Source organism: Chiroxiphia lanceolata, chromosome 16, assembly GCF_009829145.1.
Source record: "Chiroxiphia lanceolata isolate bChiLan1 chromosome 16, bChiLan1.pri, whole genome shotgun sequence".
Taxonomy (NCBI): domain Eukaryota; kingdom Metazoa; phylum Chordata; class Aves; order Passeriformes; family Pipridae; genus Chiroxiphia; species Chiroxiphia lanceolata.
In genome coordinates, this window is record NC_045652.1 from 16,169,986 (window position 1) to 16,239,608 (window position 69,623).

A 69,623-nucleotide genomic window follows, 5' to 3' on the forward strand; every position below is an offset into this window, starting at 1 on the left:
CTGGTTTCCTTCCTCAGCTGACACTATTGTCTTAGGGAAGACCTCTGGAGGGGTGGGTGGCCTTGGGTTGCATTCACAAGGCATGTGCCTCCCCTCCTTCATGCACAGGTATTTGGGATTCTCCCTCTGCCCTTGTAAAGGCATTTTTTTCTTGGGAAGCTTTGGGGATCATGAAGCCAGAATTCAGGAAGCTTCAGCTACTTCTCCTGGAAAGTATCTTGAGTTTTAAAAAATGCCCATTGGGAATCTCAGCATAAATGGTCTGTGGACCTGAAGGTTGACATGGAAATGTGGGGATTGCAATGTGTTGCTGTCCCTGATGTGCTCACTGATTGTTCAGGGGTTCCAAGATCTGCTCCTCCTTTCCTTCAGAAAACCAGACATTTGCATGACATTCCCCGGCCTAATTAGCTGCCTTTGTTTGCCACTCTCCAGGCTCCAAGGTTTGGTCATTGTGCTCAAACTGGAGTAATTTATCCATGGGAATGAGCTGGTGTGATGTTGGTGGGAATGGTTTGGTGTGTGGCGTGTGCTCATGGAGCAAAGCGGAAGAGAGCGGGAGCAGGGAAGAGATTTGGGGTTCATTTCTTCAGTGTATTAATGCATCATCATTCTTAATTAAAGCTGAGCTTTATTCAATGCCTGCCTACAGCAGCTGGGTGACCTCAAGCTGCAGTGATGACACCAAGCTGGGGCTCAGGGAGCAATGTGGATATTCCAGCAAAACTGGCCTGTGCTGAGCTGGGCTCTGGGATCGCCCAAGCCCTGAGTGCTCAGGGCAAGGCAGGTTCCTCTCCTCTTGCACAGAGCTCACAGCTGAAGTCCATAAAAATTGGGGAAAAAAGTACAGTCATTGCTGCTGACAAAACAAACTGGAGAAGGAAATGCAAATCCCCACCTTCCCACCCTGCCAACGTGCTTGTTTGAGTGTCCTTTCCCAACAGACCCGCCTCGGTGGCTGGGAAGCTCCCAGAAGTGATCTGTGCTGCCTGGTTCTGAGGCGGTTTTGTTTGTTTCTTTTTGCATTGTTCAGCCTTACCACAGGTACAGCTCCATGTCAGCCCTCAGTCCAAGGCTTCAAACTGAATGTCACAGCTTTAAACTGACAGAGAGTGGGTTTAGGGGAGATATTGGGAAGAAATTCTTCCCTGTGAGGGTGGGGAGGCCCTGGCACAGGTTGCCCAGAGAAGCTGTGGCGGGGCCTGGGGCAAGCTGGGCTAGCAGAAGGTGTCCCTGCCCATGGCAGGGGTGGGACTGGATGGGCTTTAAGGTCCTTTCCCACCCAAACCCTTCTGTTATTCTATGATTCTCGAATTCAAGCTCTTGTGTATTTGAGAATTAAAGCAGCACAGACCACTGTGCTCTGCCAAAGGTGCTCAGCACAGCAGCTCTGTGCACAGATAAAAGCTGCTTCTAAATCAATAAGTAGTAAATGAGATGGAGTTCCCTATGCAGTTCCCAGTAATGTGTCATGGTAAAACACTGAAAATCCATTTTACAGCAAATAGTTTCTCTTTATTGCTCTTCTTAAACTAATGTGTTAGAATGACCCAAAAAAGTGCCAACGGGTTTTAGGTTGTTTTGCAGAGCTTAGAGGACAATTTACTGCTGAACACATTTGAAAGCGAAAGAGTTCAAGGTTTCAGAACCGATTTGAAGCTACAAAAATAGCGCCGGTGCCCCCAGGTGTGCAGGGAACACCGAACCCCAGCACTGCTCTCAGGGACCGACCCAGCGCCTCCAAGAGCCACAAGGGGTTAACAGTGACTTTATCAAAACACGGCGTGCGGAGGCCGATGACGGATACACGGTTTACAATTAGCATTAAATTAATTGCGATTTCCCTTCCCGCCTTCCAAGCGCCAAACCCGCGGGGCCGGACCGCGCCGCCAGGGGGCGCCCCGGCGCAGCGGGGGCGGGGCCGCCGCGCCCACGTGACCTTGTGTCACGCGCGGCGCCGGGTCACGTGGGGGCGCGGCGGGCGCGGCTGCGCCTGCGCGCTGGTGGCGCTCACGCGGCCCGTGCGGTTGTCGGCCGGGAAACCCCTCGGCGGGCGCTGAGGGCGGGGGGGCCGCGGGAGCGACCGCGGGGCCGGGCCGAGCGGAACCGAGCGGAACCGAGCGGGGCCGGGCCGGGCCGGGCGCAGCCGAGCGGGGCCGAGCGCAGCCGAGCGGCAGCAGCAGCGGCAGCAGGGCCGGGCGGGCGCGCCGCGCTCGCTGAGGCCGCAGGCCGTGGTCGTTGCGGGGCGGGGGCCGCGGGCTCGCCGCGATGGAGCCCTGAGGGGCCCGCAGCCCCAGCGCCGAGGCCGCGGCCCGGCCATGGCGCAGCGCCGCGGGCTCTGAGCGCCGCCCGCCGCCCCAGCGTCGCCGCCCCGGCACCCGCGGGCCCTGCCCGACCCCGCGGCCCCGCAGCGGGCGCCGCCCGCGCCCCGCCATGTCGTGCGTCCACTACAAGTTCTCCTCCAAGCTCAACTATGACACGGTCACCTTCGACGGGCTCCACATCTCCCTGAGCGACCTCAAGCGCCAGATCATGGGCCGAGAGAAGCTGAAGGCGGCCGACTGCGACCTGCAGATCACCAACGCGCAGACCAAAGAAGGTGCGTGGGGCCGCGGGAGCGGCGCTGCGGGGATGGGGCGGGCTCGGAGCTGTGCCTTTGTAGCTGCTGCTCTCACGGCACCGTCGGAGCTCTGCTACTCGCGGTGCGGGCCTCGGGCACCACAGCGCTACAAAACCTTGATTGCCTGGAGTTCTAGGTAAAAGGATAAGGAAATGCGGGAGGATATCTTATCGTAACAAACCTGCCAGATTTCAGAGAAATCTGAAGGTGATAGGAATAGAATGCATGGCTAATTTGAAGGAAAAATAAACAAAAAAAATTCGTTTGGTGACTGAATTTCGCCTTCACCTTCTTTTGCCCCCCTTCATTGGTAGCCAGGTTTGTGCCCGTTGCAGGAGTTGCTCAGAAGCAACAATTTGCATCATTTGTATCAGTGACTGTATCAATTTCTGCAGCCTTTAAAGCCTCTTGCTCGTGAGCGTTCTCTGTGTTGGAATTACTCTTGAGAATTCCTGGTTAATGTAACTTTTGCACACAAAAGACACCATCGTTGGGATGTTGTTGAGCATCGTTTCATCATTCGTGTCCACCTTTTTTTCTTTATCTTCCTGGCACTGTGTGTTTGCCGGATCAGGGCAGCCCTGAAGTTTTATGGCAGAACATTTACGATGTATATATGTACGAAATATTCTTCGTGAAGTCATAAATTCTTTTACATATAATAAATAGTGCTTGGTTCTGAGAGGTGATTATGGGCTTATGTTACTGTGGTGCTTCAGTTCGGTAATCTGCCATCTTGGTAAGTTTAAATGTGACTAAAGACTAAGGGATGTGACTTTTCAGAAATAAAAAGAATTGTGTTTTCATCCCTTGAACGTTAAAACTGTTTATTTTTTTCCCCCTGTGGTTCTTTGTCACAACAGTCTTTGCTTTAAAATGTGTACTAGTGGTTTTTTCTCTGCCTGTTTCACGTATTAAAACTTAATCAGAATGCTGTGTAACTTTGGCCCTGACCTTTAAAGGGGTCAGACTTAAAGCTTCTGTTTCTCTACAGATATTTAAGTTATTTTCAGGAGAGTGTGTAGAGCCTTCACAGTGCTGGAAGTGTTGGGGAAGCTGTTGGGTTGTGTGAGAAACATAGAGGCAGAGACACAGAAACATAGAGGCAGAGACACAGAAACATAGAGGCAGAGACACAGAAACATAGAGGCAGAGACACAGAAACATAGAGGCAGAGACACAGAAACATAGAGGCAGAGACACAGAAACATAGAGACAGAGACTTCTGCGAACAAGAAGTCTTGAATCTTTCGAGTAGTATTGAATGAAATTTTCAAAAGCTTTTGAAAAATAAGTTTGATTTGCTTTAAGGGTCGTGCTGCAGGAGAGCCCCTGAGCTGTGTCCTCCTTGCCGGGGCACTTTGGCCTCCCAGATGCAGGAGCTGCCTGATGTCATCCTGGGCCGGTGGGGGCTGTGGGAGGGAGCTGTGATGGAGCCCAGTTATGGACACCAGGACAGAAAAGGCTTTGAAATAGGCCAAACACGTGGGGCTTGTTGTAGCAGGTGAACAGAAAGCGAAGTTTTTAGAAGAAAAAATGATGCTCATAAATGTCACCTCATAAAGTGTTACTGCAGCATCCAACAGACCAGGTTTACCAGGGTGTTACTTTGTTTTCGTACATAACCAGAGTCCGGGGAAGGAAGAGTGTTTGCCTCACTAGAAGCTGTTAAATGTGGTGTTGCCTCAAGGTGGAGTTAAAAAAGGATTATGCTGAGTCCTTTGGGCAGATTGTGTTGCACTCTGACCTTTTCAAAATGAATATAAAATTATGAATATATATAAAATACGTAGTTTAAAATTCTATAGTAGTGACACAGATGCTTATTGAAGCTTTCCTAAGGGTGTTTTCCGTGTGAACAGGCAAAAATCCCCCTGTGGTTTGCAGAGCAAAGCTAGAGAGTGCATTTCAAAAGTATATGTCTGCCAAATCTTTGGTTTATAAATGTGAATTTCTGTTTTTATTAATCAGATGTAAATGCTTAAGCTCACCTGCAAAAATTAAAGTAAAAACTTGATCAGGATATTCTGCCTAAGTGGGATGTTTGGAATTCTTACATGTGGACATGAGTGTTGTTTTTTTATAACTTTGTCTGTGCAAGAGTCCTGACTAAACATTGGAATGGTCTTGGAAAGAACAAAGTGCCCCATGAGTGGAGATGTGCTGTGTGGTCACATTGTTCCCAGGTCCAGGAAGCTTTTACAGTTCAGGAGCTGTTACTTTTCCTAATGGAAAGTTAGTAATAGAAGCAGTGCTAATATAAGCTGAAAGTAAACAGGATTTTAAATATCAGTGGGGAAAAAGGATGTGAGGGACTCTGTGAAATTCTGGGAATGCAAACTGGGTGGGTGGGACCTATTCCGTAGAGGGGGGATCCTCTTCCGTGCTTGTTGTTGAGGCGTGTTCTGTGAAGCCTGCATTCAGGAATGATGCTTTTGAACTTGCCTCTGTTTCATTGGATCTGGATTTCTTGACCTGTCTTCTCTGACAGGTGTTCTCACAATCTGTGAAGAGCTGCAAACTCCAGAACTGAGGTTTCTCGAGTGCTCTTTCCTGCCCTGTGAAGTTCTGACTCAAAGCGCTTGGAAATTGTGCCGTTGTACTTACTGGGCAAAATACAAAGGGAATTAATTGAATAAATAAATAGAAGCTGTGCCTGTGAAGCGGTGTGGGCTGAGTGTTTTGGAGGCAGAGGAGTGCTGGGGCACTGCAGCCCCGTGCTGACACCGCCCCAGCGAGGGGCGGGCAGTGCAATCCGATTAACAGTGGAAGGAGGGCAGATTTGATGGACTCCTCCCTCCAGAGCAGAGCAGGGGCTCCTGTGGGGCACAGTGCCCTGGGATAACAGTGCAGAGGGAGCTCCTCTGGGCTCTTTGGCCTCCTGAGCCAGCTCGTTCCAGGAGTGATGATCTGCCTGTGAGGATGAGATCAGCGATGCCTGTTCTGGGGGAAGTGGAAAATCCAGCAGGAGTGGCCCAGTCTGTTCCTCGGGATGTTTCAAGGCTGCTTTCAGAGCCAGCTGCAGCCATGGCTTGTCACAGAGTGAGCAAGTGCTGGTGATTAGAACAGGGTTAACAAATCTTGTCATGAGGGAGTGGAATTTTAAGCATTAGGGAGAAAATGTGTTTTTAGGAATTCCCTGTGTTCTGGTGGGGACAACCTGGCCTATTAGCAGGCATTCCCAACTCTTACCTACACATCCTGGCCCCAGAGCATAACAGCTGCTTTGCAAGGCTTTCCCCTGACCTTTCACACCTAACTTGCCTTCTGAGAACTCCTGGTGAGTTCTGTACTTCAATTGGGAAAAAAACCTTTGGAGAGAGTGCTCAGAGCTGCTACAGCAATGCTGTCACACAAAATGGTGGATTAAAGCAGGCCAGAAAATAATGGGGAAACTTCTGCAAGTAACTTGTTTATAGCATACATAGAACACAGATTACTAAAACTAGTAGATTTTTGAATTATAGATTAATTTGAAAATTGGATGTTTAAATTCTGCATTAAATGTGAAGCAGCAGAAACTTCAGAACGTAGCTGAGCTCTTTGCACTTTGCAGTAAGAATGTTGTGGGCACTAATGCAGTTGTTGATGTCAGATTTCTAAGTCAATGTGAGTCAGCAGTCAGGGGAGCTGCTGTTAACTAGTCTGCATCCATTCATTCCCTGAAATACTTCTTTCCCTGGACCTCTTTCAAGCTACTGTTTTCTTGGAGAGATAAATAGCAAGTTTTAGACTGTTACATCTCGTCTGCTCTTGCCTTTAATATCCATATCTTTCTTTGCTTTTACAAGCATTTTGAGTTAGTTTAGTCTTTATTTTTAATCACAGTTCAGATTGACAAAATCCAGTAGCCACTTCCTGGCCATTACTGGTGGTAGAACAACTTTGTGCTAGAAGGGAGTGGGAGTGAACAATGTTACCTCCAGCTTTGAGCATTTCTGTTGGAGCTCTGCTTGGACAAGTGTGAGGAGCAGCTCTGTGAAGTTGGCCTCACTGCTCCCACAGCAAGGCAGTGACAGGGCTAAGCAAGTCCTGGGAGTTGAGTCTGTGCCAGGGGATGTTGCTGCCCATGGGGAACAGGCTCCTGCTGGGAGATGCCAGTTTAATCTGAAAACCTTTTTGTGGAGCTGCTGTTTCTTATCCTGTATTTCTGAAATCTCAGTCCAGTGATTTGCGATCTGGACCAGAAAGGACACTCTGACTCTGTTCCACTGGTGGAAATAGCTGCTTTGGGCTTCTAGAAGTGCAGCTGGCACCATCTCCCAGGTGTTTGTCTGGGCCTCAGCACTGTTTGAGCTCTTTCTCCATCTGAAAGTCCCAGTGCAGCCTCTTGACAGGTGGCTGTGTGAGGAGCAGAGCTCTAGGGCTTGTTTCAGGATGTGACTTCTGTTAGAGCTGCTGTTTTTGTCACTAAAGTCCCTTATCCTACAGTTTGAAACTGCTGTGCAGTCCAGAGGAATATTGCTGTTTGCTTCCCGGGGGGGGGAAGGCCAGGAATTAGTCTCAGCTAATCGATTTCTCAGTTTTCTGAAGAAAAATTCTGTTAGTTGGAAACAGAAATAAGATATTATTTCATGGTTGAAATGAATTCTTCTTGTGGGTATGTTTGGTCTAATGGAGGTTCCTGCCTTTAGGAGGAATCTGTTCCTGCCTCCTGAAAAATGGAGCATAAATTTTGAAATACTTGTATTTTGTGTGTGTGACCACTGAGCAAAACCACTCTGGAACTTCACTAGATACACAGTAACTTTGGGCTTCAGACCATTGTTCTGATTAGGAGTACAGAATTAAGGGCTTGGAATATATAACACTGCAGGCACATCACAAGGAATGGCTGCTAGTGGTGCTTTGCAATATTTAACCATATCCAGCCTGTGTCAGTTCTATATAAAAATCATTCTCGTGGAGAGGTCTTTGAGTTTTAAGCTTACTCAGAGTGTGTCTGCAAGTTGGGGTTTTGAGGAGGCTTTTCTCGTCCTTGAACAAGCAGCACAGTGCAGGCCAAGGCTTTTCAGGGCTGTCTTCAGAAGTCATTTTGTCTGAGTCTCTTTTCCCTGCAGAAAGTGAATGGAAAGAACTCATGTCCCCTTGGTTAATTGAGACTGGATGATGAACTTAAGCAGGGAGGTACCACTTTAGTTTGAGCCATTTCTACCCTGCTTGTGAAAGCAAATTCAGAAGCTCCCCCAGATTTCTGTGCTCCAAACTCCAGTGGTGCCAGTTTCATTTCCATTTCTATGCCAGGCCTTGAGCAGCTGCACAGTGAGGCTGTGGATGGTTCAGCTCCAAGAAGCAGAGCTGGCAGCTCTGCTCCCTCTGCCTGAGCACGGCAGCCAGGGGGGAGTCAAGTGTAGTTAACACAGGGAAGGCACTGGTGCAGTTTCCCTGCTTCAGCCAAGTGCCTGGTTTGTTCAGGACAAGCAGTCAGACTTTAGAATCTGTTTTATGCAGGTGAGACTTGGCTGTGGTTTGTTTTTCTGCAGAGGTTTCTTGATTTTGTAATCAAACAGAAGCAAAAGCAACTTAAGGAAGATCAGGGAAGGTCAGGCTCTGCTTTAATGTCTATGAGACTGTTTTGCTGTTGGCATTCAAACTAACTCTAAAAAATGAGAAAGATTTTGCTGCTTGATTATCAAATCCGAAGATTCCTTGACAGGCGCTGTTGGTGTGTTGAGAGGATAAGAGTGAGATGTTATATATAAAATTTTGCTTTTAGATTTGTAAGGAGATTCTTCAAAGTGCTCCATGATTACCTATTAAATACATTCTTACAAATTGAGTAATGTTTCTTCTGTGTTGGTGTTGTTTTCAGAATACACCGATGACAGTGCCCTGATTCCCAAGAACTCATCGGTGATTGTGAGGAGAATCCCCATTGGAGGAGTTAAAGCTACAAGCAAAACATACGTTATGTAAGTACCCCGAGCATTGGCTTCCTTGGGAGGGTCAGGGTGCACAGTGGTGCTGACAGCAGGGACAGGGCCCCTCACACTGCATCTCCCTTGTTAAAGCTGCTGCTGCTGTTTGTTGGCATGAGGTAGATTTTAATGTCTGTCCCGAAGGAGGCTTAGATTTTGAGGTCTGCTGGGACATGGGGTTCAGACTCCAGCAATGGTAACTTTTAAGGTGGTTCTATTAAGTTTGTTTTGGGTTGATCTTTCTGAGATCCAAGAGCAGATCCTGTTTCCTCTACATGGGGAGATTCCTTATTATATGTGTTTGCTTTCTTAGTAAAGGCAGTTATGCATTCTGGTGTAAACTTAGCATTTGTTTCCATCTCACAAGACTCTGATTCTGGGTGTTTGACTATTTCCTGCATTTGGGGGAGGTGGGGCAGGATATGGCAGGTGGTTTTGTGCCTCACATCAGGGAGGGGGTTGTATAGTAGCTGGAGAGGAAAGGCCAGGGGTTGCCTACTGGTGACTCATGCGAACAAGAAGGTTCATTCTGAAGTGATTGCTGTTTCCTGCAGTCAGAGTCTGTTCCAGGCAAGACAGAAAGCACCATACCCTAAAGCCTACTGGCTTTTGTGCGAGTACCATGAAGGAATAGTTAGTCCTTCCCAAACTCAAATCTCAGAGGCAGTTTAGCACATTACCAAATGTACTGGTTACCTTTCTGAGTCTGTCTGTACCCAAGCTGGGACCTGTGCTCCAGGCTTTAATTCTGTATTCCTGAGATTTACTGAGGACAGAGAATCAGGTGTATTGATTAAAATCACAGATACTCAAATGCAATCCTGACCATAGGATTATTGCTACATTGATGTTTTCATACAGTCCAGATCTATAATAGCTACATCAGCATTGTTGGAATGGGCATGTTTTCCAGCCTCCTTAAAGCCTCTCCACCACCAGCAGGAGCTATTACACACTGCTGGTTTTGTCATGTCCTTCTAATGTTGGTTCTCAATAAATAAAGTACCCTGAGGAGTTACAGTGTCTTGAACAAGCAGTACAACATCATCCTGGTACCCATAAAGCATTTGCAAGCAAAAAGCTCTGGACTGATGTGGCTCTGTGTGTAACCTTGGGGCCTGTTGCTGCAGGAGTTGGTGCAGTGCTTCCAGGCACTCCCTCGAGACTGTGGACCCACAGCATTGTGCTTGTAACCATGGCCTAGCTTTGGGGGTTCAGTTCAGTATGTGCTGAGAACTGTGCTCTCAGTGCACCCTCCCCTTGGGTTGGATGGCACCTCCCCTGCTGTTGTAACCCTGCCCTAAAATGGGAGGACAGATGCTGTTGGCATCAAAGATCACATCAGTACCAGTGTGGGGCTCTAAGGAAAGAACAGCGCTGCTGGGGTAGGGCCAAAAGGAAACCAGCAGATGAGCTTTCTGTTCTTCAGCTGGAAACATGGCAGAAGCCCCTGCTGTAGAGTGGTTAATGTTTGGGGTGGGGAATGTCTGCTGGAGTGGTGGAGAGGCCTTCAGAAAGGCCTTACCCACCTTGCAGTAAATGGCTGGAGCCTCCACTCTGTGGTAATCCAGAGTATTTTGGTGTACTTCCTCACCTTCTGGAGGTACATGGTGCAGCTGGGAGCCTGGGAGGGTTTAGCACTGGCAGGAAGCTGAGCCTTTCCATTGGTACATAAATTCCCCAGCAGCCTTTGCATTGCCTCTGCTCATGGGACACTTTGGATGATGTGCGGATTGTTTGTTAACTCTCTCAGTGGTTGCATGTGTGGTTCTTGATGAGGAGCATGCAGATACAGACCAATGATATGTGGAATCTCAGCAAGTTTTCAAATGTAATACATATTTCCTAAAATATTGTAGCATTTTCAAGATTATCTGAAAGCAAATTCTGGCAATTAAGACCTTTTTTTTTGTCACAGGACTCCTAAATCGCACAAAATCCTAGAAACTACTTTCAGGTGACATTTCTACTACTATTTTTAGTCAATATAGCATATGTAACGTGTTTAATATTTTGGCACTTTGATGGCTAAATATAGTAGATCTCTGAACACAGTGCTTGGGCTTCCACAAAGAAACACTGTTCTAGAGACTGTGCTGCTGACACTGTTGTTACTCCTTTGTCACGTGACTGTGTTTCTCACTTGAGCAAAGTTGCACTTGTAGATTATGATTGTTGTTCTGTAGAAACTGGAGCCCTGTCCCTGGTGCCTGTGTGTGATACCAGGGAGGTACAGGTTGTCCAAAGCTGCCTCCACATTTCAGTGATTGATTGTTTAAGAACACAGAACTCTAGGACAGACTTCATGGGTTTGATACTTAGAGAGTAGAGACACAATATGTGAGGACTTCCTCTTGCACTGTTGTGTTCTAGATCTGTGAGTCTTGAGTAATTTGTGACAAGGTAGAAATGTGATTTTGGGGGGTTTTTTCAGTTGCACTGAATGTACCGAGAGAGAACAGTTTATGTATACCAGTAAATGTCCACATTCACTAGAGTATTGGAGCATAATGTTGTGATGTTCAGGTTCTGGAGTCTTTGTGTTGGGTTCAAGTGCTTTGTTTTCAATTCTGATCACCTTTATTTCTTCTTCTAGAAGTCGAAGTGAGCCAGTGAGTGGGACATCAAAAGCAGTATGTAAAAACACAATCTCACACTTTTTTTCCTACACATTGCACTTAATTCTAAACAATGCAGCCTTTTATTAATTTGCCAAACATTAACTTAATATCTTTTCCAGTAAAACCTAGTGTATGTTGTAAATACATTGTATTTGATTCAGCATAGTAAAAACTGAGTAATGCCTTCACTTGCAGAGTTCCTATGTGAATATTGGTATTTGTGCCTAGCAATGCATTGTATTTCATATTGAATATGCCAGAATCTCTCCTGTATGACTCTGTGTTGTACAGATAATGTATGATCGTTTCAGATCCTGTAGGCTCGAGGTTTGCACACTGAACATGGTGCCATGTTCTACATCTGTCTGTCTATAGCTAGTGATATGTATGTTTGTATAGGTTGTTGTGTGCTTTTTGTTTCTTGCAATAAAAACTGTTTGGAGTGTATTTTTTGCCATTTTCACATTGTATCACTTAGCTTTTGTTTTTAAATACCTTTTTTTTGCCTAATGGTTTTTGAAAATGTTTATCAAAAACCACTGAGAAACCATTATTGTGAAACTTGGTGCTGTTCCTTACTTTTGACTTGGGGGTTCAAACAAATACCAAACCCAGCATATCCCAGATGTTTTGAGGACAGTTCTGTGCAGCTAAATGATTCCTTCTCATGTCCTTAAATACTTGGGTATTTGTTCCTGAAACTGTATAATTGAAGTGATATTGTTTGGGCCCCTCTGAGTACAGAAATGTCTTTAATAGCCTGACGTGAATTTCGATATCGTTGCTACACAGAGTGGTATTCTAAAGTTCTGCATTTGATCTCTCCCCTTTATCTGGTGAAGCAGTTTAGTTCAACAGCAGTTTGTCTGCAAATGACAATATACAACACAAATTCTGACACCAGGTTAGAGCCTGGGGCGTTTGGGGGTGAAATCCCTGTCATTTTTCTTAACTACTGCCTGCAGCATGTTTTTGGATCTGGGTAACTCCGAGGCTGGCTGCTGCTGTATTTCCCAAAGGTTAAGCCTTTCTTTAGTATACCAGCACTTGGAATTCACATTTGGAAAAGGGGCAGCATTTTCCTTCAGTTTTGCAAACACTGTTGTTGTGCTGCTAACATACAAATCCCACATGGAAATCCAGGTGATGGGGTAGATCTTGGTGTGCCACTTGGCCAGAACTGTGTGCAACTCTGCCTTTCCAATAGTTCTTAGAGTACTATTTGGTGGGGTTTATTTTTCATCTTTATTTTAAATATAACTGCTTCTCCTTCACTAGACTGGTGTGAGGCATTACACTAACCCTGGATCATTGGATCTGATCACTCGATCAGCTGTTAGGATCACTTAATCTAGAAATTCCTGAACTCTGGGGCTGTGTTCTGGGTAGAATAAAGCCTCTGGTCCCCATGGAAACAATCAACCTCAAATTGAAAACTTTGTGTGTAGATCTAAAATCAGTAAATGTGATATCTGTAATTCTATTGCTGATTGACTGGAATTCCTTTTTAGACACAAATGCCTCTGATTGTGAGTTTGAGTTAGTTGAACTGGCCCAGTGACCCTAGTAGTTAATGTAATGCATTTATGTAAACCACGTTTATAGTATTTGATCTAATTCAGATGGGGTTTTATTTCTTGAAAACAGTTCTTTTTCTTTTTGTTTACTAGCATGTGTATAAACACAAACCACATGTTCATAAATAAAGTTAACATTCTTTTAGCCTCGTGTGTTCCCTGGCATGTCTGTATTACATTGCTCAGTAGCATCTTACCATAAGCTAATGTAGATGTGTCAAAAAAGAGAAAAGGAAAAATCCCGGAGTGGGAGGGAAGACTTAGTGTGAGTGAGAAGTAATGGCAGGAAAGGAAAGGCAAAGCAAAGCCATTCCTTGGTGTGCTCTGACTGTCCCTGGTCTGGGAGGGTGGAAGCCCTTGCATCCCTCTGTACAAGCCCTCTCTCTCTCATGCAAAAGCCCAGCAGCCTCAGGAACTTCTCTGGGCTGGAGACACAAATAGTTTGTTCCTAAAGCTAACTCAGGTCTTGGTCTGAAGTGTGGGGGTTTGTTTGCCTTTTTTTTTTTTTTTAATACACCTATTTCTGCATGTATTTCAGAGTGGAACCGGGGTCTTGGTGTAGTAAGGGTAAATCACTGGAAATTTTGTCAATTATTGACGGACAGTAAAACTGCAAAGTTAGAATCAGTTAAGATTTCTTTCTAAAGGATGCACAAAAGCTTATTTTTAATGTCTTCATTGTCTTATACCAGCTGTCATTCCACGTGTGGAACTGTGTGCTGGCATTAGCACAGCCAGAGCCAGAGTGTGGGGCCTTTCTACTGAACTGTTGGTGCTGCAGTCCATGCAGGGCTCTGTCCCTGCAGTGCAGGAGTGCAGGGCCATGCCCATTGCTGTAGCACTGTCAGCCACAACTGGGAGCCTTCCTGGCTCAACTGGCAGTGTAGCCAGGTTTAGGAAAGCCCTGAAATTTCAGTGGAGCGCTCCAGCAGTGCCGTCAGGCTTTGCCTCCTCTCTTCTGTCCCCCCTGCCCACTTGGCTTCATGTTAGTTTTTGTCAGTCAGCTGCAGAAAATGGGAGTTAAGACATTGGCTCTGGAGTTTAGGGTTCGGGGTCTGCTTTTTCTGGTTGTTCTTTTTTTTTTCTCTAGTTCTTCTGCAGTGGTATCTTAGGGTTGCATACAAGTTCATGGAGATGTTGTTTCTACTTGACTGTTTTGAGGGACTGCCAGGAAATGCTTCAGTAGAAATTTAAAAGGAAAAAAAATAGGTAGAAATGTAGGACCATGGAAAGATGGCCATTGGGCAAATGCATTGAAGAGTACATTAATTATCTTTTTTTTGATGCTTTTGGTAACTGTTCAATATCACCTCCTTTAAGAAATTAGACTGTTGCCTGCAGGCCATATAATAACTGCTTCCTAAAAAAAAAATACAAGAACTAATTAATAGTTTATTAACTGTTGTGCTTCAGTTTCTGGTCAGTACTAGACTGTTTAATGCTAGAGCTTTCCTAATTTTTTTTATTTTTTTTTTTCTTCTGAAAAGCCACAAAATATAGTTGTGCCTGCTCTGAGAGAACACTGCTTTGCTTTTTCACATTTAAGAGAGGGGCATATGGAGCACGAGGCTTCAAAATGCTTGTCCAGACCTCCTTTTGAACAGGACTAGGTGCAAAGTGTTCTAGAGAGGAGAGGTGAATCTTCTGGTAAGACTTTCAGTGGAATTAAGGTCTCTTTGTCTCGATCTGGGTGATCCAAAGGCACACTTTTCAAGAGCTCTTCAGTCAGTAATACAGGAATATGTGCTATATGTACTTTCCTGAAAACACAGAGGAGGAACAGCTAACTGGAGTGAGGAATCATCTTCTGCGTGGAGATACTTTTTCTCAGAGTCTGCCAAAGCTGCCCCCTTGAATTCTCCCACCACATTAGGTAGTAAAGGACAAGAGCTGTTTTAAGGAAAGGTTTTAATCTCTTTGCTGACCTGTTTAGTGACCTCTTGGAGAGCTGCTCAGTTCACACTGAGAAATTTTATTCTACATTTTTCAGCAATTCAGATGTAATAAGCAGTGATTTGAGTATCTTCCTGGCACTGCTTTGCTGGTGTCAGGTTAAGTGCTGCTCATGGCATGGTAGATTTCCATATATATATATTGGAGAAGATCACAGTTGCCCTTTTTACTTGTGGGAAAACTGCCCTTCAGCACTAGCTCTCCATAAGCTCTGCAGTCTGTCTGTTCCTACCTACTGGCCTGAGGACTCCACTCCTGAGAGCTGTTCCATAGCCAGCTGGGAGGAGAAAAATGGAGACAAAAACTCCAGGGTTGTGCTCTGAATCCATGTTTTCATCATCAAGAGTATGCTTTGCACTTTCTTCTTTTGTTCATTTAGTGCTGGGCTGCTCTTAAAGATCAGGTTTGATCTGACTGCAAGCAATAATCCACATTCCCACACTTCCCAAACAGATTTGGGTGGCAGGGCCTGTGGTCTAGTAACGTACAGGTTTTTTCAGTTTTTTGTAGTCTGCTCTGTCATTATAAACACTGTTATGTAAATTATTTACGGAGGTTTTTTTCCAGGCAAAGTGACAGGTTACTTTTGTGGCTGCTGTTCTAGACTGGTTTATATTTTAGGTTATTTGGGTACTGACAGGAGGGGCAGAGTGTGTGTTCCAGGATTGCTGGGCCTGGCCTTCTTTCTGGCAGCTGCTGGGTTCACAAAAGCATCACTGTGTGCATTTATAATAATGAGACGTTCACTGATTCATTTATCAGCTACACTAATATTAAGTTACCTGAAGTGATGCTTCTTCCTCAGTTAAAATTATTTACTTTTTTTAAATCCTTTTTAGCTGAAAATTGGCAGATTCCTTTACCCTTTTGACAGGGATCCCTCTCTGAGATATTGTGACCAATAAGTTGATCTCCATCAGGGTTGGTTATTTTAATTTCTTCTCATAACTATGTAGACACTTAAGCCATCATAGATTTGGACTTTGTTTTGAATAAATACAAATTACACTGGGTTGGAGTTGCCTCTGGGTGCCACTCAGGGGATATAGTGCAGACATTCAGACTATAGTAGAGGTTAACTGTTGTTGTGTTTTGACTGTAGAACTTGAATATGTGTTTAATTTTTTGTGAACAGATTGATGACTCTTCTGCATCTATTTCTCTGGCCCAGCTTACTAAGGTATATATATATATATTCTTGTCAAATACTTTAAAAAGTGTTTGCTTCCTAGTTTTAAATTGATACTGTGATCTATAGTTGGATAACTGTTGTAATTGGAAGAAACCCTTTAATTTTTAATAACTTAAAGTATTTATTTTAATTTTAAAATGTGTGTATATTTTGATACTATCCTGTAAAGAGTAGTTCCCAGTTTGGGAAGATAGAAGGGGAGTACCTTATCAGCCTCAGCATAATGTTGCAGTATTACTCATCCTCAAGACACAAAGAAGAAGCGCTTCAGAAGCTGTTTTACCGTTTTTCATACGTTTCATTAATTTTGCGTTGGAAACTAACCCAGTTTGTACAGAAGAATTTAATTGGCTGTAATTCCGGACATTCCAGGGGGGTTTGACCAGCCACAAGAGAAGCGGTTCTGTACCATGGACAATTGCATGGCCATTTTTGAATTCCTAGTCATAGTTACAGACCCATTCTCTGAATGCTGCACAATTCCATAAATTCTGGGATTTATACAGTGGACAACCCGATCTAATTTGTTTGAACGCAGACTGTGTAAATTGTGTAAATGTACCTCATTGTTTATAGGAATATACCAATGGGGATGTGTGGCATCTGAGCAGCTGTGACCTTTCGAAACTGTTGTAATACCATGTTTTGCTCGGGAACTGCTTGCATTTTTGCTCACCAATGTGTAATTTGTCTGGGAAAGCACTAGTGACTGCACTGTGTGGACAGACGGGTGCTCAACCACCGGTCCCTAAAGCTACAGGCAGCAGAGCAGGCAGGGCCTGAGGCAGAGCAACTGGTTCTTCATCCTCAGAATAAAGTTCATTTCCTGTAAAAAGAGATCTCTTCCCGCTGGTAACTTTTTCCCTCTTCACTACAGATATTAAACTGTGTACATTGGCCAAAAAAGAAAAATTAATATATATATATATATATCTAGTTTGGAAGGGAACCACCCAAAGCAATTGGTCCCCATTAGTGCTGTCCCTAAACATGTCCTCGGGTTTGTAACGTCATGTGAAGTTTTACTCTAAAATGTGCAAAGGTGTCCAAGGGGTGGGTGTACACATTTAAACTTTTGAGGAAATCTAAAATGCAGGAAGATACCACCAGGCAGCTCAGCACTGTTGCTCCCTCTAACCACTCTAGTGCAGCCCGGCTCAGCACGGAGGCAATGTGTTAACAGTTCTCTGGTGATTATTACTGTATATGAAATGCCATATTTGAATTTTGGTCTATTCCTACTAATGTTTTGTGGCTTTTGGATGTGTTTTGTAAACTGTTTGGGTTCAAACAAATTAGTCAAGTATTATCTGTAAAGCTTTCTGTAACTGTTAATGGAAATGGTTTCATAGCTGGCGATCCGGATTCTGTTACTGTGGAGAAAAACTGTGTATATGAAACAACCATTTAATAAAATGTTGAAACTAGTTGGTTGCTTTTGTGAATGAATGATACAAAACCAAACCATGAGTGCTTGAGCTGAGTGATAGGTGCTTGAAGGCCCGAGTCATTGACAGTCACTCCCTTAGACCCTGCTTGTATCTGGACTAGTGTGTAATAAAAACATTTGAACAAAGACGACTTGAAAAATCAACTGCCTTCAGTAATTTGAAGATCTAGCTGTGCAGAAGGTTTATGTTACAATTTGTGTGTTAAAAGGACACAGTCAACTGGAGAAAACTGCAGGCTGTGTTTACTGTAGTTAAATCACATCACAGGAGGAAGTTAGTAGGGGGGAACAGTTTGGGCTGCCTGCAGCTCCTGATGGAAAGAATCTTTTGCCTTGCTGAGGGACTGTAAAAGGCTTGAGTCCTTTTAATACTTCTGTGTCTGAAACTGAGTTGTGTGTCCTTTTAATGCAGCAAAATGTAAATAGTGCTACTTCCATCTGTCTTAATTCCGTGTCCAGTGGAGATCTTCTCCTGCCTATAGTCTGGAGCTTAAAACTCAGTTTTAAAATACTAGATATTGTAAGTTTTCTACAAATAACTTCAGTCCTCTGAAGGAAATTGGATTGATTCTACAAGTCGTGCTGTAAGGTACAAACAGAGCCTAAGGTTTGAGTGCTCAGGAATGCTCTTTCTAGTAGGTTCTCAGGCACATAAACATCATGTCATGGCGTAAGGACTCCCCAGAACATCTTCAGCACAAATGTTTGATATAAGCAGCTGGTTTCATGCAAGCTCAGCTAGTGTAGCGCTGCTCTTTACAGGATTGGATGAGTGGTGTTGTCTTGGGCTGTGTGGGCTTAAATGTGTTTCTAATGTGTGTGTCAAATAATTACCTGTTGCACAGACTGCCAATCTGGCTGAAGCCAATGCTTCCGAGGAGGATAAAATAAAAGCTATGATGACACAGTCTGGCCATGAATATGATCCAGTCAAGTAAGTGTTGCTAATGTGAAACCTGTTCTTTGAAGTTGATCTAAAAATTTTAGAGATTTTTTTTTTTAACGAGAAAGACACATGCATTCCTTTTTCTTTTTTTTCCCCAAAACCTTGTAGTTACATGAAGAAACCCGTGGGGCCACCTCCACCCTCCTATACGTGCTTTCGCTGTGGCAAACCTGGGCACTACATCAAGAACTGTCCAACCAACGGGGTAAGACCTGGGGGATGTGGGGGTTGTTCAGTTTTTAATTTTTTACCTTGAGAGTTAAATGCATGAATACTCACAGTAAGAATTGTTTCTTTTGGAGTGAAATACAGAGGTTACATGGCAGTGTTGCAAAGCCCTTTGGATTCAAGGGAAACCTAGAATTATAAATGTGAAATTTTCTTTTCACTAGGTCACAGGCATTCAGTATTTCCATAGATCTTTCTTTGTGAACTTCTGTGTGCAGTTTGATATATCTCAATATTATTGGACATTTTCCTGGTTCTAACTCTCTTTTTACGACAGTTCACAATTTTTAGTATTTTGCCTAAAAACAAGATGTTTCTGTGTCCCCCATCTGTTGGATATTTGCACCTTTAATGACCCTACTCCCTAGTTGAGCATTAATGCTGTTTAACATGGGTCAGTGACGGTGTGCAGATTAATTCAACCTTCATTTATAGATGGTTTATATAAGTTTATCCAAGCCCAGAATTTGGTTCCCTTTGAACTGCCCTTTGGAGGAGGAGCAGGTTTGGGGGATTTCACCCATAAGGAACCTGCAATTAAAGCCAGAGAATATCGATGAGTTCAAAACATTGCTCCAGCCTCTGGAACATCCTGGCTGAATTCCTGTAGGGAAATGAGTATTTTAGTCCAACAACCCTTACACTCGGTAGAAGAGGGTTAAAGGCTTTAGTGCTTAAAATAGTCATTGAAATCTTGTTTTCAGTGCGGGCCTTGAGATATGTCTGCATTTCTTAACAGGACAAAAATTTCGAGTCTGTTCCCAGAATTAAAAAAAGCACAGGAATTCCAAGAAGTTTTATGATGGAGGTGAAGGACCCCAACACAAAGGGTGCCATGTTGACCAACACTGGGAAATACGCAATTCCAACCATAGACGCGTAAGTGTGGGGTTGGTTGGGCTGACCCAGAGAGGGGGAGGGAGCCGTGTGGCAGTGCCCCACTGGCAGTGCAGCCACACTGGCCAGTACCTGGAGTTACAGGGGCAGCACTGGAGTCACTGGGGCTCGAATTTCAAATGTGTGATGGTGGCTAACAGTAAAATAGGGGTCCTGCTGCTCACACCCCTGGGAGTCGGTTAAACACGGGGTGTGCTGAGAGACTGTTTCCGCAGCACATTTCAGCAGGGTTTGTAGTTGGGATCGTTCTCTCTGGAAACTTGTTTTGCTTCTGGTTTGTGTTTCAAAGGCTTCGTGCAAAATGTAACAAAACAGCTGTTGGACTGTGATTCCATCCCTCAGATTTTGATCAGATCTCACATGTGAAACAGGCTCAAGTTTTCCTTTTGCTATAAACTAAGAAAACACTTGTGTTTGCTGAGAATAATGACTGTTCTAAAGACACTTGGAAGCCCTTCTGGTTTTGTCTCCTGGATGTCCTTTTGTGGAAGCTGTCACAGAGATTTCTTTCATTTAGAAAATGTAATTACTGGGAGACCAGCTTTATCCTGAGCCTCCAATTTACATTTACCCTCTGGCAAAGGAGAGCTGAGATTCATTTCACCTGAGATGAGCTGTCAAAATATTTTTCTAGTTTCAGCTGGTTTCTTAGTTGATCCAATGAATAGGAGAATTCTGCAGGAGGAGATTTGTTCCTACCTACCTCTTCTTGTTTGGGATTGTAGCTCAAAATAAACAACTGTGTTTAAGAAGGCTGATGGGGAGGGACAAGAATTCCATAAATTATCTTTATTTGATAAAATCCAAAGCTTGGAAGAGTTCCCTTTTGACTTTTTGTTTTGCTTTCCCCACCCTCCCTCCAGGGAAGCTTATGCTATAGGAAAGAAGGAGAAGCCTCCCTTCCTGCCCGAGGAGCCGTCCTCCTCCTCGGAAGAAGATGATCCTATTCCAGATGAGCTGTTGTGTCTCATTTGTAAGGATATAATGACGGATGCGGTTGTTATTCCCTGCTGTGGAAACAGTTACTGTGATGAATGTAAGTGTTAAAATGCCCCGTTTGTTAATTCCAAACATTAAATTTGATCTTCTGAGAGCAGAAATAGGAGATAAGGAAATTGCTGTCTTAGTTCTGTTGAATATTTCAGTGTGTCCTGAACAGGAAAAGACTCTTCTCTTGTACAGGGGGTGAAAAAAAGGCAGAAAGCTTTTTTCCCTTCTTAGTATTTAGTATTTAGCTAAATCCTCTTTACCTGCAGAAGGATGAGGATGATGACAGTGCATATTAATGCAGGTGATGACGGTGTTAGATATAAAATGCATTTAGTTTGTCCACAGCCCTTTCCCTCACACAGCATTCCATCTCCAACTTCAGGGACTTACTGTGGTCTACAAAGAACAGAGATTGAGGCATTTCATCCACATTCTTCCCCAGAGCAGATTAAAACCTTCAGAACTCAAACCTACTCGTGGTTTTTTGAAATGTGTTTTGTTCATTAATCTGGAATGACTTCTAGCTGCACTAGAGTGGAAAAAAGACCAGTTGAGATGTCATGCCCCAATCTGCTCTGCATATTCACATATTGCCACAGTGAAATATCAAACTTATCATTATTTGCTGCATGCTAAAAGTTTTCATAGAATTCAGAAGGGTTTGGGTTGGAAGGGACCTCAAAGCTCATCTTGTTCCAACGTCCCTGCCATGGGCAGGGACACCTTCCACTAGACCAAGATGCTCCAATCCCTGTCCAACCTGACCTTGAACACTTCAGGGAAGGGGCAGCCACAGCTTCTCTGGGCAACCTGTGCCAGTCCCAGTCTTTTTCAGTACTGAATGTTTATAACTTCATGCTCTCTGTTAAAGACCGTATTTCCCCATTAATCATGTGCTTGTTTTTATAATTGATGAGAACCAAAAAAGTTTTCTTAGTTTGATTAAAAATTGTTTTAATGTTCTAATTATTCCCAGGTATTAGAACAGCATTGCTGGAGTCTGAGGAACACACATGCCCAACCTGCCATCAGACAGATGTTTCTCCTGATGCTTTAATCGCCAACAAGTTCCTGCGCCAGGTAATGTGGTGACTTTAGCGTGAACTCTTTGGTGGAAAAGTCTATTTGTAAAAAGCTGAAAGGGAAAAAAATATGAATTTAGATCTCCTTAAGTGAGACTAAATTCAATAAGGCTAAATTTATTTTTCTAATACATAATCTATTACAGAAGCCTACAGCTCGTTAGAGACAGTCTGTGAAATTAACTACACACTTCTGTGTAATGGGGTGGCCTCACTTTTAAACTGGGTGTTAACACCAAAGCAGTTTAAATCCAGACACTCTGAGGTACAGTCATTGATACCAGAGTTTAATGGGATGTGTTCATAGCTGAATGCATTTACAGGAATACACAGTGATTTTCCTCTGAGGAGGCTTTTGTTCGTATCTCTACTGCAAGTTCCATATCACCTTTTCGTACATATTTTCTTACCTCCAGGCTGTGAACAACTTCAAAAATGAGACCGGCTACACGAAAAGGCTCCGTAAGATTCAGCAACAGCAGCAGCAGCAGCAGCAGCAGCAGCTGCCCCCACCACCCCCTCCACCACCACCGCCCCTCATGAGGCAAACGATAACGCGCAACCTGCAGCCGCTGATGCGCCCGGCCATGGCCAGGCAGCAGGATCCACTCATGATCCCTCTGGCTTCCCTGGCTTCCCGCTCCGCCCTCTCATCCTTGGGCCCTGGGCCGTCCATGGCAGCTGGGCTGCCAGTGAATCCATCTTCTGTGGTTGTCTCTGATCTCCCTCCAGCAGTGTCCCTCTCTCTCCGTGGGGAAAAGCCGGACGGACATTTTCGGTAAGGATATCTGGAGATCAACAGGAATTTAAAAGACACCAAAATGCTTAAGTTAGATTCTTCTTGAGCTTCCCAGCCTTCACCTTATGCATCAGTAGTGACAGCTCCATGTCCTTGTGGGAGTTGTGTTTTTCTTTTTACTTGGGATGAGGACACTTCGGCACGTTGAACGTGTACCTCATGCAGGAATTTTCTTGGCAGTGTTTTTCTTTGGTTCCCTTACCAGTCATTCAGTACAGGTTTGCCCTGAAGGAGGGACTGTTTTTCATTTGAAATGACCAGCCATTCCTAAACTAGCCATTTAGTTCCATCAGACCTTAGTGTCTCATTCATTTCTTTTTAGTATGGAGGAAATGCTATTTTTATGCAAAAATCTGTGCCACTGTTTAGGGTTATATCCTTTAACCTTGCTGCCTTGGATGCACAGAGCCAGCTGTGCCGTCAGTACAGGGACCACGATTCAGAGGAAGCCTCTAAGGCAGCCTCAACTAGCATAGAAACATCTTCTGATGGAATGTCAGTTCTTGCATCTTCCAAAGCTGAGACTGTGTGTGGGTTGTACAGACTCTCATCCATTGAAGTACAGCCTAATCAAATATTTTTCCAGAGAGCTTCCTCTCTGAATACCAGTATCCAAACAGACTCCTCGGCAGTGCTTCCTCTGGAACCTGCCAACTTCACAGGTGAAGATTATTTTAGAATTTTCTTTCATTTGCAGAAGTCAACCTTTTCTCACCTTGGACTTTCTATTTCAAAACATATATTGTATTTCAGTTCAAAGCACTGTTTGAATAACAAAACTGTGATTTTTGTAGCGATCCTGATGCTGTGTTGCCTCCTGCTCTGATGACCGCGGCTGAGCTTTCCAAATCCTCCCCTTTGTCAATCAGCAGTTTGTTGGAGGAGAAGGTAAATTTTATTTCAACACGTGTGATGATTTTTGTGTTGTAGTAGAGCTTATTTTGTAACTGTTTGCATTTATTCCCAAGGGCTATCAGGTTCCTGTACTGAGACAACCAGCGATACCAAGTCTTCTGGGCCCTCAAGGACAATCAATACCCACAACTGGTAAGGAATTAAAACTTTAGAATTTCTTCTAAAACATTATCTTCAAAGAAACTTACTGAGAAATTTTTCTTCTTCCTGTGCCCGCTGCAACAGGTCATCCAATGAGAGCTGGTGCACTTCGCAGGCCAGGCTGGGAACTGTAAGTATTCAACAGAAATTCAGTGTATTTCTAGTTGTAACCTGATAAATTAGCCTGTAACACATCACTTAAACAACAGCTGATTTATAATGAAATAGCAGTTGTAGAGAATACAAGTAATAATTAATTTTCAAGTGGCTTAATTTAAATTGGCTTTAACAAAGGGGATCTGTGCTTACAGTAAGATTATTTAAAAATAAAACTCCAGTACATAATTGAAAAGAAGACTCAGTATAATGAACACTTTTTGAGGAAACCATAATTACATATAAAAATTAAACATAATTAAAAGATCAGATGGAAAGCCACCCTTTTGATTACTGGCTGAATAAGGCTGAAGAAATAGATTTCCCAGTAGAAATCAGCCTCCAACATTCTTTCTTTAGAAACTTAGTTGATATTGATTGAGCAAATTATTGAAAAGTTGAGGCTGTTATTTTATGACACTTCTGTATTTCTTCAATCATCTCAAAGGGCCAAGCTGCTTTCTCACATTGGAGAGAGGAGCCTGTTTAGTTGTTATTGCAGTGCCAAGGTAGTCCTTCATGTGTTATGCATTTGTTACAGCCAGATTGTAAGGGTCATTGTGTTTATAAAGTCTTAAAGATAAATCAAAACAAAATCCAAGATCCATTCCCCAGATTATCTAAAATCTCTAACTCAGTACGCAAGAAAATAACAATTCAACAACAACAACAGGCCAAATACATCATGAGGCAGGAGCACAGGAAGCACGAGCGGGAGAGGTTAGGAGAGGTTTGAGAGGTGAGTTAATCCCGCACAGCGCTTGGAAGCTCAGGAGTGTGGAGCATGAAGTGTATCCAGGAGGGACAGAGGAGCAGTGGGCACTTGACTCGTGGGAGATGGGGGTCTCGTGGCAGCCTCATCCACAGCCCCAAAGCTGCTGGGTAAGGAGAGGAGGCTGAGGGAGCTGCTGGGGCGAGACTGTGGAAGGCAAGTCCAGGACTGCAGAACTGAGAGTAGTCTGAAGTGAACAGAAAGCCGGAGACCAGTGAGAACCAGGAGAGCTCCCGCCGTGCTGCCGCTTCGCTTTCCTCTGTACGCTCGGGGCAGGCTGTGACAAACAGTGACACGTGTTTTTGGGTTTCTTTAAAGTTCAAATCGAGGACGCCCGCACAGTGACCGTGCCCAAAGGACTCAGGCCCCATCACTGCCAGCATCAGCACCAGTCTTTGTGCCTGTGCCTCCACCTCCCTTGTATCCTCCACCACCCCATGCACTTCCTCTTCCTCCGGGGGTACCACCACCACAGTTTCCTCCTCAGTTTCCACCTGGGCAGCCTCCATCCGCTGGGTACACTGTCCCCCCTCCCGGATATCCCCCAGCTCCTGCAAACATGTCATCAGCTTGGGTCCCAACAGCAGTGCCAGCGGCTCATTCAAACACCATCCCAACGACACAAGCACCTCCTCTCTCTAGGGAGGAGTTTTACAGAGAGCAGCGGAGGCTTAAAGAGGAGTAAGTATTCGGCTCGCTAACATTGCCTTGTTTTCATGTCTGTCAGGGGAGCGTGTTGGACTGCAGTTACACTAAAGTGCATCTGACCTAAGAAAAAGTGACATAGTGTTTCTTCCAATATATTTTTCATTGCAGATGGTAAATATGCAAAGCTAAACCAAGACAAATGTAATTCTAAAACTTTTCCTAAAATTTGTAGGAACTGTTTTTGCTTAAATAGGATGTTCACCTTTTGCATTGCATGCAGTAAACATTTTCTCATATTGGCCGTGTTTTGTTTCTTGATGTCTTTTGTAATAAAGGTCAAACTATAATTGTAATAAAGGTCAAACTTATTTTAACAGGGAAAAGAAAAAGTCCAAACTTGATGAGTTTACAAATGATTTTGCTAAGGAATTGATGGAATATAAAAAGATTCAAAAGGAGCGTAGGCGTTCGTTTTCCAGGTAACTGCTTTACATGTCCGTAATGGAGAAGCAGATTGTCTAGAGGAATCAGGGGGAGTTCCACTCCACCTCCCTGTCGTTAGATGGATTGGATGATTAAAGAATGAGCAGTGACAGGAGTGTCATACGCAGTTATTGGCTCCAGTGTGGCAGAGATCGCAGGTGACTGAGTTAGCATTGGGCAGCAGGCACTGAGGAGTGTTGAAGGTTCTCTCTGTCTGAGGTGTCTGCAGTGACATCCTTCACTGCCTGAGAGCCCTGAGGAGGCCGGGGATGGAATAGCTGTAAGGGCTGTATTTTTTGTGTCTCCCTGTCTTGATTGTAACCGGCCCCTCCAAGCACTTTGGAGGAGATAGGTGAGAGAAATCATCCTCATTTCCGCTTTTGTCTGTCTCGTGTGGATACACGAGAGATTTGAACCTGGACTGCAAACTGGGGGCTTTCACTAGTAGTTTGTTGACATTAAAAGCTCAGACTTGTTTGTAAAGAAATCTGAAATTGGTGAGGGACTTGGAGAGGATGAATGATGCTAATGAACATACGCAGAATCATGTGAAATGGTTCTTTAAAAAATAGCGAAAGAAAAACTTGTGAAGGAAAACCTGAGAGTAGCTGCTGTTTTCTGTCCCCAGAAGTCCCTCGGACAAGAGTCCGAGTAGCTGTTTGCACTGATGTCAGGAGCTGTGCCAGAGTCATGGCACTGGGGCATTGACTAGAGGCTGAGGTTAGAAGCTTTTAGATAGGATTTTTCTTGCAATGTGGTCACTCGCCTTGGTTAGAGCTGGAGGCATGTGCAGGATTTTGCTGGCACACCTGACAATGTGGATTCCACAGGCCTGTCTATACCCTTGCAGTACCAGGATTGTGCATCCTGTCCAAATTCCCAGAAAAGGGTGAACTTAACTAGACTGAGCTGTTGTTTTAACATTGGGCTTTGCTGTCTTCAGGATAAGTGGTGGTTTCTCGATGTTTGGTTCTGCACTGTAGCCACTCAGACTAGCTCTTTTTGCATCTTGCTGCAACAAAAATGATTTGCACTGCATGTGGTTGCCAAGTAGTGACAAATGTGTGTGTTCCCGTACCAGTAGAGGCCAGTGTAACCACCTGAAATCCATCCGTAGCTCTGGTAGCTCATGTGATAGAGTGAGTGGAAGTAGACTGACCCTTCTGTGTGTTCTGACACTAACAAAGCAGCAGCTGTTCTGTCTTGTGAGCAGAAACTTTTACATGTTATCAAGTTCTTCAATTTGCAGTAGCTTTATGTCAGCAGCTGAAAGAAGCTTTGACATAAGCATGTGGAGAGGAAAGAAAAAAATAAGTGTGGGAGGAAAAGAATTGGGGAGAATGACTGTTTGGAATTAACTTCTTTTTTTTTTTTCTTTTTTTGTGTTGTGTTTTTTTAAGGTCCAAGTCTCCCTATAGTGCTTCATCTTACTCTAGAAGCTCGTACACCTACTCGAAGTCCCGCTCAGGTTCCTCCCGCTCTCGCTCCTACTCGCGCTCCTTTAGCCGTTCCCATTCCCGTTCCTACTCGCGGTCGCCGCCGTATCAGAGAAGAGGCAAAGGGAAGAGCCGGAACTACCGCTCCAGGTCCCGGTCCCACGGGTACCACCGCTCGCGGTCACGCTCCCCCCCGTACCGGCGATACCACTCCCGCTCCCGCTCTCCGGTGTTCAGGGGCCAGTCTCCCACCAAACGGACTGTCCCGCAGGGGGACGCGGAGCGGGAGTACTTCAACCGCTACCGAGAAGTCCCCCCGTACGACATGAAGGCTTACTATGGTCGCTCTGTGGACTTCCGAGACCCGTTTGAGAAGGAGAGATACAGAGAGTGGGAGAGGAACTACAGAGAGTGGTATGAGAAGTTCTACAAGGGCTATGCCGTGGGCGCTCAGCCACGGCCTCCAGTGAACAGAGAGAACTTCTCTCCAGAAAGGTTTGGCCCACCTGGGACCAGACGAGAGAATTCACCGTATGCTCGGGGACGGAGGGAGGAGTATGCTGCTGGGCAGAGCCACAGAAATCGTAATATTGCTGGAAACTACCCTGAAAAGCCTGGGAGAGAGAGCCATGGCATCAAAGATCCTACAAAATCGAAAGAGAAGGAGGTGGAAAATCCACTGGGAGATGGCAAAGGCAATAAACATAAAAAACACCGAAAGAGAAGAAAAGGGGATGAGAATGAAGGATTTCCCGATGCTGAGCTGTTAGAAGGGGCGAGAAAACCAAGAGAGCCAGTTCCTACAGAAGATGCTAAAACAGACTCTCTGTTCATGCTGCCGAGCAGGGATGATGCCACCCCTGTGAGGGATGAGCCCATGGAAGCGGATTCTATTGCTTTCAAACCAGTGTCTGAAAAGGAGAAAAAAGAGAAGGATAAGCCAAAAGCAAAGATTGAGAAGACAAAGCGGAAAGTAGAAGTGGCGGCTGCTCCGAAGAAAGACAACGTGGTGAAACCAGCTAAAGCTTCCCAGGAGAAGGTGGACCCCGATCGCGAAAAATCACCTCGAACAGAACCGCCCGTGAAAAAACTGAAGGAGGAGCTGCCAAAGACAGACAGTGTTAAAACCTCTTCATCTCAGAAAGATGAGAAAGCTCTCGGTACCCCACGGAAGGTTCACCCCAAAGTGGCAAAGGATCACCCAGAAACCAGACCAGCCAAGGAGGAGAAGGCAAAGAAAGAGCATCCAAAAGAAGCCAAGTCAGACAAGCCCTCCAGCAAGGAGGACAAGTCAAAAAAACCTGCTGAGAAGAGCAAAACTTCCGATGCCAAAACTGAGAAAAGAAAAAGAAAAGCAGAGGAAAAGGTTGATAAAGAACACGAAGCCGCTTCCGCAAAAGCCTCTAAACCCGAAACTGCAGAATCGAAAACATCACCCAAAGGGAAGGGTGAGCCTGAGGGGGAGAAAGGAGAGCGAACACCAGAGAAGGATAAAGCTGCTTTTCTTAACAACCCCTCCAAAAAGATTAAACTTAACCGAGAAACTGGAAAAAAGATTGTGAGTGGAGAAAATGTACCACCTGGAAAAGAAGCTGCGGAGAAACCTGAGCCCAGCAGCAGCAAAGTTAAGCCAGAAAAGGCAAAGGGAAAAGCGAGAAGGAAGGTGACAACAGCTGATGGAGCGAGCTCAACTCTTGTAGATTACACCAGGTACCTCAGCAGTGCCTTTGCTTTGCTTTCTTTCCTACTCCCTCCCTCCAGAAAAAGGTATAGAATTCTTTATGGTGTCTAATGAAAGAAACAGCTAAATCCATGCTAAACAAGGGATCTTCCCTGTGAAACTGTACTCGGGTCAAACTCACATGTTATCAAGGAAAACAAGCAGTTTGTACTGCGCAGGAAGCCAGTAGGGTTAGTTCATTGGTGATGCAAACTCAAAACAGTTAATACATTTGGTGGAGACTTAAGATAGCGTCTTGGGTTTTAAAATGTCTGTTTTTCTAAGGAAGAACACTGGGACATGAGGATAAAACTTTGACTGTCCATACCTCTGCATAATTTCTTGCTTTCATGTGGAAACAAGAATGGATATCTAATTTATCTGCCATTAGGAGAAATAGGACATGATGGAATTACCAGATCAGACAGTCCCCAATCTGATAATCTTGTGTCTTTGTTAATTGAATATATAGTAGCAAGATACGAAATTAATTGATTGCTCGTAATCTCAGCTAGTGGACTCAACCTTTCTCTTGCCTCTTCCCTTAATTGAACATCTTCAGGAAAAATGATGAGAATTTAGAATTGAAACATGAGCCAGTTTATAAAATGTTCGCAAAGCTGGCTGTATGTGCATCCTGTTACTAATGTCCATGTTTTTCCTCCCAGCACGAGTTCTACTGGGGGAAGCCCCGTCAGGAAGCCCGAGGAGAAGCCAGACACCAAACGAACTGTCATTAAGACCCTGGAGGAGTATAACAACGACATAACAGCCCCTGCTGAGGATGTCATTATCATGATCCAGGTCCCTCAGTCCAAGTGGGATAAAGATGACTTCGAATCTGAAGAGGAAGACATCAAAACCACCCCCCAGGTGCCCCCAGCTGTAGGAAAACCCACCAGTGTTATCAAACCCGTGAGTGCGAAGACACCAAACCCCCTCAAACACACTGAAAAGGAGATGGAGCCTCTGGAGAAAACACAGAAAGCTGTGAAAGAGGCCAGTTATGAAAGCGCCCAGCATGATGCCAAGAGTTCCAAAAGTTCCGTGTCGAGTGAAAAAGGCAAAACCAAAGACCGGGATCATTCTTTGTCAGACAAGGACACTTCTGAGAAGAGGAAGAGCAGTGTTCAGCCAGAAAAAGAGCACTCAGAACGTGTGGCTGAACAAGGAAATGGAAAAACCATTTCTCAGTCTTCCAAAGATGGCAGATGTTCGGAGAAACACGACAGTGGCCGTGGCTCAGCTGTGAAGGACTTCACTCCCAACCGGGACAAGAAGTCTGACCACGATGGCAGCAGGGAACATTCGAGTTCCAAGCGCAGGGATGAGAAGAGCGAATCAGCACGGAGGAAAGACTCCCCGTCCCGAACCAGAGACTCCACAGCAGCGCAGAAGAGCAAACCGAGGGAGGAGCGCGTGGAGCCCCCCAAGAAGGGCCCCGTGGAGCCCAAGCGCAGCAGCTACAGCCCCCCCCGGGAGCGCAAGCCCGCGGAGCACAAAGCTGTGCACGACTCCAAACGGCCCGAGGAACACAAACCGCCGGAGAAAAACCCCGGCAAGGAGAAGGAGAAAGAGAAGCATGTACCAGAAGTCAAGAGCAATAAGGAGAAAGAGCCAGGTGGGAATAAACCACCCGTGAAACAGGAATCGCCGGAAGCGAAGCCGGAGAAGGAGGCGGTGGCGGGGCAGGGCACGGCGGGCGCGGTGAAGCCGAAGCCCCCGGTGAGCAGCAGCAGCAGCGCCGCCCGCCTCTCATCTGACCTCACCCGTGAGACCGACGAGGCCGCCTTTGTGCCTGACTACAACGAGAGCGACAGCGAGAGCAACGTGTCTGCCAAGGAGGAGGAGGCTGCGGGGAAAACGCCGAAAGAAGCGAAAGAAAAGGCTGTGGAGAAGGCGAAAGAGGAAGCAGCAGCCCCGGCTCCACCCGAGCAGCCGGAGGCCGGCAGGAGCCAGAGCCAGAGCAGCCCCAGCGTGAGCCGCAGCCGCAGCCACAGCCCCTCCGAGAGCCAGACCCGGAGCCACAGCAGCAGTGCCAGCTCAGGGGAGAGTCAGGACAGCAAGAAAAAGAAAAAGAAGAAAGAGAAGAAGAAGCACAAGAAGCACAAGAAACATAAGAAGCATAAGAAACACATGGGAAATGAACCAGAATTGGAAAAGAGCCAAAAACACAAACACAAGAAGAAAAAATCGAAGAAGAGCAAAGATAAAGAGAAAGACGACCAAAAAGTGAAATCTGTCACGACATAAACCGACAGATAATGAAAAAATGACTTAATTCCTAAGTCATCTGTATTAATTTTGTTAAAATGTAAACGACTTCAAGCGTTGTAAATAATGACATGAAAGACCCTGTGCTGCACTTAAAATATTGCTGCTTGATTATTTGATTTTTACATCAGAGCTTTATAAAAGTGAACATTTTGTACAGAATTGTGAGTTGTGACCATGTAACATGAAAGGTTTTCCTGGGGCATCTTCTTTTTAACCACCATTAATTAGTTTGGGTGGAGTTTACTGTACTGTGAAGAATTTCACATTTGGGTTTTTTTTAATTGCCTGGCAGAAGCAGCTGGTACCAGTTACCAAATACCGGCAGATGAATTTGCAGAATCCATTACAGCCCTGTTATGTCACCTTTTGATTACAATAAAGAAGTTTTCAGTAAATGACCCAATGTGGTGAGATTTCCAGTGAGAGCTGAACACAAGCAAGGAACATCCCAACCCTTCCCATCCCTGGGAGTGTCCAAGGCCAGGTTGGATGGGGTTTGATCGAGTGGAAGGATTCTAACAGTAGTGCCAGAGAAAAAGCTTGCTGGGAGCTAATGTGTGAGAAAACTTATCAAGGGCGGTAATTTTGGAAAGACTGGTGGGACCTTAAATGTCCTGCCCTGGTGGAGGCTGGGGAGGTGTGCTGCATCCATGTGCCAAGGAGCCAGGAGTTTGTGGGGTGGAAGGTAGGCTGTGACCCCAAAACTGCAGTCCCTCTTACAGCTGGCACTGACTGCTTGAGGTAACGTTGCACGCAAAGCTGTTGTGTGGATGCCTTGTTCTGGTTTGTTCAGAAAGCTGTTGTCCTTTGGGGTTGGAACTGGATGTTCTTCTAGGTCCCTTCCAGCCCAAACCATTCCAGGATTTGCCAGCAAACATTTGCACACAGGGGTTAAGCTCCCTGTAATTGTATTTTCTCTCCTGAGAGGTAAAATAGGTGTTTGTGTGTTAACCAGAACTTTTTGGATACCGTGGTGGCACCTGACAGGCCTGACTCCTCTGTGCCATGTGGGGATCAGAAGGGGTTTGACAGGACAGGAAAGCCTGGAAAGACAGGATCCTGCTGTGAGCAGTGGCAGGATCGCTAGAAAATGGAAATTGAATTAGCTGGGTAATTTTAAGATACAATTTTAAGGAAGAGGGGCAGTGGGTGGTGTGGCTCAGCTGGGCGGGGAATGGGTGTCATTAAGGGCACGACATCCCAGTGACGGCCCTTGGCCACAGGATTTGCCCCGGAGTTTGGTGTGGAAGTGCTGGGTGTGGAAGCAGCATTTCCTGCTGGCAGGAAGTGTCACCGGGCAGAGGTGCCATCCTGGGGCAAGCGGCACAGAAATGGTGAAATGGGGACATTGATCCTGGTTCTCCCTGGGGGCGACTGTCACCTCGGGCATCCCGGGCCAGGGATGGAGCATCCTGAAAGGTAAAAGGAGAGCACGCCAGGACCCCGCTGGATATCACCCCCGGGACTTTGTGCCTTTCCATGTCAGGCATTCCAGGTGTATTGCAGGTGTTTTCTACCTAAGGAAAAGCAGGTTTTCAGTTCAGCTGCTCCCATTTTTGCTTCCCAGAACCCAAAAGCACGGGTGGGTGATGGTGTTAGAAGTGCTGAGCTGGGGTTCATGTGGGGTAGGGAACTGGAGTCACCCATGGGAGCACCAGTCCTGTTGGTGGAGCATGGAGAGAGCAGCCCCAGAGTTTCCCTTGGCACAGTCTGTGCTGGGGGGGGGATGAGGCTGGAAAACAGGATTGATTTTGCACTTCTCTGTGCACATGTTTTGGGCTAATGAAACTGAAAATTTGGGAATCGGGACGGGATTCTCACTTGAGCTGGCATATGTTAAGTGCTTTATTGCTGAGATTCAAATTGGTGAGTAAACTTCCACTGAAGTCAAATTTTGAACTTTTTTTTTTAAATAGCTCCATAAACCCAAGCAAAATAGTGTATTTTTATATAACTTTGTGCTGGAAGCCGTTGTCAAAGTCTGTCCTAATGCCCAGTTCAAGCTGTTGAGGTGTTGGAAAGGTTTTGTGGTGTCAACTGTGCTCTGCCTCAGCCTGGAGCTGCCGGTGTTTGCCTGAGGACAGCAGGCAGAGTAGTTTTCTTGGGTGTAAATGTCTTTCCTTTGGCCTCCCTGGTGTATAATTTCAGAGTCAATTTCAATTAAAAGTGAAATGTTTTGATGATTCCCAGCCTTATTTTAATTCCCCTCTGTGTAGAATGTGCTGTAAATTGATAAAGCTTAAAATCAGGGACTGCAAAGGCAGCTGCCACATCCAGAGGGGCACCAGGTTATAAATAATGGGCTTGCTTTGTCCAAAATCTGCCTTTGGGGCTGCTTTTGCTCAAGATTTGGTGACTCTCCAGGCATTTATGTGTAGCCCATGCTGGGGGTTACACCATGTCCCCAGTGTCCCGGCCTGCTGGCAGCGCGGGTGCCCTGGTAGATGGTCACACTCTGTGGTGGATGGTGGCACCTTTCTGGACCTGTCACAGCTGTGTTAGTGCCCACAACAGTGGAATAACAGCTACTTGTGTCATGCCAGGCTCCTCTGGGCAGCAGTGGCACTGGGAGAGGTTTGGAGGAGGCGGAAGGTGCTGTGTGGAGGACGGGGTGCCTGGCAGGGCTCCAGGGGACGCCTGGCACGGTGCTGCCCTGCTGATGTCAGCACCGGGCATGAGGGGAACGCACTCGCTGCTGAGCCCCTGGCCCGGTGAGGGCTTCACTCACAAAGCCCTAATCCAGTGCCAGTCCCGTGCCAGGCTGCTGGCAGAGCCCGCCCCAGCAGGTGCCTCCAAACGGGCTCTCCTCCTCCTCCTCCTCCTCCTCCTCCATAGAAATGCTCCTGGAACTTTGGCCAACGCCCGTGCCTTGGAGAGGTAAGTGAAAGTTGAATAATTGGCAATGCTGCACTGAGGGCTGGAATTCCTCTGCTTTCATTTCTGTCAGCTCTGCTCTCGTGTGTCCCAGGCTGGGGCAGTGAGAGGCAGATGGGGCAGCTCCGGCCAGGCACCCCCCAACCCATCACCCCTGGGACGAGGCTTTGCAGGCGTTTGTCCATCCCCTGTCTCTGTGTGTGTGTGTGTGTGTGTGTGTGTGTCTGCACACACTGGGTTTCTGTTGCCCTTTTGTGAGTGAAATGGCTGTTTGGTAGCAGCGAGCAAGGGCTCCTTGCCAAGTTGCCTAATTAAGATTAAGCATATGCAGATTCGCTTGTTTTCAGCTAATGACAGCTGCAAACAGTTATTTGTCGGGCTCACTGGCTCTGGGGTGGTGACAGGAGGCCAGCAAGGACTCTCTCATCTGGCACCGTGGCCGTGAGCAGCATCGGCCTCCTGGGGCTGCTGGGACTCAGCCCTTGGTGCTCCCCAAGGGATTGAGCAGGTCAGCCCTGCCCAGGGCCTGTTGGGGCTCATCCCATGGCCCCAGTGCTCCCCAAGGGACCGCACAGGTCAGCCCTGCCCTGGCGTCCTTGGCATGGCCCCCAGCTCCTTGAGTTGGGAGCTGCCAGAGGGGGGATTGTTTTGGTTTGGTTTGTTTTCAGAGTTGCCAGCAGCACAGACATTGTGATGTTTTCACAGGAAAACAAATAGAGATGTGTGCAAACGTGGGTGACGTTTGTGGTTCCCCAGCCAGCAGCCTTCAGCCCTGCTCTGCCAGATGAGAACCAAAGCAGAAATGGAGGCGGGAACTCCCTGCCTGCAGCCCTGCCCCAAGGGCACCTGGCAGCTCTCCAGATTCCTGGGCTTCCTAAGGATGCTCTCAAAAAGAGCATGGTTTCACTGGTTTTGTCATTATTGTGATTTTGCTGATGGAAGGAGAGCCTTGCCCAGCGCAGGATGCCAGAGCTGATGAAACCCTCTGTGCTGCAGGTGAACACTCTCCACCTTGTTTTAAGGACACAGGGAAATGAGGACATGGGGGGGGAATAGTCACTGTGGAGATATAATTAAGTCCTGTTTGACACACATCCTGCTGGCGAGCCATGCCCTGGGCCTGGGCTGTTCTCGTGTGTCCCCTGCCCCCGCAGCCCCGTGGGGTGGATGCACTGGGCCTGGATTCAAAGGATTTGGGGATCCCTCCCTGGCTGTTTGGCCGAGTCCTGTACATCCCTCCTGGCTGTTTCTAACATGGGCCACAGGGCAGGGCCGGGTGACAGGGGCAGCTCCTGCTCTGCCCCGTGGGCCTGGGGGAGCCCAAAAGCCGTGAGCCAGGGTGGGCTGGGCTGCTCGGCTGCCGGTTCCGTGTCCCTGACTCGAGGACCAGGAGCAAACTGCGCTGGGAAGCTGAGCTGGGAGGAGGCAGAGGCACCCCCAGCCCAGCCCAGCTGCAGCCCCGACCCCGCGGTGCTCCCACGAGTGCCCGTGCCCAGCTGGGGTACCCGGCAGTCGCTGGCCACGTCCCCAGCCCACCGAGTCCCCAGCCCTGAACCGAGCCCATGCTCCTCCCTGCGAGGAGCCGAGTCTCAGACGCTTCTGAGAAAATTTTGGAGCGTTCCTGATTTTAATTGGATTTATTTAATTATTATTTACTTTGAGTGAATAAACTGTTGTGTTTAAATAACACTGTTTTTGCCAAAACGCTGTCAGGGAGAAGCTGCTTTCCCTTTAGGAGCCCTCAAACATGGGCTGCCTTCCAAGCCCCTCGGCGCGGCGGCGGGTGGAGCATCATCGCTCGGAGCATCCTCCTCCCCCGGCCGGGAGCGCGCTCCCTGCCCAGGGACGGCTCCCCCGGCCGCGGGGAGGGGACACGGGAGCTCCGGGCTGTTCCCAAATCCACCTCGAGCAGCGCCTGGGGGGCCTGGCGGGGCTGAAGGTGTCGGCTGTGAGCGTCCTGCAGCCAAGCAGAGCCCCGTTCCTTGGGCGTTTATGAGGTGAAGGGAGAATGGATGGGAAGAGCATCTGGATCATGGGCAGGATGAATGGCTGAGCTTGGAAAAGCAGGGGGAAGAGAGAGGGATGAACTCGAGGGATGGAAGTGGTTGGTGAATACAGACAGCACCAGCCAGCAGTGGTGATGGGTTACAAGCAGACACATCCTCATTCCAAATCCGGATGTGGGGTTGGTGCTCATTTGTTTGGTTTTGTCTCTTTTTTCATTTTTTCTTTTTTAAACCACAGTTAAATCCTATGAAGACAGGCTGGGAGAGCTGGGGGTGTTCATCCTGGAGAAGAGAAGGCTCCAAGGAAACCTCAGAGCCCCTTCCAGTGTCTAAAGGGGCTCCAGGAGAGCTGGAGACGGACTTTGGACAAGGGATGGAGGGACAGGACAAAGGGGAATGGCTTCCCACTGCCAGAGGGCAGGGTTAGATGGGATATTGGGAAGGAATTCTTGGCTGTGAGAGTAGTGAGGGCCTGGCACAGGTTGCCCAGAGAAGCTGTGACTGCCCCATCCCTGGAAGTGTTTAAGGCCAGGTTGGAGCATCCTGGAATCTTGGAGCCTGAGCCCCTGATGGTGCACTAGGTGATGGAACAGACTTTCTTTGGAAGGAAGGGGCTGAGACCAGGCTCGGGGCTGTGGTGGTGCCTCTCCCCCATCCCAGCATGGTTTGGGGGTCCCACCACGGCAGAGCAGCCCCGGGACATGCTGCCCTTTCAGCGTGGGGGGATGGTCTCTGCACCAGCACCAACTTTTCCATCACTTGGTTTCCTTATTTGGTATTTCTTTAATAATTAGTGGCAGATTTTGTACTTATGTTTGCAATTATCTGGATGCCTCTGGGACATGTTCTGCCAGATAATTGAATCTCCTGGTCTGTGACTGCAGGGATGGCTGGGGAGCACGGGCTGGAGCCCGGGAATGCTGTTCTGCCTGTTGGTGTCATGTTAAGACAAATTGGGCTGTTTCATTCTAAAAAACTACTGGAAACAAAGCATTTTGCTTTGCTGTTCTCAGCACAAGCTTTGCTGGAGCCTGTATTGGAGGGGGAAATACATGATTATCAGTAATTAACTGGATGTACATTTTAATTAGACGCAGCGGATCCTCCACGTGCCCAACTCCAAGTGGTGACTGAGGCGGGGTGGGATGGGGACAGTGGGAATGGGGGGTCCTGGACGGACAGACGGACACTGTGTGCAGCCTCGCGGGGGGGCAGGAGAGGGGCCCCCACGCCCCAGTGCTGGTGCTACCAGGGGACCAAGGTCCATGCAGGGCACGTGTCCCCATCCCTCCAGTGAGATCTCAACATTTCACTTCTTCTGTCTTAGCATGTAACACTGGGATGTAAAGTGGCAAGTGAGAGATGGGAAACCTCCACCCCAGAGCTGCTCTCAAGGGTAAGTGCAGAACTGTTTGGCTTCTAAACCTTTCTTAAACCTTTCTAAGTGAAATCCATTCCATCAGCATTGTTAATTCTTGTAGGGCTTGGGTAGGCAGGGGATCGGAGAATCTCAGACTGGTTTGGGTTGGAAGGGACCCTAAAGTCCATCCAGTCCCACCCCCTGCCATGGACAGGGACACCTTCCACTAGCCCAGGTTGCTCCAAGCCCTGTCCAACCTGGTCTTGGACACCAGGGCAAGAGGGTCCATGTGCCTGAGGTCAGGGGCAGCTGCCCCCCCACCATGAGCCCCTCCAGCTGCCCTGCTGGCTGCAGAGCACAGAGACCCACCATGCTCCAGCCAAGTGTGTCTGTGCTGTGTTTCCATGTAGGTCATGGAGGAATTGACAAATTGTGCCCGGGAAAATGTAGCCAGGGATCTTGAGAGTGGAGGGGAACAGGTAAGAGGTGCTTGAAGTCTGATTTTAAGGTCGATCTCGATCCCACAGGAAGGTGGCCAGGGCAGATGTCCGGCACAAGAAATGGAATGACTTTGGTTTAGGATCCAGCTCTCTCAGGAGTTGCAGTGGCAAGGATCACTCCCATGGTCACCCCTGTGCCAGACCCTCGTGTCACTTCAGAGGGACCCTGGCACAGGGTTAACAGCCCCCTGCTCCCTGCCCAGCCTCCCCCTGCACACCCCCTGCTCCACACTTCGCCCCAACCGCAAAGCAGTAAATTGTTGTTGATCGTGCTCGGTGCTCTGTGAGGCTCTGGATGCTCTGTGAGGCTCTGGATGCAGCGTGGAACTCCTCGGTCTCCAGGGATCTTGTGGCATTTTGCCCAGATGGCACCAGTCTGTGTCTCAAGGACATAACCCGGTGCCAGCGGCTCTGTGCAGGAGTGTCGGAGTGACAGATGAAGCTGGGGCGCTCCTTCGTCTCCACTGGGAGGGAAGAAAAGCTCCAGGAAATGCTGGGAATTGTGCCGGCTGCTCCCTGTCACCTCCTCGGATGAGCCGGCTCCAGCTGCCCAGCTCCCTTGGTGCAGGGGCAGTGCCAGCCGTGTGTGGGAGCCCTGCTCCCAGAGAGGAGAGGCCACGCTCCGGCAGAGCAGGTACGTGAGGTGTCCCCACGGCCCCCACTGTGCCCCTGCTGCTCGCTGTGCCCAGCTCCACTGCCAGCCCCATCCTGGCATCACCTGGTGACGCTGGGGTCGCTGGCACAGGGCCGGGGTGCAGCACAGGACACAAGCTGAGCCCTGGTGCGGGATGGGGCTGGCACAGCTGCTGGGGCTTGGCCAGGGCAGGGGTGCAGGGTGAGCAGAAGCCCCTGGTTTGGGCTGGGTGGTGTCCTGGGCATCCCAGCAGTGTGGGCACTGGGCTGAAACCGGTGCCAGTGCAGGGACTCCCCCTCCATCTGCAGCCCATGCTTAGAGGGAGGCGTGAGCGGCACCCCAGGGACTCCACTCTGGGGGCTCCAGCTTCCCCAGACTGACTTGCCCCACACTGACAGCACCAGATGTGTTAAATCCTGCCCTTCTTGGCCTTCCCGGCACCAAGGAGCCACCCACGGTGAGCTCAGTGGGTGTAGCATGAGGGACAGGAGATGGCAGCACGAGGGACAGTGTGGGGACTTGGAGAAGACCTGGGAAGTGCTTTCCTGCACTTGTGCCATGATCACTGCTGGGCACAGGAGAGGGAGGGAAGGGTGGACCTCATTCCCACCATGGAGTTGTGCCAGCACCCCTGGCCACCAGACCCTCTGAGTTTTCCACCTCTTTTGGCTCCCCAGAGGGGGATGTTGCTGGCATTGATCCTCCACCCCCTCGGCTGAGCTGGTGCCTCTCGCACCAGAGCCCTCACGAGCACGTTCTGGCAGCGGCACCTGCCGAGTTACCCAGGGGACCCTGCACAGGGGTGGGGCACTGGCACAGCCACCGACACACTCCCACACCCCATGCCAGCGGCACCGGTGCCAGGAGTGGGATCTGCAGCCGCCCAGCACCCCACCCAGCACCCCACACCCCACTCCCCGCCACGCACGACCTGATGGAACACGAGCTGAAAATTGGGGCTGTCTCTCTCCCTCCCCCCAGTACGTGGCCAGTGGGGTGTTCCCTCCCCGTGGTTCCTCACAGCCCGGAGCCACAGCCAGCCTTCTCCTGCGGCTCCGTGTGCCGGGAATGCCAATGAAGCTCTGGCTCACCACGCGCCCACACTGCAGCGCACGTCCATCTGGGATGCAGAGCAGCCGATGGATGGGGGAATCCAGGGAATTATGCTGGAACTGTTGCCCAATTAGTTAAACAACTGTGAGCGAGGAGGACTAGCGGGGACCTGTGGCATCCCCACCAGCTCTGGGGCCAGACCCCGATCATCTCTGCAGAGCCAGAGTTTCCAATTTTGCTGCACTGCTGGATTTTCAGAGGGAAGATTTTCCTATTTATTTTCCTCATCCAAACATCCGTGTGCAGGCAGAGCTGGGGTGGAATTCCAGCCCATCAGTGCCCAGCGGGGCCGTGGTTGGTTTGTAACCCCATCCTTGTACCAAACCTCACATCCCTGTGCCCTGCCCGCCCACGCTGGGGCCATCACGACAATCCTGTCCTTGCCAGTAGTGTGAGCAGCTCCTCTGGTCCCACAGGCACTGAGGGAAGGTCGGTCAGGTAGGGAGGGAGGAGATGTTTATTTGTGGAATCACAGAAATGTATGTGCCCTGTTATTTTCTGCTTGAAATTAAGAAAATTTCAAACAGTGCAAAATTCTGCTCTTGATGCAGCAGGAAGGAGCCTTTGGAAGCATCCTGTGCTATTTCTGGCTGCAAAAAAAAATACATATATACACATTTTTAAATATCGCTGTGTGTATGTCAGGGTTCTGTAGGGGTGGCAGGGTGGGTCCCAGCCTGGTGCTCTGTCTGGTGGTGTGGTGGGGACGGGTGGTCGCTCACTGAGCCCCACGTCCCCCCAGTCTGCTGTGACACATTCCAGCTTGCTGGAGCCGCACACACCGACCGGCAGCAGCGGCGTCGGTTTGGTTATTAACAAAGGACGGATTCAGCTGGCGCTGGCGCCGCTCCAAGCGCAGGAGCTGCTGAGGAGCGTGGAGGGTGTATTAAATATTCATCGAAATCTTAGCATTTCATTCCCATCTCTTGCTCTCCCGCCCCCTCCCCGTGAAATTATTTGGTCCTTAAGGATAGAAGCCTGCTTCAAAAATTAATTATTTCATTAACCCCTTTATAAATTAGGTTTTCACAACTAAGTTTTTTAGGGTCGACGCAAAATGGGTCGTGGTGGCACTTCATCAGGTTTGCTCATCACGTGAGCCCTGACCCCGGCACGTGACGGTGCGACCGATGCTCGCAGCAGCATGTGACCCTAAGTGCTACGTGAGCTCAAAAAAAAAAAAAGAAATTTAAATGCAAAAATATCAGCAGGTCTGTCTCCTGCCTTCACCTGCCCAGCGTGGTGGAGCCGTACCTCTCCGTGCCACCGCAGCGCTGCCAAGCCCTGCCCTCCGCTCCGGCGCCACGGCTCCCCATTCGGTGAGTGAACAGACACTTCCAGCAATTAATTGGCGCCGCGCCGGCTCATTATCATGCGGGGCACGAGTGGGCTCTGCCGCGTGCGGCCTCGCGCCGTGGGAGCCACCGGTGGCCCCGGGGCTGTGGCACTGCCGGGGGGGCTCGGGCAGGGTCGGGCGTGAGGGCGGGGTGGGTTTGCCGGCGCGTGTCCCACCTCTGTCCTCCGAGCATCGCCGCGCTCCACAGAGGGCTCCTTGGGGCGGGGGTCAGGGTGCTCTGCGGCACCGGTTCTGCTGCGTTCGTGCCAGGGTTTAACCGTGACATGTCCTGCTTGGGGTGGGTTTGGGGGGCTGGTTTCCCTTCCTTCCTCGTCCGAAGGGCGGTTGGTGCCAGGCGCTCAGCGCCAATGCTGGGTTGCCAGTCCCAAAGTGGCGGCTCCCAGACAATGCAGGTTTTATTTTGGTGCTTGGTCAGTGCATCGGTGCTCCCCAGTGATGTCCCCAGTGATGTCCCCGCTGGGATGGGGCCACCCACTCTCCCCCTCTCACTGTTGTATGGGAACTGGGGCTGCATCCGTAATGCTGAGAGTGCTGGTGCCGGGAAGGGCCAGAGGGAGCCGGCTGTGGGTGTGGGTGCCGTCGGCCACCCATCATTAGGATGCAGGTCCATTGCCATCTCCCTGGAGACCATGGGAATGGAGGCCGGGTGAGTCGTGTCTGGGGCGGTGGCAGCTGTGCTGGGAGAGGGCAGCTGTGTGCCGGGGTGCCGATGAATTACTGCCCTGTGCCGGCTCCGGCCTTTGTTCCCCCATTGTCGGCACAGGAATGGGGGAGCAGGGGAAGCGTGCAGGGAGCCGGGGCACTGGGGCCGATGGCCAACCCTGCATGTCACTCGAGCCCACTGCAGGTTCAACCATCGGTAACAATTTCATATTTTTGTTCTTGAACTAATTATCCACAAAAGCTCCTTGGAGCTGACACGGGTGGGAGCTGCCGTTCGGGTGCGGTGATCCCGTGTTTAACACTCGGGGCATTCCCAGGCCACTGCAGGCCCTTTGTGCAGCTGAAGGGAGCCATATGCTGCAGAGGCATCTCCAAGGATCTTGCAGGGACAAGAGAGAAAGGGATTTCTGAGTGCTGCTGAATGCGGCTGCCAATCACCCACCGTCCAGGCCGGCTGCCTTGTGCAAGCCTGGAATGCGCGGCTCCGGCGAACACGAGCTCATGTTTGGAGTCAGGATTTGCCATCTGGGGGAATGAGCTCCACAAGCTTTTAATTGGCATCAGCGTCTGCCCTGCCCTGTTCTCACGTTTGCTGCCGCTCCCAAGTCCAGCTCCTGTGTAATTCCATCGCAGGGAAGCAGCTTCCGTGGTGGCGCTGCTGGAGGATGATTCTTCCCTGTGCTCATCCAGATTGTCTTTGCCTGGCAGGCGGCTGTCCCTGAACACACCAACCCGTGACCCACCCCCTCACTGCTCCGCTCTCCCACAGCACTTTGCTCACGCCCTGGATTTTTATTGGGTTTAATTGGCTCTGTAATAGTTTCATGGCAGGAATTCTGCTCCCATCGAATTCTGCTCCCATCAAAACCTGCTCCTGTGAATGTTCCCCCACAGTATGAGGGAGGGGACGTGGTGGAAGCCCCTGTGCCAGCTTGGTGTTCCCCCCTGCCATGTGAAGCATGCAGTCCCTTGTAGCACATCCAGCCAGCGTCCCATGGAGTCTCACTGCACCTGGAGCTGCAGGCACAGGTCCTGGCAGGAGTCAGGACACCAGCACCGTGTCTCAGGGGTCAGGGCCAGTCCCGGGTGCAAACCCCCAGCTGTGCACCAGCTGTGCCGGCCGGCAAGTGGGGCAGCCAAATCCCACTGCAGCAACACCTCAGATCGCAAAGCTCAGAGCCCCCCAAGCAGGGGGTTTCCTCTCCTTTCCTCCTCCTCACCCCCATTGCCTTCCTCCCAGCTCTGGGGCCGACAGTGAAATCCCTCTTGCTGGGCCCAGCCCTGCCCTCTGTGCTCCGCTCCTGTTGCTCTGCAGGGATCTCAGGCTCCAGGGCTGCCCCCGGGTGCTTCTCTTCCAGGTTCTATTGATGCTCCCAGCGTGGTTCTTGTCCCAGTCTCTCCTGAGGAGCTGAGAACTGCAGAGCAGTGAAGATACTGATGCAAAGAGAGGGGGCAGCCACCCTCCAGCAGCCAGCTGGGTGCCAGCGCCAAGGACCTTCCCTCGAGACCTTCCTCCGGGACCAGGGACAAGACCTTTCCTCAGAACCTCCCCTGGGACCTTCCTGACTGTCACTCTGCAGTTCTCCCAGGTGCTCCATCCACATGGACCTTGTGCTGCATGTCTCCCATAGCAGTCTCTGCTTCTGAATTTGCTTCAGAGCTGCGGGTGCCATGAACATTAAACCTTCAAACACGAGAGCTGAACCCTGCAGGACACCAGGACTCTGCCAACAGACCTGTCCAGGACCCTGAGTCTCCCACCTCTTGCCAAACCCAGAGCCAAGAGTGCAGGAAGCACCGGAGAGCAGCCCCTCACAGACAGCCTGGGGAGTAAAGAACAAGTTCCTCAGAGGCTGTGAATAATCAGTCGGTAATTAAGGGCTCCAGCAAACAGAGAGTTTGCTGAGTGCAGCCCCGGGGAGGCCAGTGGGGCTGGGCTGGGGTGAGCAGGCCATGTCCCTGCCATGTCCCTGCCACTGTGGCAGGAGTGCAGGAGCCTTTGGGGTGCCAACAGTGGGGGAAGAAATCCACGGGACAGGGAGCCTGCCCCTGGCTCCTGCCTCTGGAAAATGTGCCGTGATGGAGTTCCAGGCTCAGCACAGCCTGTTCAGCTAAAACTGAGTGTCCTCACAGAGATCTTCACCGGCTGCTTCCCGACCTGTCTGCAGTGGACATGGAGAGCAGCTTTTTCCTTCCTTCTTTGCGGCAGCTCCTCATCCGTCGCAGAGGGGACAGCAGCCAGTCCTGGGGACTTTGACCCCGCATGGGACAGAGATGGACGGGATCCCCCGTTGGAGGGACTGTGGCAAGAAGAACAGGGTGAGCTTCCAGGGTCTGCCCAGCACTCCTTGGACTGTGGTTTTATTCCTCCTCCTGCTTCCCTCACCCAAGCAAGCAGGGCTGGGGCACCCACTCCCCCCCAGGCTCCCCAGCAGCCAGCCAGGTTCAGACCCCCTCTCCAGGCATGCCCAGCCACTCTGCTGGGTCTCCAGCCAGCACACAAAGCAGAACTCTCCCTTTTGATTTAATAAATATCTGGAAATGTCATAAAAGACATGATAATAAAATATCAGATGCAGGAAAATGAGTAGCCAAAGGCATTAAAAAAAGGGACAAGAGTAAATGCAGTAGATTAAGACACTAATTCCCATCCCTTGTATGTTCTCCATCTTCCCTGTGTCTTGACAGACAGAAAAATATGCCCCCACTTCCCGGGAAGCACTATCTGCCTCTCGCTGCTGGATTGTCACCACGGGGTGCCCACAGTCGTCAGCCCATTTATCCTCCAGATTCGATGCTTTATCACTTCCAGAGGAGTGGCTGGGCTGGCTCATCCTGCGCTCCCACTGCCAGCATTTGCACTTAAAGGGCACGTCGAGATTCTGATGGTAAAAGCTAAATTTGATTTTGTCTGCTCTGAAGCGTCTTCACAAATTAAAGAGCCAATTTGTGCCTTTGTTTAGGCCATGCAACAAGGCAACAGGAGCAAAGACAAAACCAGAAGGAAAAACAGTCTCAGGGTGTTTGGAGGAGCCGCTGGGTCCAACTATAACTCTGTCACAGTGGGAGCTGGAGGTGGGGGTTTTCTTGCAAATGCAGCTTTGAAGCAAATCAAATGCCAGTAAATTCCCAAGCCCAATGGTACCATGAACACAGGAGTGGGATCAGCGACAGGGTGATGGATGTGTTAATGTTTTAACAGGCCAACCGCCTCATAAATAATTTGCTGTGTTCTGGAGTAACTGACCTGGTCACAGTGGCAATAAAGGACCATCCCCTGGGCTCTGCTCCAGGGCTCCACAATCCTCCCACAGAAAGGCTTAAGTGGCTTCTAACAATGTCTATTTTATATTGTCACAGCCCAGTGCCCTGCTAATGCTGCCAGCCCTGCAACCACCACCACTTGAGCTCCGGGCATATTCCAGTTAAAACCCCCTGAAATTACAACAGAGTGACTGCTGTGGGTGAGCTCTGTGTTTGCTCTGTGGGGAGTGGGACCAGCTTGTGGAACATCCTGGCACAGAGCGTGGCTGGGCGAGGAGGGACAGTGTGCCCAGCCCAGGGAGGGGTGGGGGGTGGCCAGGCTTGGGGGGATTCACAGGAATGCAGCAGGGATGGGGCCGTGGCCACCACTGGCTCTTCTGGGCAGCAGGAGCAGATGGAGCAGAGCCCGTGGTCAGGAGACAGGGCACTCCCAGTGGATTCATGTTGTGTACTGGGTATGCTGCTTCTGTGCTGGGTAGTCCTCTAGTGAACTGGGTTTTCGCCTTGTGTAACAGGTATTCTGCTTGGATACTGGGTATTGGTGCCATTTATCAGGTATTCCTCTTCACTACTGGATATTCCTCTTCTATCCTGGACACTCTAATTGCACACCATGTCCCCCTCTCTGGTGCAGGCACGGAGAGCAGTGTTATCAGGGCAGGGCTGCTGCTGTATTCTTTGGGTTTCTAACCTTTGCCATTGTGGGCTCGGGCCAGTCATGGCATCTGCAGCTCTACCCACAGCCACAGTGTGATGCTTCTCGGTTTCTCTGTGCTGGTGGTTCATCAGTTCCCAGATTCCCCCCGTGTCCCAGCTCCCCAGTGTGGCATCCCCTCGCAGAAGCACCTTCCCTTCACAGCATCCCTTCTCCTCCCTGCCGGGTCTCCTGCACACACATCCTCGTCCCAGCCACCAGAGGCAAGTGTGGCTGCAATGAAGAGTAAATTTAATATCCTTGCCCCTATTTTTGTAAATGAGTGTAACCATCAGCTGCAGAATAAATGACACCTAATTACGGCTGGGGGGAGTTCAGGCAGGAGGGCTTGGCTGGGAGGGGATCACAGGGAAGCTCCAGCACTGATGGAAAATGAACAAGATGCCGGCTGTAGGGAACCATAATTACAGAGGACTGACACACTGTGAGCTGTTTATGGTAATGAAGTGGTGCATCAAATCAAATTAACCTTAGTTATTTAACAGCGAATGCACCGAGGACTTGGCTCGGGAGATGCTAAATCCAAATCCGGAGCTGTGCCCAAGCCAGGGAAGCGGCTCGAGCGCTGCACGGGCGCCGCTTTGATTTAGGATGCGTTCAGTGAGCGGCCGGAGCGCCGGGACGGCGAGGGCGAGCGGGCAGAGCGGCGGCAGGGCCGCTGCCGGCAGCGCACGGAGCCGCGGGGCTGTCGGGGGGTCCCGCTGCCGCCGAGCCCCCCAACATGCGCCCCGTGCCCCGCGCTGCGCCCGCGGCCGCTCCCCGCCGGAGCGGAGCCCAGGCCGGGTCCGTGTCCCGCCCCGGGAGGAGGGAGCGGGGCCGGGGGCTCTCCCTGCGCCCCGCGGCCTCTGGCAGCGGGACGCTCCCCTGCCCGGGGTGCCGGGCACGCCGCCGGCCGCCCCCCGTGCCCGGGCCGAGGATGCGAGCGCTGCTGAGCTCCTGGGAGAGGTTTCATTTCCCGTCTCTCCTCCCCACGAAGGCTGCGGCGCGCGCAGGAGGAGCGTCCCCGTCGGGATCCCTTCGCGCTGACGGGTGAGTAACCTTTCAAATTAACCCAAAGACTCTGCCAAAGATTAATGAGCTTTCGGAACGAGGGTCCCCCCTGTCCGCCGAGCTGTTGCGGCGCTCACGTTCCTCTCTGCCGGAGGAAGGGATTCCTGCCGCGGATTCCCTGACGGAGCCGCCACGAGCTCAGCTGGGGCCGGGGGGCCCTGAGGGCACCGTGGCGAGGGGCAGAGGGGTGAAGACACTTCATGACGGCGGTTCTGTAAATAATGTTAAAGGGCTGTTTGCGTTAGCGGTGTTTCTTCGGATAAAGGGAGGAGGCAGGATGGATGCTGCCGGGCTGTGGCCAGGAATGCCGCCTGGCTCGGGGCAGGGATGCCGCTGTTCTGGGGTCGCTCAGGTGCAGGCAGAGCCAGGTTGGCTTTGCGAGGCAGGAATGGGTGGTGCTGGCAGTGAGGCAGCCGGGCACGGAGCACCGTGGGCAGCTGGCACAGCCCATCGGTTTGTTTTGAATTGGTTTGGATTAGGAAATGTTTGCTCAGTGCCCTGCGTGCCGGCGGGGGCCTCTGGGGAGCCGAGTCTCTCCTCACGGAGAGGATTCCTCTGCAGGACTTCCCACTTGTTGGAGCAGCACCAATTGCATCTCCAGCCAAAGGCTTTCCTCTGTGTGTGTAATTCACGGAGTCTGATGATTTTGGAATACCTGCAGGCAGGTTCATCTTGAACTAAATTTTTGCCAGGAACCTGGTGGTTCCCCTGCCAGTGTGCCAGATCTTACATGGCACATTTACAGTGCTGCCCTGTCACTCCTGTGAGCCTCTAATCCTCAGCCCTGCACTGGTGGCTCCCCTGAGTATAGATGAGAACCCCAGGTGTTATCCCAGTAATTCCTCCCCTAACAATGGCTCCGGGTTCCACTCCGTGGTGGAGGCACTGGATTTTGTGGTTATGAGCTAATTTTGCGTCTTCTCTTCAATAGGAAAATGCCATGTGAGTCTAGAGACTTAATCACTATTGTAGGGGAATAAAGAGTGGATATTTCCTCTAATCCCCTTTAAATGGCCTCAAAATGAGGGCTTGACAAAGATGACTAATGACAGATATGATTAAACTAATTTAGCAGGTGAAGCTTCAGTGGGAGCCCTGAAGCCCAGGTACAGCCTTAGGGTCCAGCAGGAACTCCCCCAGCTCACTCCCACCCCTCCCTGTCCTCACGCTTGAGATAAACAAACTCATTAGCTTTGTTTTGTTTTGATCAGAGGATTCCCTTTCTCTACTGAAAATATTTTTGTCTCTTTCTGCAAACCTTTTCCTTGCTGCTGCCAAATACAATCTCCCTAATGGGATACTAAATTCAGATTCAGTTAATAGCCAGCTGCACCCTCATTTTTCACCCGATCCCTCCTCTCAAAGTGTTCCCACTGAACACACGAGTGTCTCAGAACTGACAACAGTGATGAAATAGAAAGTCAATGGAATGTGCCTGGGGACCTCTGGGAGTGTGTCTGGGCACCTCTCTGAAGAAGATGCCCTCAGCTCTGGGGGTGTGTTGTGCCAGGAATGCTACCAGGCACAGGGATGGGCACCACTCCATGCCCAACCGGGCTCCCTCAGCCCCGCTCCTCTCCTAGTCCCAGAGGTGGCTCTGTTTTGGTGTTCACCCTTCTGGGTGCACACCTGGGCACGGGGCAGGACTCGGTGCCATCGCCGTGGGTGGGTTGGCCTCGGCAGGGATGGCCCGTGTTCTGCAGGACATGGGAATGACATGTACAGGGAACACGTGTGGCAGCAGCGAGGGCTCAGGTGGCACTTGCAGCATCAGTGGCATTCAGCAGCATAAATGTCTCTGACGTGGGGAATAGGATGGACGGGGTGAGCTTTGCTCTCCCCTCTCTCCCTGTGAGCTGGTCACTCTTCCCTTTGATTTAAGGATTGCCCACACTGGTGACCTCCCCGTCACCCATTCCCTGAATCCCTGTGGCAAGCTGCAGCCTGTCCTTGCTGCTGCTCCTGGATAATGACACCAAACCCTCATCTCTCTCACACACCATGAGCAGCACTGGAAGGTGCCCCTTCCAGGACCAAAATATAACAAAACCTGTGCACAAAAAAGGGCAAAACTGGGGGTCCCATGCCTTCCCCACAACAGTGGGAGTGATTAATGGTGTATCAGTGCAGTCCATCTTGCTTTTGTTTAATTATCATTTTTGTATTGTTCATGTCTCCAGAGACCTGACCGGGTGGGAATAGTCTGATGGATTATATATGAAATCCAGGTCAACATGTCCAAGTGTTATTGCCTCATAATTTGCTGCACCACAGAGGCTGATAGAGATGCCTCCTGTTATTAATTATGCCAATATATTTTCCTGAGCAATGTGATTAATCAGGCTGTGTACAGCATGGCCACGGGCCTGTCCTGTGTCTGTGCTCAGGTGGAGGTGGCTGGCTCAGGGAGCAGGCAGCAAAATCTGCACTCGGTCTCAGTCCTTCTCTTCCAGAGCATTCAGGGGAAAATACAATTCCCAACTCTGCACTTTGTGTGCTAGGGAGCCACGAGGCAGGGGGGGCAGAGCAGGGGCTGCCTCTGGTGGGGCAGCTGCTCCAGGGGACAGGCACTGCAGGGGGGACCCTGCGATGCTGCCCAGCACTGCCTGGCCTCGTGTTTAGCCCTGCAGGGGTGGATGACACTTAAATCACAGAGACTTGTCTGCTCTCACTGAACCTCTGAAAAGTGTATCCATGAAGTTTTCCTGTAACCCATTTCATTTTCCTTTACAAGTTCCCAGTGCAGGATCTGTGCTGTGCTGAACACGGTCCTGGCGCCTGCGGGGTCACGGGGGGCTGTACCTGGTCACAGGTCATGTCCTGGTAACTGCTGTCAGTCTGAAGGGTCCCGACAGAACACAGTGTTTGCAGCTTGGCCACAGTGTGAAAAGATTCACGGAAAACCAGTTTTTGACAGAAGTCTCTCCAGCTTGCCAGGCACATTTGCTCAGTGTCGGGGCTTCAGCCTCCCTGGCAGCCCTGACCTCAGGGGAGCCCTGACCACTTAGGCTCCCCACAGTGCCACAGCTGGCACCAGGACCTGGGCAGTCCATGATCCCCAGCTCAGCATCCCCAAACCCTGGCAGAGGTGGAGCTGCTGCCAGAGCTGAGCTCCACCAGCCTTCCCGTGGGGACACGACCCTGTGCCTTGTCCCTGCCCCTGGCTCTCAGAGCTCTGCTCCTGCGCTGCAGTGGAGCTGAACCTTCTCTGTCTTTTGTCTCCATAAAGGTCAGAGAAGAGCCGTCGCCCTTTAAGTGCCAAGCCGAGGTGTCCCACCCTGCAGCGCCAGAAGACTCGGAACAGTAAGGCAGCTGCTCGCCCTCCCCGAATGGTTGCTCCTTGGTTGCATGAACATTGGGCTGACTCCAGCCATTCTCTCCCTCCTCATCACGAGTGTGATTGTGAAGGTTTGTGTCTTCCACACCACCCAGGGCTGGCAGTCACACAAACCAGGGTGCCGGTGACGGGAACAGCCACCTCCTCCCAGTGATGCTCCCAGACCTGGAGCTGCTATTTTCCTGACACCAAGTTATCCTGCAGCAGGAAGGACAGGACACAGGGTGGGGATGAGTCCTGACTTCCCTGGGCCTCAGAACCCCTCTGAGACCATCCAAGAGCCATTCAGGCAGACTGAGGGGCTGGACTGCAGCTCCAGTGACAGGGGGGGCCCTGTGAGCCCCCAGCCCAGGGCGTGGGGCAACTGTTGGTGTCAGGGAGCCCCAGGCTGGTGACCCCAATGCCGTGGGGTGTAACTGCCTCACTGGAAGTGGGGGAACTCGTGCACTTTGGGAAATGGAGGACAGTGCTGGCAGAGTGCAGGGTCAAACCCAACAAAATTAGGGCAGAAGCTGCTCTGGGTGGTCCCCTGGGATCCCTACCTGCAGATGGAAGCACATACCTGATCCCGTTAAAGTGTCTGACACCTGCAGAGTGCTCTTCTTGTCCTTTGGGGTGAAACCCAAAGCTTCCACTGAGTTTGGAGGACCTGGGTGTGGCAGAGCCTGCAGTCTGGCTGCCTGAGCCCGGGGCTGGCTCAGAGCTGGAGGGGCAGCACAGGGATGTTTTGTACAAAGGCAGGAGCAGCACAGACACACAGAGACAGGCTGTGGCTCCCTGGTTGTGCCTGACCTTGATTTAATTATACCAATGGCTGCAGTTGGCTCCCAGCCCGAGGCGGGCAATCCCTGCCAGGCCATGGTTATGAGTCCCCAGCAGTCCTGTTTTCCTGCAGCCCCAGGCAGGCTGAGTGTCAAGCTTAGGCTCCCCACAGTGCCAAGGGGGCTTGGGAACTCAGAGAGCTCAGGGGACTCAGTGTCTCTGCCTTGGCTCGGGATCCAGGAGCCCTCCCCTGACTGGGGGACCCATGTGGAGTTGGGATGAATGTGTGTGTCCTGCCCCTGTCAGGGCACAGTGCAGTGGTCAGGTGATCAGGTCTCCTTCCTCAGCTCTGCCTGGAAGGCACTTGGAGCTCATCATGAAGTGAAGCCTTCCTGGAATGGTCCTGCCCCAGAGATTCACTCATAAGCCAGGAGGAGCCTCCTTTATTCTACATTTAGTTACTGGGACTTACCCTCTACCCCGGGCCAAGTCCATTGCTGAAAATCCCTGTTAGAAGCTCCAGTCACGGTCAAAATTCCATCAGAAAATGAACTCTGACTGAAGTGATGTGGAGCTGGCCAGGATTTATGTGCTCCAGGCTGGAGCCCCTGTGCCAGTACCCGGGGAAGTGCTGCCAGCACACACCGTGACCACTTCCAATTTCACACCACTTTGAACTCACTCTCATTGAGGCTGGGGAGATGAAAAATGTCTTTATTAAGGGAAGTCACAGGTCTCTGACTGGGAGCTAAATGAGTTTTAATGTGAGTGGGGAGAGCAGGAAAGGGTGCAGGAAGGAGGACGTGGTGATCCCTGTCCTCCCCTGGGAGCCTGTCGGGGCACAGCACCTCCTGAAAAAGGATTGTCCCTTGGTTTTCCTGTTGCTGTGACTACCTGGAGATGGTTGGTGGCATTCACTTTGGACCAGTGAGGTGACATGTTGACCTTGCCATTGCCATGTCACCTGGTGACATGGTTTCCACAGGTGAGGGGAGGTGACCCCCGCTCTGCAGCCAATGTGCTGGGCCCAGTGCAGAGCTGTAAAACACAGGGATTTTGGGAAGGGCCCAATGCAGAGCTGTAAAACACAGGGATTTTGGGAAGGGCACATGGCTCGTGTGTCCCCACAGCCAGGGCTCAGGTGTGCACCCCATCACCCACGTAATGCTGCAGGTATTCCTGTTCCCTTCTGTCATAACTCTGTTTATTCCTTGAAATATGTCAGTCCCAATCCAATGTTTCCTCCAGTTTCCCTGCCCCAGTACTGACCCAGATGCTCTGCAGTGAGGTCTCCTGGACCAAGATCACCCTTTGTGCAGAGACAGAAGAAAACATCTCAGTGGTTTTTCTCACTATCCTTTTGGCACAAGCCCTGGTGATGGCCGTGGGCTTGCTGGGCTGCTCTGCTCCATCCAGACCTCCTGACACTGCTATTCCCAAAAAGGAATCCCAAAAAGAGTGGCCATCTGTACATGGGCACACACATGCACACACATGTGTAATGTGCTTTAACAGTTTCCTCAGTCAAACCCTCCGCTCTCTGGGCTCCTCCCAGGAGTGTTGGTGCTGATCTCCCTGGGCACCCCCGGTGGCTCCCACCCGGAGTGACTCGGGTGCCCAGCGGGCACAGAGCTGTGCAGGGTGTCCAGGCTTCCCACTGCTCCTGTGTCCCCAGCAGACCTGTGTGGGTATCCCCTCCTCATGATCTTTCATTCTTGCATTTGTAGCTTTACTCCAGGAATCAGGCACCAAACCTGGAGCAAAGTCAAGCCCAGACCCTCCTCCTGGCTGATCCAGCCCTAGAGTTTGCCCAGGGCTCTGTTATTATCCTGCATCCCTGTAATTAGCTGCTTAGGCTGTGATTGCCCCATTGTCCGCTGGATGGGTTTAATCATTCTTTTCTCCTACAGTGGCAATTTTGTTCCAATTAATTATTTCAGTTTGAACTGCAATAGCTGGTTGAGTTTAGAGAGAAATTAAAAGGGTAGGGAAGGATAATGAGGAATGAGCTAACTTGGGAAAGGCTGCAGACAGGGCTGAGCAGGTCCCACTTCTCTGCCAGCCTCTCACTTGCTCCCCAGAGAGCTTTCCAGGGCTGGGAAATGTTCTCCCTGGAATCGAGGATCTGGAGTGACACAGAGGCACTGCCTGGCTTCATCCCTGCCTGGGGGTGAAGGGATCCCCAGTACAGAGTGTTGTACTGGGTCTGATGGCAACGGGGATGGGAGCATACTCAGAACCCAGCCCCAAGGGAAAGTGTTGCTTGTTGTAGTGATAGGACGAGGGGGAATGGCTTCAGACTGACAGAGAGTAGGGTTAGATTAGCAACATCTGGCTGTGGCCCTTCCCTTCCCACAACATCTGGCCACTGGGCTGGCTGACAGCAGCTGCCAGTTGAGGGGCAGATGCAGCAGCACATCCCATGCTCCTGTTGTGCAGGGCCATGGAAAATTGGATGAGGAGGGAGGGATGGTATGTCCAGGGAGCTTCAGGTGCTCCCTTGCCCCAGGGTGCCTCCAGCTCCCTCAGCCTTGTGTCCCAAGCTAACCCCAGGCAGGGTGCCAGGGAGCCAGGGCTGGAGGGGTCTGTGGTGGCTGCTGTGCTCAGAGTTGGAGCTCCCGGTGGGAGGGAGCTCTGAGGAGCTCTCACCCTGCCATGCTGACCCAAACACTGCTACAAAACACGTGATGTTCCAGCAAACCGAGATCACCACATCCTCATTAACTTGGTGGAATTACCCAGCGTGGGTGACGTTCTCAAGGTGATTTGGGATGAGAGTGATTTAGAATTTTAAAAATTTAGAAATAAATAAATTTAAGGTTAGCCAAGGTTTTGAAGGGAGAGAAAAAACCATTAATGCCTTTCAGGAGTTACAAAAATGCTGCCTGTGCAATTCATGTATAATTCAATGAATTCCAGAGCAGTTTGAATATTTAAATTACGTATGATCAAAGCAATAAAAAAATCCCCATTTTCTCACTTCAAGCCCCCCAGACACAATGCTCTCCAGTGTCCCCTCCCCAAAGGCAGCTCCTTCCTCCACACTTCCAGAGCTGGTGAGCCTCATCGCTCCCAAGAAATTGAGTTAGACTGGAAAAATACGGCCTCCGAGTGCTGCTGCTGTTCCCTAATCCAGGCGGATGCGCCGCTCAGCCAGCGCGTTGCCAGGGCGATGGGCACAGCCGGCAGGGCTGGGGAGGGGTGATGGGCACGGGGCGTGGGGAAGGAACCCCCCTGCCCACGGCAGCTGTCAGTGCCCGGGGGAGCCAAGGGCCAGGGATGGAGCTCTCGGTGCCGGTGCAGGACGATGGAGGGGTCTCGTCCCCCGCCTCTCTCAGGGTGTCAGGGGCTGCAGAGCTGCAGCTCCGGCCTCGCTGCACATTTGTTCCCCCGTGGATGTGTCTGTCTCCTCTCCCAGCTCCCGCACTCAGGGGCTTGGACTTGGCAGCTCCCCTGGCTGTGGCCAGGGAAAAAAGGGAAAATACCAACTAACTGCTCCCTCTGCCTATCCCTCCACCCCTCTCCAGATGCTGTAAATTTTCATTAGTACTCTGTAATTTAATGATCTATTCCCAAGAGAAAATTAGTCTTCAATTTACAAAAACTTCCCTGTTAATTTAAGCATAGTAGTAGGGAGCACTGCAGTGCCAGAGCTGCATCCTGTGCCCCCTGCTCCCCCTCCCACAGCCTGGTAAAGGACAAGTGCAAGGGAGAATTCCAATAACTCACCAAAGACCACTGGAAATCTCCCAATCAAGACTGCAAAGGGGTTCTTGGGAGCAGCGTGGTCCCTGGGTTGGGCAGGACCACGATGGTTCTGCCTGGGGCTGCTGCAGGTCCCTCAGTGCAGAGCCAAGGCTCCGAGCTCTCAGCCTGCCCACCCTGCCAGTGCTGCCCAGGCAGGGTCCGAGGGCATCGCTGTCCCCTCCTCACGCCGAGTGTGGGCAGTGTGTGTCCCTGGCAGATATTGAGATGGATGATGGTGGCTCTGCTCATTAGAGGCTGTGGCAAAGGGTAGGTGCTGGGAGTCTCCATGCTGGGGGAGAGCTGCAAGGGGAGCTCATTAACTTGAAAAATTGGGTCCAGAGGGCTCATTTGTCTCAGATCAGTTCCCTGTTTTTTCTAGTAATATGGAAAATGAGGGAGGGGACCCGGGCCTCTCCTCAGTGACCGGTGCTGTGATTTACCCCTTTCTCGTTCATGTTCTGTCCTTCAAATTGCCTTTAATACTGTTTATTTTCCATGGGCCTTAAGCCTACCCATGTGGAATGTATGTAACCCTTCACTCCCATGGTACTGCACCCACAGGACAGAGCAGACACTGTGACATGTTTGCTCAGCCTGGCACCACAGGGATGCTTTTGAGGGGCCCGTGATGCCCCCCTGGTCAGGCTGGGGTGGTCCCTGGCACCCACTGCCAGGCACTGCCATACAGGCTTGTTCTCTGATCCCTGGTCTCCTGCAGTAGGAAGTTTGTGCCCCCGTTGCCTTCCTCATTCCGTGGGGCCGTGGTGGGTGGCTGGTGGGCAGAGCCTGCTCTGAAGCATCAGGGAGGGCTCATCCTGGGTCTGGCACTGCCACTCACATGGGGAGGTGCCAGACCCTGTTGCAGGGAGAGGCTGTAACTTCAGCTGAACCTTTACTTGATGATTTCCCTCGATTTTCTGAGCAGATTCAGGGCAGAGGCTGCTGGAGGACACCTGGTGCACAGGTTGCAGCACTCCTGCTGCAGGGGGGCTGCAGGGCAGGTTCCTGGCACATGTCCCCCACCCTGCTGGCAGCAGCCCCATGTGCCACAGAGCCACCAATCACACCCCGCTAACAGCAATTGCTAATTGCCCTGCACTGTTAATAAAGGCAGAGTTGTCAAACCACAGCAAATATTGGAGGGGAAGCCTGGAGTCATCCCCTGCCAATGCACTCCCCTGGCCCTGACCCACGGCAGGAATGAGGCCCAGCTCTCTCCATGGCTGTGAGAGAAGGACCTGGGAGGAGGCCACGCTTTGAGCTGAGCCCCCTTGGAGCCCATGGAGGTGAGGGTTTGGCCACGGGGGCTGCTGAGCCCCCCAGCACTTCTGCACCTGCCAAAGGACAGACCAGAATCCCTCTAACTCTCACTGTACCAGGGCTGTTCCCTTCCCAGCCAGCCCTGCCCCAGACGTGGTTAAATTAGAAGGGAAACCTATTTCCTCTTTCAAAAAAAATCCAGGGGAGCAAAGTTGGTGTTAAATATAGAGATATGATATGTAAATGAATCTGACAACTGAGTGAATAAAAAATGAAGGTTTAAATTATTGAAGGGTGGGAGGAGATGGCGCATGCAAATAGCATTAATGTGGAAAGAGGCAGCGCTCGGAACAGGGAAGGAGGTTTTGAAACGTAATTATTTCTTTTAAGAAAAGCACTACATATGAAATAAAAGCCAACAGGGCCAGCATGTGATTGTCTCAAAGCCCTTTCTCTCCTGCTTGTCCCTTTACCCTCCTGGTCTTTTTTTCATCCTCTGCAAAGCATTGAGAGAAATCGAAGGCTACTGAATTTTTTAGCTTTAATTAAAATCAGATGAATTAAGTTTTGATTGCTTGAGAACAAGTGAGACCCGGGGATGGCCGATCACAGGCTGCTGCTGAGAGGGCGGGAGGGGGTGTTTGGTAATTCATTTGGTGGGGTCAGGGCTCTGTGGCTGTCAGAGCCAGCGCAGTCACAGCCACCCCCTGGAATCAGTGGGGACCTCCAGCACTTTGCAGAGGAAGCATGGACTTAATTTACATGGGAAAACACCTGCCTGAAGATGTTAACCAGCCAGGAGGAGTTCAGTAGGGCTCAACTGTGCAGACACTCTGCTGGCTTTTGTTCCTGTTCCTCCCTGTGCTGCAGAGCCCGCGGGCAGGATCAGACGGAGTGGGGCCGGGTGAGGGAGCATTAGCCATTCAGTACTGAAAATAGAAAACTCAGTGGTGATTTTTATCGGTGATAAAGCAGACAAGGAATTCTGGCAGGCAATCTGTGAGCACAGAAAATATCCCCATCACCTTCCTCACAGCTGTATTTCTGCCTCTCTGACCCTGTTCAGGACTGACGGAGCAGATTACGGGTTCCCTTTCCCTAATTCAGAACTTGATGGCTTGGGACAAGTTGTTAAAGTTATAGATCAAAATGCCATTTATTAGAAAAGTGCCTCTCCTGGGATTCTTATCCTTCATTCATTATTTGTCATGTGCTGACAGTGAGCTCTGTTCTGTCTAATCTGTCTTTCTGGCTGTTTATACAGCCCTCACCACGGCACCACCCAAGTGCCTCCCATTGCTTAAAAAATGATGGTTTGCTTCCTGCTCCCTCCCCTGCTCTGTGAAGCCGTGAGGGCTTCAGGATTTATGGAAAGCGCACGGGATTGATTTTCCCATTCCCTTCCGAGATACCAGTGGTGGAGGGTCCTCCCCAAGGATCTGCCCGAGGGGCTCGGTGGGGTGATGTGCAGGACTCACTCCACTGCCTGGGGTGCTGCTGTCCTGGTGTTTTGGTGGTGACTCCTGTCATGGAGCAGTGACTTGGAGTGGTCCTGGTGTCCCCCACATCACATGAGGCTTCCCTGGCATGGTCTTCCAGCCTGCAGTGGGGAACCCCCCGTGTTCCCTGCCTGGCCAGTGCCTCAGCCCACTCCTGGCAGGACACAGGATTCATCCACGTGGACCCACTGGCCGTTCAGACAGGACATGGGAGCAGTTCCTGCTTTCTAAATGAGAAATCACCCTACACCACTATCAGGCACGCAGATCATGTTCATCACCAGCAGCCATTCATGACATAACTGCAACTGTTACATCTTCTGCAGATGATCCAAGAGCTCTCGGGTGTATGGAGTGATTTGCTCAGTCTGTGTCCCTGCCCAGGTCAGCCCAGGGGCTTGTGCCTCCTGCATGAACCAATTACAGCAATTCTTGCCTCCCCCCCAACAGCTTTTGTGTTTATGAAATGAGGGGGAAAGAGAATTCCTCCATGGATCCCCACCTCATTTTCACTGTCTGCTTGACAGATGTCACTCATGCCACTCGTCAGGCCAGGTCCTGGGCCCAGCAAGACACAGAGCTGGCATCTGGTCTGGCCTCTCTGTGGGTTCAGCAGGGCGCTGGTGGGACCAGTGCCCCTGTCTCTCAGCTCCCGCGGCTCCCACGGTTCCTGTGGCTCCCAGTCCATCTCAGTGCAGGTCCTTTCCTGCCCGGTTTGGCCGCCGTGTCTCCATGGCGACGCGCTCTCCCTGCCGCAGAGCATCCTTGGCTCGCCACTTCCAGCGCTGCATTTGTATTCCCAGCCTTTGTCTCCCGCCCGGCGCTGGCAGCCGGCCAGGCCAGGCATCCATTTCAAAGCAGCCTTTGTTTTATCGGTGCAATAGCTGCTCAGAAATCCATGGGATTCAATCAGGGCGAGAACACTGTGTTTCCTCGCTTTCCTCTTTCCCCCAGCCAAGGTGCTGTTGCTCAGCGTGACCACATCGCCCGCCGGGGGCACCGCGACGGGGCTGTGCCAGCGGCCTCATATCGGACAGGCAGAAGCAAGCGGGGGGAGACATTTTCCTCCTCCCTCCCCCTCCCCAGGCATAGCTGACATTTCCTTGCCGAGTCAGACGTGCCATTTCCAGCGCTGTCCTCGAGGCTCAGGTACAGCCAGATCTGCTGAACTGCTGAGCCCAGTAGTTGAGATTCCAGCCCCTGGGCAGAGAAAAAAGATGCTTCGAGTCAACTCAGAGTCCAAAGCCAAGATCCTGCTCCAGCTGACTGCCCCTTCCCACTGTGGCTGCCTGCTCCACCGGGGCAGGGTGAAGGCAGCCTGCCAGGGGTGTGATCCAGTAATTGCAGTATCCACCCCCGCTTCCAGGGGAGTTCAAGACTTAGAAAATGGGATGATGTTACACATCTGCTCAAGTGTGCAAAGATAGATGTGAAAGTGTGTGTGTGCATGCACAGATGTATTGATGCAGGTTTATGGGGACCCTGGTTTCCAGGCACTCCAGTCCCTGTGGACCTTCCCCAGGGCACAGAGAGGCAGGCAGGAGGGGACATAAAGAGGGCAATGTGGTGTCATTGCTGAGGTCCTGGTGCTCCCCAGGGCATCCCTACAACCCTCAGAGCTTGGCGTGAGGCAGGAGGGAAAGAAGAGGATAATGGGAGAACAGTGAAGTCTTTGTTAAGGGCAGAGGCAGCAGCCATGTGTCAAGCCCTGCCCAGAAAAAAAATGTCTCCAGGAGAACCTGTCCTCTGAAACAGGTGTCTTGGAAGGCGGTGGGAGCTGAGCAACCAGCCCAGGGTCAGTAGCTGTGGGGAGTGTGTCCAGCAGCTACTCCTGCCCTGCTGCTGTGGGGAGGCTTCTCCAGCCTTGGGCCAGTCCCTCACAGCCTGGGTGTGCTGAGCAGGGCTGCAGCGGGGAGTGGGCATGAAGCTGCTGGTCTCAAGGGTCTCACGGGAAGGACCTTTCATCTTGCTGAACCTCAGTCAGTCTGCTAAGTAATTCACTGCATTGTTAGGGTGAGATACAACCATGCCAGCATTACAGTTCCTGTGACTGGGACCACTGGGAGAATCAAGAGCACAGGAGTTCAGGGTCACACAGGAAGGTCCCAGTGAGTGCCAGCTGTGGCCCAGGCAAAGTGCCACCCTGGCAGCACCGATGTGACTTTGCATGAGGACACACTCACACCTGGAGACGGTCCCGTGAGGTAACGAGTGCCAGAGCTCATGCTGTGGTCTGTGGTGTTGCTCAATAAAGTGTGTCCTGGCCCCATTTCACTCTCCCTAATTAGGAAATTCAGTAGATGAATCGCTCTCTGAAGCCTAAACCAGAGCATATTGCTGGCACAAAAAGAACTGGTCTGCGGCAGAGTAGGAATTGTTTGTGCCATTGTCAGTGAGAAGTGCAAAGGAAACAGGTGAAATCTGTTAATCTGGTGCTGTGCTGAGAAAGAGCAGGTGTGAGTGAGGCAATCGATGAGCATTGACTAGAAAGGGGCTCACTCCTGTTCAACACGAAGGAGGACAGAGCAGGCACACACAGGGTGTGCAGCCCCAGGCAGTGCAGCCTCCTGTGTCAGCACTGACCACGCCGGTGCTCTGGTCACTCCCGTCCCTCTCCCAGGGCACTGGCATTTCTCTGGAGGCATAGCTCATGTATCTCTCACCGATTCACCACCTGGGATTAATCCTGGAGGAAGGGTGAGCTCTGCCATGGGTGCAGCTGGTGGGCTGAAGGGAGGGGATCAGTGACTGCATGAGGCCATGGCAAATTATTGGACTGGAGGGCAGAAGTAGGAGGGGAAGCACTTTTCCCTTCACACGTCATCCACACCTTCTTTCTGGTGGTGAAGGACAGTGGTTTGTAACTCTGTGGGCTCTCCAAAGAGTGCTCTGCTACTTTTTGGAGTTTTCTTTTTGTTTAGCAAAAACATAGAAACAAACCAGAAAGAGCCACAGCTGTGGAAGAGAGGTCAGCACGCGTGGACCTGGCAGACTCCATGTGGGTAAATCTGGCTGAGCTGCCCACAGGGCAGGTGACGCCCAGGGTGGCTGGACCTGCTGCTGCAGCAGCATCTCGAGGGACCTTTAGAGCCAGGGGACATTCCTCCACCAGCCTCTGTGAGAGATTAGACTGGGCCATATTTGCTAATGCCTGGGAAGTATGGAGTGTGGGCACTGGGGAGAGCCATAGGGAGCCCACCAGCGTGATTCCCTTTGGAAGTGCAGTGCAGCCCTGGTAAATCAATAAAGATTGGGAGCATCTCTTGCACTGCACCACTTCTGAGTGCAGGGATGTGAGGCTGGTGTAATTGTCTGGATGCAGAGTGAAATCCAGGCTCAGCAATTCCATTTTGCAGTTGGCAGCCTTCCCAAATGCAGATCGGGGAACGCAAGTTGGACTGGCTTTAAAACACAGGGAAATCCTTTATCTTTGATAATTTTTTTTCTGATTTAAAGGATAGGATTAAATCCCCATTTAATAACCCCAAGTGCCTGCTCTGCCCTGCTCTGATTGCTCTGTGTAACAGTGATAGTGCTGCCAAGGCACTGGAGCCCAGAGGCAAGGCAGGGAATGTTCTCCCCAGCACAGATCCCATGGCTGTTTGCTGCTGCAGCCCATGAAAAAGAGCCAACTGTTTAACCCCCAGCCTCAGCACAGGATGGTGTTCACTGCTTTCCAAGGCTTTTTCCAGCTGCTTTCCAGGGCTGTTTCCAGCTGCTTTCAGGGGTGTTCTGAAGGCAAGCCCAACGCTTTCTGTTACCAACTTCCAGTTTTGTCATTTGTGGGTTTTCCTCCTAATTAAGGATCCTCAGGGTCCCAAATGCCCCTCACTAACATACACAGCCTGTCTCACTGCACCAACAGGCTCCGGGGCAGGGATTGTTTCTATCAGTAAGTGCTGCCTGTTCAGTACCTTTATGCTGCCGCCTCTTACTGTCACCTGGGCTATTTTTAAATCCTGTAAATAAAGCCTCTACAATGAAAAGGAAAGGAGCCTCCTCACAGAGGAACACAGAGAATTGCTGTGTTGATGAGGAGACTGTTTTCCCTTGTCTGTCAAATCAGCTCATTTAGATTATTTAAGTCAAGAGCAATTTTGAAAACAATCTGTTTCTCCCGTGACAGTGGCTTTGCCCCGTGTAATGACTGAATGGAACGAGCGGCTGAGAGTTATTGATGGCAAAGTCTCGTGTCCCCAGACCTGTGCTGCTCCCGGTGCAGCCCCAGCTCTGTTTTCCCCAGGCATGAAGTAGATGGTATTTTCTAACATGTCGGCTTCCCGACTCCAGGAAAGCCTTGACAGCAAACTGCAGCTGAAGGGCGGAGGGGATGGGAATGCTGAAATGGCGCCAGCTCCCCTTTAACTGTTTTCAGCCAGTGCATTTCTCTGCCTCCTGCAGTTTGTTCTCTTGCTCTGATGACATGAAAATCCTAATTAAAAAGTGAATGGGGATGTGATGATGGGAGGACCCACGTGCGTGCCAGGCTGGCAGGGTGCAGGTGGTGGCTGCTGTTGCAGGGAGAGGATATTTGGGGATCGCTGCCCAGGAGGGCATGTTTGCCGAGTGATGAAAGTGTAACTGCACAGATCATCCCTGGCAGCTGCCTGAACACGGGTGGTGTGTTTGCCCTTGAAGAGTTGTTTCCATTATTTCTAATTTCTGATGTAATGTATGACCACAGTGCTGCGGAGCCATTCAAACACACAACAGAGAAGGGTGGCAGGGTGAGGAGGAAGCACTGCTGGAGGTTCCTCCCTTCACACACTGCCCTGAGCTCTCCTTCCTGCTCAGGAACATGGTGGTTCCTGGGAACAGTGATCCCATGAGGGTTAAGGATTTATCAACCCTTTGGCTGAAAGCAGCTCCCAAACCAGGTGGTTATGTATGTCTTTTCAAGCACAGGGATGCTGCTTTGCTGTCCCTTTGCTGGCAGAATCAGGAATCTGAGGCCTTAACAAAGAAGTCCCGAGGTCCATGCTTCAGTGAATACCAAAGGACAAAGAATGAACTAAATAACTGTAGTAAGCAGGAGAGAAGGTCACCCAGAACCTCAGTTCCCAAATAACCTTAGGCTCAGTGCATGTTAAGGCTAAAACCAGGAGTGAGTGCTGAACATCAGAGTGCTGCTTCCAGCCAGCTGCCTTGACCTGGTACCACTGCTTTGACTAACAGGCTTCTGCATGGGTGAAGCTCAACCTTCCAGTTCTTCCAGAAGCAAATGTTCTTCCTATTTGAGGGTTTATTAATTTCCCTAGTGTATCCAGGAGTTCACCAGCCAGTGTCATATGTGTCAGAACTCAGCTGAGCAAAGTGTTACCTGTGAGGGTGAAAGAGGTAAGAACATGATGCTGACGGAAGATGATGATGGGGTAGGTAATTGAGGGTTGGTTCCTGCAGCTGACATTTACACTTATACACTGATTATAAATATATATACACTGGTTATATATACACTGATTTGCTGACAGTGTATAACCAGCTGCAGCATTTACAGCACAGAATGGAAGTCACCACTGCAGCAGCCTAGTTGGTAGGAGTACGTGCGTAAATAAAATTAGAGAACAATCTAAAACAATAAAGAAAGCTGCAGACCTTGACTATGAATTTTATTGACAGTGGCATAATACAGTTAACAAACTGACATAACAGGAGTACATAATGCATTCATCAGCCTTCCCAACTGAGGACAGACTTAACAGCAGCCCTCCTACACCACGTGTAGTACCTCCAAAGAGAGATGAAACAGGGCTGCTGTGAATGGAACAGTGAGAGGGAGCTGAGTCAGACTTCAGGAAATAATGGCTTTCAGTTACACACAATTACATGACAGTCCAAACTTTTTCATATGAAGAAAAATAAACATGACCCAATTAATTCAAACCAATTTCAAACTGTCAGTACCCTTTAAGTCCAGTCACTTTATGCCTGTGCATGTTCAGCTCACAGCAATGTACTCTGCATTGCTGAGCCTCTATGGATAAAAATACCCTCCCTGGCTACTCTGCATTGTCATAAACCTCATCTTTAATAATGTATGATCTTCTTCAGCTGAAAAACACTGTACTTCATTCATGCAGGCAGAGACAGTGGATACTGCAGCAGATTTCCAGGGACAATTGCTCATATGCCCAGGGCATCCATTCACGTCACAGGAGAATCAAATAGCATTCGTTTTTTCACTAGCATTGGCAGGAGCTGAAGCTAGGCTGGTAAATGCTGGTGACAATGTGCAGCCGGGTGCAAAGAGAGAGCAGGAAGTTCCCTACCCCAACAAAACCTTGGACAGGGAGAGCCTGTCAGATGGAGAACTGTTCACTGGGACTTGTCTGCTCTCAGTTTCACTTCTTCCTGACATTACTGCTCTCAGTTCTCATCCCTTATCCTGTTCAGTCTTTTGACTGGCTTGATTTTTCTAATTTCTGGGATACTGTTACTGAAGCCAAGTCCAGTAACACAGTGTGGCTCATATACTCCTCACTCTTCATTTTCTGTATTTGAAGTTACAGTATCTCTGTGTGTTTTGGAATAAGCTCTGTGTTCGCTTACATCAATCTTTCACCAGGTTTGCCAGTGCTGGGGACTCAACCCAACAGTCAGTGGAAGGGTAAGAGAAAGGTCTGTGGTGGTTATTTACACATTAACACTCTTTACCTGCCAGTTATTGGTGCAGAGCTCGGGCACACTGGCAGTGCCCTGGGAGAGCTGCCCAACACACGGAAAACGTGGAAATGGATGTTATGTCCATCCGTGTCTTGTCCTGCATCGCTTGCGGAACAACTGTGCTGTGCTGAGGGCATTTGATGAGACAGCACCTGGAATTCCATGTATGCGCCTGGGAGAGTGAAGGAACACATCAGCACACAGGACCTGTCTGCTCCCTACGGCTCCCTGACAGGAGGGCACAGCGAGGTGGGGCCGGTCTCCTCTGCCGTGCCTGCAGTGGCAGGACCAGAGCAAATGGCCTCAAGCTGAGACCAGGGAGATTCAGATTAGATATTAGAAAATATTTTTTCACTGTTCGGGTGGTCAGGCATTGGAAGGGGCTGCCCAGGGAGGTGGCGGAGTCACCTTCTCTGGAGGTGTTTGAGAGGCATCTGGATGTGGCGCTGGGTGATGTGGTTTAAGGGTCACAGTGGTGGTGCTGGGTTGACAGTCTGACTGGATGATTTTAAAGTCTCTTCCAACCCCGATCACAGAATCACAGAATATCCTCATGTGAAAGGGATTCACACGGATCACCCAGTCCAACCCCTGGCCCTGCCCAGGACACCCCAGCAGTCCCACCCTGTCCCTGAGAGCGTTGTCCAAACGCTCCTTGAGCTCTGACGGCCTTGGGGCTGTGCCCACTGCCCTGGGGAGCCTGGGCAGTGCCCGACCACCCTCTGGGGGAAGAACCTTCTCCTGATACCCATCTCAGCCCCCGTGACACAGCTCGAGGTGCAGTGATGCGACGATTCTGTGATTCTCTGACCCCGGCGGGCGCCGCCGCCCCTCAGCCCCGGGCCGGGCCGCGCCATGTCGGGGCGCCCCGGAAGCGCGGCCGGGGCGGGTTCGCTTCCTGCGCGCGGGGCGGGCGGGCGGTGGCGGCAGGAAATGGCGGCGGAGCTGCGGCTGCAGCTGCCGGGCCCTCCCGCTCCGCAGCGCCGGGCTCAGCCCGCATAGAGCCGCCGGCCGCGCCGGGCCCGCGCCGCCGCCTCCGGGACGGACTCCGAGCACTTTACATACATGAGGTACCGGGAGCGCGGGCGGCGCCGCGCGGGGCGGGGGACGGGCCGGGCGGCGGCGGAGCCCCGGGCGGCCCGAGGGGTCGGGGTCGCCCTCGCCGGGTCGCGGGGCCGGTGGAGGGGCCGCCCCGGGGGGGTCGCGGCGCCCGCCCAGAGCGGTGTTCCCTCCCCCCCGGGCCGAACTCTCCCCTCCCCGGCTCGGGGTTCGCTCCTGCGGGGCCGGCAGCGCTTCGGGGCCGCCGGTGGGGCACGGAGGGTCCCGGGGCTGCGCCGGAACCGCATCCGCGGGGTGAAGTGATGCAGCAGAATTGTTTTCCTTAAAGTCCTTGAAAGGGTGAAGTGCAGGTAGGATGGAGCAGGGCTGGATGTTGGGGTGCAGGTAGGACACGCAGGGTGGGTGCTGGGCTCCCGGGCTGGGTGCTGGGCGCAGGGGGCACACAGGGCCGGCAGGGCAGGCTCTGCCCGCTCCCCTCCTGTCCCGGGACACACACACACCTCCATCCCATCCCTGGGCCATCCGTGTTCTCCCTGCTCTCTCCTGACCAACCCCACCTGGAGCTCCCTGTACATCCTGACCCCGCACCAGTTTTATTTTCGTGCTGCATTGCTGTTGACATGGAAACCAACACCGCTTTCTCTTCTAGAGAATTGGAAGCTAAAGCTACCAAAGAAGTCGAAAGAAAACTAAGCAGGTAAAAGGCTCATTTAAATTCCCTCCCACAGTTTAGATGGAGAGTTGGCCTTGGGCTAGAAATAGTTGTGGGCTTTATCGGGAGCTTTAATCTCTTGTTAATTGTAAAGATAAAAAAAACCCCTGAATTGGAAAACGTCCTCTATTGCGTAGAGAAATCTCTGCAAGTTTAGTTAATTCTGCAGACTAAACACCTTTTTATCAGGGTTTTTTTTTCGCATAACAATGTCAGGTGCATAATAGAGTGTCTTTAATAGGGGAGGTTTTTGAAGAGAAAAATAACTTTTCTGCTCTAGGATGTAGTACCTAAAAATAACTAAAAAATAAAGGAAGAGTTGGGGGGGTTTTTTCTATACACTTCAGGCAAATATTGTTGGGAGGCAAGAAACAATTGGTTGTGGCAAGAACTCGAATAAACTGTATGTTGCCATAGAACTATTGGGTCTTTGCCTCTTTTGCCATGGAGAGTTAGTTGGTGAATTTCCTGTTAGCAAATAGTTTGTAGAAGGAAAACTTTGTAAAATGGGCAGGAGTTCAGAGTCATGTTGAATTAAGAATTCTGTGCCATCACACATCATTTTTCTATTTAAGTAGTTGTTTCTTCTGCACCGTTTGCTTTTAGTCCTGTGACTTTCCCGCAGATATCTGCTCTGGTTTTTACATTCTTTGATTTCAGCTTTTGTCCTACTTCCTTTTTGGGTTCTTTTTCAGTTAGACCTTAAAGGGCCTTTTGCTAATTGTTAAAGGGATTTCCAAATGTGCCCAAACCCTGAATATAGCTGATAGAATCCCAGATTTGGTACCTTTCATTTTTCCCTCTTTCCCATGCCTGAGCAGTCTCCCGCTTCCAGGCCGAGTTAGGATCGCACTGTGAAAACTGCTTTGCTTTCCCCTGCTGTCAGGATTTTTTTGGTAATACACTTAAGCATGAATAATTTTTCCCATGTTGTTGTTGAAATAAATACATGGAGTAATTTGAACACGTGGAATCTTTAAGATACCTTTGGCACATTGCCGTTAACCCGTCAGGGTTCTGTGAAAGCACTTGGTGTTTTCTCGATGACAGAAGTGATTTCAGAACTGTGTTACTTAGAGTGACAGAGTGCTAAGTTCAGAGCAGTATTTGGTGCCAGTCTTAGTAAGTCAGTAGATCTACACATTTTTATGACCTTAGCAGAGATCTTGTCACGCTGCAGGCGAGGCCAAGAGCGACAAGAAGTGAAAGAAAACTATAGACGTGCCAAAATTCAGTGCTTGGAGAGTAAACTGTACTGTGGAATGGGTCCCTGTGTCTCTCTGACACAGAGGGGTATGTTTTATTCATTGAAAAGATTCAGAACTGGTTTGAAGTTCACATTGCTGCCCCATCTGGTTTATGTTTAGCCAGGGAGCCCTGGTCGTGTGAGCACACAGCTGATAAACCGTGATGTGCCTGCGCTGGACGGGCCTGGTTAATTGTTTTACTGGGGTAGAACTCTGCAGATAGCCCTCGTTCGTCCTCCAGTGGCATTATTTACAGACTTATTAAATTTGCAGTGACCTAGTCAAGATGTAAAAGAGCAAATATTCTTCCCTGGGAAGGTACATAGCCCTGTGCTACAGTTTATGTTAATCTCAGATTTCACAGTGTGGATGTAGACTCTGAACACCATGGGACACTGGTTTTGTTTCATGTGTATTCTGAAGTCACTTCTGGAGTTTATGCTTATAAATTAATGGGTAACAAACATTTTTTATCTTACTGGGAATATTGGCCTAGACTGTAGGTTTGTGACAGGATTAAGTATCACAGATTTCAGTACAGCTTGCTTATCCAGTTGGAGTGATTCCTATTTTACACTCAGGATTAGCATTTGGCTTGCTTGGCCTTTTGAAAAAGAATCCTCATTTGGTCTGTGTTCTCTCTAGAATTCATACATGCCTAGTGCTGCACAAATATTCCTGGTCTCAAAAATAAGCCCGTGACAGTAATTCAGACAAGTCCATTGCACACTGTTAATGTTACGAGTCAAATGTCACCTGTTTGGCCAGAACAAGAGCTATCCGGTGTTAACTGGGGACATCTAAGAGTTAAATTTGGTTAAAATCGGGACTGCTAAAAATCACCATTTAGTTCTTCTGATTTAAGCAATAACCTTTCAATTCTGTTTGGTAAACAGGGCTTTCCTGCCTCATTTATGTGGAACTGAGAGAAGGTAAATATCTGAAATATGTTTACAATTATTTTCCCAAACCCAGGGGTTTGTCTCGTTTCACAAGCATGCAAACCATAGGGAAGAATCTCCATGGCTCCCATTCACCTGTGACTCTGCTCCACGTTCCATCTGCATTGGTTGCAGACTGGCCATGTTTTGGGAGAGCAAACTTCTCACCTGTAGATTTCATCCTTGTATTCTAAGTTGCTACTGTACAATTGATTTTTATGGTTTCATGTTACAATAACTACAATATTGCTGTGATATGTTCCTTATTTACTGCAGGGGTAAAAAAGAGCTGGCTCAATGATAGAGGCATAGAGAAACAGGGAGAAATGCAGTTGTTTCTGTTAATGTTTAAGCAGTTGGTTTTCTGTTGGATTTTGGGGGGTGTGGGTCTTTTCCCTGAGAAACTTCTGACGGAATGATGTCTGCTGTGAAAGGGGAAGAGTTTACTGCAGAAAAAAAAAACATTCTATTTGTGCTTTTCAAGACTTTTAGAGACACCTTTGCAAAATTACACACCCCTTTCTCCTCCACAGACACTTTTCCAGGTCATATATAATTGTCAGGTGGTCTCCATAAGGTACCTTGTATTTACTTTTGCGTTTTGGGTCTCAGAGCAAACCCCTGTGCAAAGCAGTGCTGCCTCTGCAGCAATAAGGCTGCAGCAGCCTGGGAGTGGGTCAGAGTTAAGGTGCTGGTTTTGAACAGTTGTTTGGGTTTGTGCTTCTGTCAGAGCCTCCTATGGTATGACCAGTGTGACTGTGGAGGAGCAGTTTAATCTGCCTCCTTCGGTCCCTCATTTGTTACAGAAGATAGGGATTGTTTATGGCTGCTGCTGGAGTCTCGTGGAGTTGGATGATAAACTTCTTGGGAAACAGATCTGTCTTTTGTCTGCTTACATAGCAATGAACATCTCGGGTGAAACTTGAGGACAAAACTACCACAAATGTGCCAGAATTATGGTGCATTTATAGTGCTTGTAGTTGGGAACATTGTTCTGATGAGCCAGCGTCTGTACTGGGAAAATGGGAAAGCTGAGTGTGTTCCAGGTAGTGGCAGACATGGTAGGTGCAATTCTAGCACTTCACTTTTAGGGTGATAATTTAAAGACTGAGGTATTTAAAAGCAAAAAAGAAGGTAGCTGATACTCATTTACTAATTAATTATTCATTGAAGTATTTGTTTCAGTTTTTAGCTTGGCAGCACCTCTCCTTTCTGTTAATAGCTGGAAAGAACTAACACACATACACGTCTGTAAATGAGTGGGTTTGTTTTGTTCTCACTGCCTGAGGCTCTCTGTGCTCCCAGGAACACGCTGGGTGGGTTCAGGTGCCAGAGCGTTTGTTGGGGTTTTTTGTTAACTTCAAAGTCCTGGTGTCTGTTCCATGAACTCTTCCTGGTGTAGTTTGCTGTTCTGTGGGACACGTGGATAAAGGAACTGTAGGATCCCTCTTTAATCAAAATACACAGTTTATAATTGATCCTTGTAGAATTCTGGTGAGTAGAAAAGCTGTTGGTTTTTATAGAACCTGAGAAATCATTTTTATTGGCAGTTGTATGTAATTGTATAATTTCAAAAAATTTAAAGATTAGGGAACCTTTATGTCAAAATATAAACAGTCTCAGCGATGTGTTTGGAAGTGTGTGTAGAAGATCAGCTGTAGGTTGAGCACATGGTGCTTTGCAGAATTGTTAAAGACCTTTTGATTCCTAATGCTTACCTGTAGTTACCTGGCAGTGTTCCACCTGTAGCACTGCAAGTTAATTTATAACTACAAGAAGAGCAAACAGTGGAAAGAATTCATTTATTTGTTTGTTTCACCCAAAATTTATTTTATGTTTGTCACTGGAATTTTTAGAGTGGTTTCAAAAACCTCTGTGTACAATCACTTCTAATTCTACCTTGTGTGTTTGCTCCATGGAGTATATGGGAAGAAGGTAAAAATCCATAGTTATTTTTTGCCTTCAGCTGTTAATCCAGTTGCCACCATCTCTCCAGGTGTCACATCCACATGGCTGTTAAATCCCTCCAGGGATGGTGA

General features: G+C 49.8%; 2 protein-coding genes and 1 long non-coding RNA gene across 14 annotated transcripts in view; all 3 read left to right on the forward strand.

The window, feature by feature from the left end:
- Nucleotides 1-2,150: 2,150 nt before the first annotated feature.
- Nucleotides 2,151-31,219, forward strand: RBBP6 (RB binding protein 6, ubiquitin ligase). 7 transcript variants are annotated; one of them, XM_032703760.1, is made up of 18 exons: nucleotides 2,434-2,599; nucleotides 8,433-8,532; nucleotides 10,457-10,495; nucleotides 11,135-11,171; nucleotides 15,825-15,869; nucleotides 18,177-18,265; nucleotides 18,386-18,482; nucleotides 19,245-19,384; nucleotides 20,266-20,438; nucleotides 21,369-21,472; nucleotides 21,891-22,252; nucleotides 23,068-23,161; nucleotides 23,242-23,320; nucleotides 23,414-23,459; nucleotides 24,576-24,938; nucleotides 25,283-25,384; nucleotides 26,789-28,534; nucleotides 29,213-31,219. In XM_032703760.1, the coding sequence occupies exons 1-18, from the start codon at nucleotides 2,434-2,436 to the stop codon at nucleotides 30,795-30,797; spliced, it is 5,367 nt and encodes a 1,788-aa protein (XP_032559651.1). In that variant the 3' UTR covers nucleotides 30,798-31,219. The 7 variants fall into 7 exon arrangements, with proteins under 7 accessions (XP_032559653.1, XP_032559657.1, XP_032559654.1 ...); XM_032703762.1 differs by lacking the exon at nucleotides 25,283-25,384 and having other exon boundaries at nucleotides 2,151-2,599; XM_032703763.1 differs by lacking the exon at nucleotides 24,576-24,938 and having other exon boundaries at nucleotides 2,153-2,599.
- A 15,060-nt stretch (nucleotides 31,220-46,279) lies between these two features.
- On the forward strand, nucleotides 46,280-49,745 carry LOC116794727. Its single transcript, XR_004359870.1, has 2 exons — nucleotides 46,280-46,336; nucleotides 49,587-49,745. It is a non-coding gene; the product is annotated as an uncharacterized LOC116794727 (long non-coding RNA).
- Nucleotides 49,746-64,594: 14,849 nt separating this feature from the next.
- The window catches only part of TNRC6A (trinucleotide repeat containing adaptor 6A), a 43,066-nt gene continuing 38,037 nt past the window's right edge, over nucleotides 64,595-69,623 (forward strand). For 4 of the 6 annotated variants that reach the window (XM_032703674.1, XM_032703671.1, XM_032703673.1 and 1 more), the window contains exons 1-3: nucleotides 64,595-64,695; nucleotides 65,334-65,381; nucleotides 67,540-67,575. In XM_032703674.1, the coding sequence (XP_032559565.1) occupies nucleotides 64,691-64,695; nucleotides 65,334-65,381; nucleotides 67,540-67,575 (89 nt within the window). In that variant the 5' untranslated portion in view covers nucleotides 64,595-64,690. Of the gene's footprint in view, nucleotides 64,696-65,304; nucleotides 65,382-67,539; nucleotides 67,576-69,623 lie in introns of those variants that run through there. The other 2 variants (XM_032703670.1, XM_032703668.1) reach the window with 2 other exon arrangements.

Excerpts from the sequence above, each read along its gene's own strand:
- RBBP6 (XM_032703760.1), top strand. The coding sequence starts at position 2,434 with ATGTCGTGCGTCCACTACAAGTTCTCCTCCAAGCTCAACTATGACACG. Across the intron at positions 20,439-21,368 it reads AAACAGTTACTGTGATGAAT|GTATTAGAACAGCATTGCTG; the intron begins GTAAGTGTTAAA and ends AATTATTCCCAG. Across the intron at positions 25,385-26,788 it reads CGTAGGCGTTCGTTTTCCAG|GTCCAAGTCTCCCTATAGTG; the intron begins GTAACTGCTTTA and ends TGTTTTTTTAAG.